General features: G+C 39.2%; 2 protein-coding genes across 5 annotated transcripts in view; both read right to left on the bottom strand.

Moving 5' to 3' along the window:
* Positions 1-1,678: 1,678 nt before the first annotated feature.
* On the bottom strand, positions 1,679-44,678 carry LOC111579061 (neuronal acetylcholine receptor subunit alpha-7-like). Its single transcript, XM_035955406.2, has 10 exons — positions 44,239-44,678; positions 33,428-33,567; positions 27,138-27,182; positions 22,115-22,224; positions 15,579-15,658; positions 13,330-13,497; positions 8,755-8,949; positions 8,144-8,230; positions 6,624-6,733; positions 1,679-6,035 (listed from the first exon to the last, which is right to left on the bottom strand). The coding sequence occupies exons 1-10, from the start codon at positions 44,306-44,308 to the stop codon at positions 5,436-5,438; spliced, it is 1,605 nt and encodes a 534-aa protein (XP_035811299.2). The 5' UTR covers positions 44,309-44,678; the 3' UTR covers positions 1,679-5,435.
* Positions 44,679-53,527: 8,849 nt separating this feature from the next.
* chrnb3a (cholinergic receptor nicotinic beta 3 subunit a) overlaps positions 53,528-60,948 on the bottom strand; it is a 13,448-nt gene continuing 6,027 nt past the window's right edge. For 2 of the 4 annotated variants that reach the window (XM_023286158.3, XM_055010241.1), the window contains 6 exons: positions 58,638-58,682; positions 57,597-57,703; positions 56,903-57,416; positions 55,505-55,695; positions 54,354-54,570; positions 53,528-54,115 (listed from right to left, as the gene is read on the bottom strand). In XM_023286158.3, the coding sequence (XP_023141926.2) occupies positions 53,984-54,115; positions 54,354-54,570; positions 55,505-55,695; positions 56,903-57,416; positions 57,597-57,703; positions 58,638-58,682 (1,206 nt within the window). In that variant the 3' untranslated portion in view covers positions 53,528-53,983. Of the gene's footprint in view, positions 54,116-54,353; positions 54,571-55,504; positions 55,696-56,902; positions 57,417-57,596; positions 57,707-58,637; positions 58,683-60,948 lie in introns of all 4 variants that reach the window. The other 2 variants (XM_035955407.2, XM_023286157.3) reach the window with 1 other exon arrangement.

The following is a 60,948-nucleotide window of genomic DNA, read 5'->3' as shown; positions in this document are numbered from 1 at the left end:
GGTGAGCTGGTGTTTTCATTTGCACAACTGACTTCCCCTCTTGACGTCCCTTTAGTTTGCCCCTAGTTATGCTGCTATAGGCCTAGGCTGCTGGGGAACTTCTCTGGATGCACTGAGCCCTTCTCTAACTACCTATGTATTTACTATATATACCATTATTGCATTACATTCACTCTGTTTCTTTCTGTGTCCTTTCTCCGAGTGTCCCTGGTCCCAGAGCTGGATGCTGGATGCTTCAGATGTGTGGCTGTGTTTTATGGTCCTTGTGTCCCACCCCCCCACCGCTCTATCTCTACCCCTCTATCTGTATCCCTCTATCTCTACCCCTACCCCTCTATCTCTACCTCTCTACTTCTTCTGTCCCTCTCAACCCGCCCGGCCAGCAGGCAGATGGGTCCCCCCACATTAGAGCCGGGTTCTGCTCGAGGTTTTTTTTCCCTGTTAAAAGGGTGTTTTCCTTGCCACTGTCGCCTTTTGGCTTGCTCTGGGGGTCAGGCATATGGGTTCTGTAAAGCGTCTCGAGACAATTTGACTGTAATTGGCGCTATATAAATAAAATTGAATTGAATTGAATTGAATGTACCTGAAAGACCACTACTAATTAAAAGTATCTTTGAATACTATACCCTTTAGAGATATTGTTCCTAAGAAGGGGAATCCTTGAATGTTGTACTGATTTGTAATCATCTGGATAGAATCAAAATACTATTCCTCTTCAACATGAGTCAGTGTCAAAACAGGGAAAATATGTCAGTCCTTATTTGTCAGTCAAAAAACAACATGAAAAACTAATCAATATAAGATGTCAGGTTTCATAAATCAACTGATTCTGTGCTCAGTTGCTAACATCTTACAATTGCTCTGTCGCTTTAAAAAAGATTAGACCACACACATTTTGACATTTTGGGAAATGTGCTCATTTGATTTCTTTCCAAGAGTTTGAAAAAACATAAAATGACACCATTTTCATGCACATTGAATATTGAACTAGACTCAGCAGCCAGTTAATTTAGCTTAGTTTCAAGACTGGAGGCATGGGGGAAACAGCTAGCCTTGCTCTGTCCACATGTACCAGTATCCAACTACCAGCTCTTGTAGCTTCTTGGAGTCTCCACTGGTTGCCTAGCAACATGACCAAGAAATAATCTAAAAGTGAACTTTTGTTTTTACACCTGTATTAACGAATACATTTAATTAAAAGTATATGTTTTAATCGGTGGGCCTTGGAGGTGCTGGAAGGCAGTTTTTATTACCTTTGTACCGAAGCTAGCTCTTTCCACTTGTTTGCGCTCTTAATTCTCTGTTATGCTAAAGGGATGCTGGCTCCAGGTGTATTTTTTCCCCATCCAACTCTCATTAAGATGTGTAATTTTCAAAATGTCAAACTCCTTTGTTAAATATGAGGAAAATGGCACTTTTTTAAGCTATGAAATGTAACATCTTGTAGAACTGTGTGAACAATACTATTGTGGTCACATGGAATGATTCACAGGGCACATTGGATGACACGCTGTCATTACACTGGCTGTCTGGACAGACTGACAAAAGCACCCCAGTAATAACCCAGTCACTTACAGAAAGGATGTAGAATGGTTGACAGCCCTGGTGTTAGAACTTCCAAGAAAAGGATATTATTTGGTGAATTGTAGCATGTCAGCCACTCAAATGTGAATGATCATTGTGTTTCTCATTTATTTTATTTTTTTCAAAATAGTCATGTACAGTGAGCATTTATGTACATTATTCAAAGGAGAATGAATCATACTGAGCAGAGAGGCACAGAAGACAAAGAAAAAGACACTCAAATTGATCAAAATACACTGATTTAAAAGAAAAAAAAATAGCATGGCAAAACGTAAACGGTCACACCCTCATTTTAAGTGTACTTAATTTCACCTTTGCAATACTGCTATTGGAGCCAATTGTGTGGTTTCAGCTTCAGCATACTGTCTTGTGAATTACACAATGTCTTTTACTTTAAAACATCTAACTCGCTATTCACATTTTGAACACTTTCACTGTCATAGATGCTTCTCGCATTAAAAACGTGCTGAATAACATGAACAACATGAGTGAGCAACAGTAGAAATCGGTCAGCTTGTCTCACAAAGAATCTATATAATTGGCTGTCTTTAGTTGTCAGTCCATCAAATGCACATAGAAGACACTCCTCATTCAATATCTAATATGAGTCATTGCATCTCTGTTCAAATCTCCAAGATGAGTCAATGGTCAAGGTTTTCCATTATCCCTAGATTTATTACGCGACATACTTACAGCAGTCAAGACCCGTCTTCCCCCTTCTCCACATGTATTTTTACCCACATATGCTCTGTCATAAACCAAAAAAAAACATGTTCTCATTGCAGTAATGCTTACCTTTGTGTTTCAACCAGTCCAACTTACAATATCCAAACACAAAGTGCAATAACAAACTTTGTGGAGAATCTGGGTAGTCTAATTTCTTGACGAGAGTTAGACCATTCTTATCTCTCTCTTATCTGTTCGTTTAGTATGAAGCAACAGTCAGAAGCCAGTCAGCTTAGTTTAGCATAAAGATTGGCAATAGATGTACACCACTAGTCTCACTCTGCCTGTAGCAGAATGGTAGTTCGAGGAGTGATGAATGCCATATTGGCTTGTTGCTTTTAGACTACAAGCTACAGACTGTGGCTTCATATCCACAACACAGATGTGAGATAGGCTAATTAATCCCTTAAAATTACAATACTAGCATCTCTAATGCTATTTTAGGAATTTTTTTTTTGTTATGAAACAAAACAACTAAGTACATTTGTAACCTTTAAGCCAGATGTACTAGCTTCAACTTAAAACACGGTAATGGGTACTGAATGTTGAAATCAACAGTGCAAAGAACTTGCATGTGTTTCAGACAATACAGGCTTCACCTTTTGCTGTGTTTCCATTATTAGTGGATTGGCCAGATGGTTTACAATGTAGAAATGTAATGATAGGCAGCCAACGGGTGGCAGTTATTTGTCTGAACTTGGCCCATTGATTCACTGTAACAGCATGAATTCCATTTCAGTTGCTATTTCGGGAGTAGTCAAGCAATGTACTGTATGCTCTTGCTTTCATTCTTCCTGAGTTTCTCTTAAAGCTCCACTGAAAATGGCCAAGTGCTGTCAGAGAACTCCATGAGTAGAGTAGCATGTGTAACAGTAGGAACTTCACATAGTAAGGTCAAAGCCGTTCAGTGTTATAGAGAGAAACTCAATAGTTCCCCCATCAAGCACTTGTCGACATTGGGGAGGAAAAACTCCCTTTTAACAGAACCACACTCAGGATGGGTGGCTGTCGGCGTGCCCAGATCAGAGAGGATGCTCAGTTGGTGAGAAGAGATGAGATTTAGCACAAGTCTGTTACATAAGGTCACCCAGTAATCCTTGTTGCGTGTTGTTGCAAGAGATTATAGAAGGAAAAGTATTTGCCTTTCACTGAGTATTAGAGAGTAAAAAAAAAAATAAACACAAAGCACTCTGCGCTACAAAAAGATTAGTGCCAAATGCATCTCCACTGGGGTGATGTCCCCTCAAAATACATTTAAAAATACTGTCATTTAATCATTTCTTGCTGTGATCATCTTTCTTCATTGTTCTTAGAGTACGGCAACACATTCTGTAGCTAGCACACAAGTAATATAACACCAAATCACATCAAAAAATAAATCCATTGTAAATGAAAGTAAGTTATTTGGAAAAAAAATGTATGATATGCTAACAACACTCAATGTACTGTATTCACATAAGGGATTGAGGCAAAGAGAAATGCTGTCGATCCCTTGTGGAATTACTTCGCAGTTTAATAACATGGCTTGGAAAGAGCAAAAAGCAGAAATGTCACATTTAAGTATGACTTTTACTGATACTGATGGACTTCTTAGCCACAGTTATGACTGTGGAACTTGTGTTTGAACTGTGCAAAGAGGGAATGAAAAGATGGTTGTAAGAAAAGGAAGCTCAACAAATGAGGAAAGGCAAGAATAATATGAGTACACCAGTGAGATGCAACATTAAAACCACATGCACACTAATGTGTAGGTCTCCATTTTCCCACCTAAACATTTATAACCCACTGGGGCATGGACATGGGAACTCGAGGGGTGAGGTGTCCAATATCAGTGGGTTGGCAATGGATCCTTTTAGGTCCTGAGGGTTGTAGTGTTGGACCTCCATGGATCTGGTTTGTTCTGACACATCTTGCAGATGCTGGTTTGGGAAGTTTGGAGGCCAGGTCAGCACCTTGGGTTCTTGTGTCATGTTTCTGGAAGTTTCTGCAGTGCAGCAGGGTGCATTGTCCAGCTGGGGCACTTCACTATAATCAGGGGATGCTATGACCATGATGGGATGTGATTGGTCTGCAACAATGTTTTAATGGGCGGTAGGTGTCAAAGTAATAACCCTGACCCAAGGTTTCCTGACAGAACATTCCACTGTAACAAGATGATCAATGTTACTCACTTTACCCATCAGTGGTTTTAATGTTGTGACTGATTGGAGTATGTTAAAAAGAGAGTGACATGGTAGAGATAATAGGATAAAGTAATGGATGGCTTGTTTTTGTTGTTATATGTATGAGAGAAAACAGACTGTATTAGTGTTTTGGACTGCTGGTGAAGTGAAACTATCTCTTGGCTCTGGGAAATCATAACAGAACTTTTCCATTAATTTCTGGCATTTTGTATACTATATAATATAGAATAATCAAGAAAAATATTAGCATCATCTTCTCAAATAATATCTGAAAATAATCAGTTACTGGAGCCCTAGTTAAAAGAGAAGGGAGCCATACAGTGCTGTGAGTGAGCTTGTCAAGATTACATTTCAGCTTAATCAGATTACTCTAAAACATATGTTTATTTAAAAATAGAAAAAAAGCATACTGGCCTGAAAAAACACTGATTATTGACTGTACTCTATGTAACTGCTGAAAGCATTTACTTGAGACATTTCTAGAAGATATACAGAGGTGACAGACCCTGGAAATAGTAAGAGGAATAGATGAAAAGAAAGAGCTGGAAGGGAAAGAGTGCGGATTTTCTGATGAGATGGGAAGCCAAAGCGGTGGCAAGTAAATGATGTGGTGCAGCTGGGATACAGATAAAAAGTGCATTAGTGTGAGTTTCTACTTCGTTAACTACTGTATGTAGTCTCAACCCGCTACATGGCACACTGTACATATGGTGTGAGCTGGGGGAGCCACCTTGACAGGGAAAAACCACATCACCCAAACCATTTACTACTGACACATACATAATGGATAGAGGGAAATGATTGGTACTGATGTACAGGAACAACGATTTTAAAGTCATCCTAGTTGTAGTAGGGATGCTTGTGTGGCACAGATCTAATCGTGTCAGAATTTTTACTATTAGCTTTGCCTCTCTTCTGCCTCAGAGAGGGTAGAGATCAGCCTTATGTGAAGTCTTTGGACACCGCCTCAATGAAATTAGGCGCCGACATGAGGATGGTGAAGGTGCAGATGATGGAGAAAAGCGAGAAGGCCACCAGACATAACCGATCCACGACCGCCGCTGCGAACTTCCACTCACTGCAGATTGCCTCCCCCTCGTCCTGTTCCCGGAAGCGGCCCGCAATGTACTGCACCTCCTCCAGGATCCGAGAAATTTCCGGAACCTGCTCCAACAGCAAAGTCCGTGTCTGATCCGAGATAATATCATGCTGGGAGGAGCCATTAAGGTGGTTGCCCCCAACTCCTCCACCGCCACACACCACTACACCTGAATCAGTGCTTGGTGGAAAAGCTGGGTTGTCTGTGCCCATTGAATGGTAGCCAAAGTACAGGTTCATGCTCCCGTTGGTGGTGGTTGACTGGGTGGATGCCTGCCCTGGTATGGTGTTCATCTGAATGCTACTGGTGCTGGTGTGGTGAGGAGGAGAATGGGGATACTTGTAGGTCAAGGGACTACTTGAGTTCACGACTGTTCGTCTCTCCTCTCCAGGCTTCTTCATGCGGAGGAACCAAGCACACCAGTTGAGGAGAATGACTCGGACCTGGATGAAGAAGTGCCAAAAGACAACAACATAGGTAAGAAAGCAGAAAAATTGAGAAAACCAATTAAAATCTGAGCCACACGGTTGTACATAATATGAAATAGTCACATTGCTAAACAAAATGCAGTATAATACCCAAAAGCTGAGGATGGCTCATAAGCACAGAATGAATTATTTTTCAAATTAGGATTAGAGCCTAATAATCACACAGAAATGCATTTCTTTTTTTTCCAACCTGACATTGTGCACATGCTTACTCATTTCGGAATCCTCTGATATATTCTCCCAACATAGTTTTTATTACTAACAGTAACTATGATAGCTACCATCTAAAAATGTGCAGATTTAAGACTTACAACACCCTGTACAGCTGCATCAGTCGGAACCCTGTTTGTGTTTTTGTTGCTGCTTTGCATGGATGTAGCTTGGTAGCTTTATTTAAGGGCAACATCTCTCTCAGTCTTGGAGGAGATGTCACTGTTTTACTCAAAAAGGCTGAAACTGTGGCTTTGTTGTGGCCTGGATGATGTACCACTACTTATGTTATTAGAGTCAATTTAGACTTATTGTTTGTGTGTGTTAACTTACCCATTTAGGCATCTTCCCTCCATGGGGGTCGTGGTGGTGGAACTGTAGAACCAACACGGTTACAACCACAGACAAACCCACAATCATCATGGTGCTGGCGAAGTACTGAGCTGAAGAGGAATGGAAACGCATCAGTATGTCACATTTTCCAGAGAGGACAATTAATACAGTGTCATTAACAGAAATTGCAGCGTCTTATCTGAAGTGTAATGCTGATTTTTTTTTTTCCATTTAGTGCAACAATAATGAAAAGTAAGCATAGTGTCTAGTCAGAAACGTTGCGCAGTCAGTCGGTTGATTAGTCAGTAGGGAGTTTAACTATGTCAACATATATAAGGTCATAACACCCCTGTGGCTATTAGGAGGATGAATAACAGTTTGCTTCCTAATCTTTAATCCAACTAAAACATACACATGCTTGGAGGCAGTGGAAGCCGCAGATGACATGAAAGTACATCACATACTCATGTACACGAGCACACTATCCCATCCACACATATCCAGCTGTTGTGTGAGTGACCTTGCAGAGAGTCAGACCAATCAAATTATTCTCTATATATTTCCATGTCAAAGTATAATTGGAGCTGTATGAAAACCTGTCGCAGGTAATGCTGAAGAGCTTGTTGTTTTACCTCAATCATTCAGTTCTGCTTCATTTGTGATGTGTTAGTACAGCTACAGCAGTAAAGGCGAGTTTTGCTAATGGCTTTGTTTTAGATCACTGAGCTGCCAGATGATGCTAAGCAGCATCTTTGACTGCAGCATTCAATTTCCATCTCATAGCCTTTTGCCTTGCTTCTTCTGGTCTGCATCAGTATGATCCTATACGATGCCACTCTGTTTATTTCCGACACTGAGCATGATCTTCACATTCTGCATCAGCAAGCAAACACCCACCTCCCTGTACAATCGCGTACCCCTCCCCCAGTCGCCACATATCGGTGAGTCTGTGCAAAGAAAATTGTTTGCTCCAGGGTTCCCTGTGGTGTGAATATTAGGTGTAAATATCTCCCCTGACACCATGGCATACCATGATCTACTTCTGCTGGGTAAATGATTCTTCTGCATCCATCAGCATTCCTAGGTTAACAGTTATTTATTAAATTTTTTTTTTTTTTTTTTTAATCCACATGCTGACCCACTGCCAACCCTGTGGTTTGTCCAGCATGTTCTCATAGCTCCCTGCAGAAGGTCAGATTCAGGTGGAGGATGGTGGGCAAAATGTGGCAATTTTGCAAAAACAATGACATCAGAGCATCATTTTAAAGTTAAGCATTTTCCTGGATTCTGCATTTTTTTTTTTTAAAGTTGTGTTAGTTTTAAGTGTTAAATGAATAGGCCAGTTCAACATTCATGGAAATGCACTCAAGCTTATCTATCCCAAATAATTCGTTGTTCAGAAAAAGAAAGCCCTTGATCATTTTTAAAACCAATCCGAATTGTTTTATTCTTTCCTTTCCATCACTTTCAAAATCACAATCACCCAAATGAGCAATATTTAGAGCATAATGGGGTCTTACCAATCAGAGGAACAGAGTCTGAAGTGGCAGGCATGATCTCTGCTACGAGTAACATGAACACTGTCAGAGACAGCAGCACTGTTATGCCTGAAGAGAGACGAGCACAAACACAGAGGATACATTTCTTTCATCACATATCTATTTTTCTCTTAAATTGTGATTTGAGAGAACTCAAAATAAATGTAGCTGGTGGCTTCAACATGTAAAACAAACAAAGGTGAAAAAAGCTGTGAGTATTTACTCTCTTTTCCACCCTCAGGGGTATAATTCTTTCATATTTGCTGGAACCCTGTCTTACTGAATGGCATTTTGAAACATGCTGGCATTTTCAGGTCCAGGTGATTATCTTTGCTGTGTTTATGGTGACACTTTTTTTCCATTTGCTACTGAATAGAATCCAACACAAATGCTAATTCACGACTAAAATGTCAGCATTAGCATAGAGCGCTGACAAATAAATGACTTAGTGATAGTGTTGGGCTCTGGTGAGCTGAGATCAGCAAGGCAGGAGGGAAAAAATACATTTTTGTCTACATGTATGATTGTAATCATGAATCACTGTCTGTTTCTGTTAGTGTGACATCTGCTGATGCATGTTTTCTGCTCTGTACCCAGTGAGATCTTTTCTCCAGAGTCAGCAGGAAGCAGGAAGACCAGCAAGGCCAGACCAGAGATGAGCACACATGGGATGAGCAGGTTGAGGCCGTAGTACAGAGTCCTGCGGCGCATCGTGACCGTGAACGTCACATCGGGGTAGGGCTCCTTACAACAGTCGTAGTACAGCTCATTTCGCTTTGCTGGCACTCCTAGGGGACAAATTAAGGAGGTGGAGAAGCGTCAGAGTCATTGAATTATGAAATAAAGGTCCAGTTTTACGTTCTGCTGGACTGAATAAGTTTTAGACATAAAACATCCCACCAATCCACAAGTGTGGCTAATAATTTAACTTTTGCTATCATTTTCAACTTGTTCAAGAGAGTACTTGATTACAGATTCAGAATCCATTTAAAGCGATGGTAAATAAAATCTAAGTAACATTCAAATACATGATTCAAAGGTGAGGTTTGTGATCTGAAGGCCACTGGTTTGAATCCATGGACAAAAAGGACAAATGTAAGTCAGTGAGAAAAATATAATAAACATGTTCCCCTGTCCAGTCACAACAACTATCATCATCAGCAAGACACTTAACTATGATCTAGAAAAAACAAACAACAAGAAAGACCCAACAATTACTCCTATGGTAACTTATGTCAGCCAGCACAGACAGGATACTGCCAGGAAACTTTACATTTGAATAGCTGGTCAGATTTAGAGTTAGAAATAAAATCAGTGCACCAGAATAAACCAGCAATCCAAGGTTTTTAAATTGTCCAACAGATGGGAATTTTTCCCAACATATAATAACGCATTGAAGATCTTAAACTCAATATACACTGGGGACAGAAAAACATAAAATTGCGACATAAAAATAAAAAATAAGACATTTTATGGTACGCAAGCTATGTAAGGGACAGTGGAAAATAGCAAGGATGGTGATGATAATATGTTCTGTGCCAGATCACACAAAAAACAAAGACTGCTGTCCTGTACATTTTATGAATTGTATGAAATTCCAGGCTTTAACCAAACAGATATGTTGTGATTTCAGCAAAATTCCTACAAACATGTGGGAAGCAGTTTGTTGTTGAAAAACAGAAGCAAATGCACGACACCCAAGTTAATACTGTACATAATATAATGATTCCCTGATGTTATATACTATGAACTTTGTGTTTGACAATATGTTTTAGCTGATCTAAAATCCCAGTAGTTTAGTATTTTGTGTTACCTAAACAGACAGAGGTTCCACATAAAGTCTCAGGTCCTAAACATTTGTCATTTCATTTCTGGCAGGCACTTGCTTAAGAATAATCTTTGCCTTCTAAATCTTCATGCCAGCAAGCTGGCAGTTTCTTTTAATCTTACTGCATCTATCTTTGGAAATATGTACTGAAACCAGCTGTGTGATTTGCAAACAAATCAAGTAAATTTCCTTACACCAATCAGTTTTAATATTAAAACTACTGGCAGATACAGATAGGCAGATAGGTACATTGATTATCATGTTACAATGCAATGTTCTGCTGGAAAATCCTTTTATCCTACGTACATATGGGTATTACTTTGACATGTGCCACCCACATAGCTATGATTTGGCTGTTTTCACAGAGGTGCAGGATTTTATATATTTTGCAGAGAAGAAATAACCTACAATGAGTAAAAAAGAACAAGTAACTGCCTGGATTGTTGAAAGTTAGCTGAGGTTGTTCAGTGGCCATACATATAGTGTGAGCTTTAAAATATAAAACTGTGTCATCTGCCTATAAGCTGCACACCTCAATATTGTACAGCAGATGAACTTTTAGTTAGAAAGAATGAATTTTAGTGTCACCATCAGATTACCCGACTACAGCTCCAAACTTAAATCATTTATTTATCCCTTATACTCATCCTCATACTTTGGTTTTATCTCTCATGTTGGTGTATTCACATTTACAACTAATCTGAATCTTTCATCAGATCAACAACAGAAAACAATATGTGAATAATCAGTCTGCCCATGCCCCCTATCATCCTCAGGAAACAAAAGTGTGTGTGTGTGCGTGTGTGTGTGTGTGTATTTTGCACAATCATTTCAAAGAGGAGTACAGGTGGTGTTGTATTGTCCTCTTGATGAATATGAACACTTTGGGAAAAGCTGTGTGTGTGCATATGTCTGTGTGAAGAAGAGTCACTTGTGGCTCACAATCAACAATCTGTTTCATAAGAAATCAACCAGAAGTGCCCTGAATTTGATTATGGTTCAAACATCATTGTACAGCTGTAACAAACATTTATACTCATTTATTCATACTTTGTTTGGTGATGATTCTGAGTGGTGACCTGGGATGATACAATCAGCAGCAAAAATCTAAATATGCAACCCATTTGGAGTTGAGTCACATAAAAGGACTTGATTTTACTTTTATGTGTGGTGTGTGCGTGTGTTTTATGTGTGTGTTAGAGGCTTTAAAAAGTTTGATTTAAATTAATTGCACAGATTCAATTCCACTTCACTTAAACTTGTCACCTGGATGCCTAAGAGAAATAGCCTTTGTTAGCCATCTATTAATTTGATGGATTGCCGACCTGCAGATGCATTCAACCTGTGTGGGTGTCTGTGTGTATGTGTGTGTACTCTAGCATGAGCATAGGCATGTTCTGAGGCACCAGGACAGTGTGTGTTCTTGGCCAGCTTGATGTCTGGCTGTGCCTGAATTAAGTGAACCATCCCTGGGCCAGCTGTCACCACACACACCCATGACTCCCCTCCTCCATTCCCTCAGCCAGCTGGGTCCACTCGCCTTGTGTGAAAGTCTGTGTCTGTGAATGTGAATTCCTCTGTTAGACTCTGATTAGCACCCAAAACTTGGGTATGAGATGATATGAGTTCTTCATTTCCACATTGAAAGAGAGGATGTTAAATGAATTAGATGGGGGAGAAAGACACAGTATATTCTTTTTTAAGCTTTGTTATCTTACTGAACTTGTTAATCTCTCTGTCCCTTTGTTCCTCAGTAAGAGTCTGACAAACTCAAAGGTAGTGCAGAGTTTGAGAAGAATAGTAAAGCGGAACTGCTATGAATAGAGAGAATCCTTCATGCTGCGATGGCATGCCTATCAACAAAAATAATTTCTGCTAAAAAGTGAAAGTCATTTATCCTTTTTTTTCTATAATTCTTAGGTTCCTCCATATTTATTGACTCAACCCCAGGATTGTATGGTATAGAGTACAGAAAAAATCTACAATAAAAAGTTGATAAACAACACAAGGATGGAGTGCAATATAAACTAACAAAATAAAGGCACAAAAGCTTAAACAGGCACTAAATGTAGCCATGACTTTCATTGCTAATGTGCTAACAGTGATACACGCTATTTATACCTGTTATCAACATGTGGGCTGTATCTGGATAAGTTATCTTGGTACTATCTAGACATGGAGCCCATGGCTCTTTGCATTTACACCTGGTGTTAAATTAGCTCTTGTTATCTCAGTTGTGCCAGCAATTGGATCTGATATCAGTATGCAAATTACATTGGCACGGCTTGTCAACAAACATGGTACATCTCCTGTCAGGTGAAACAATGCTGCTGCTGCTGCAATGGCGCTATTTTTATTTATTTATTTATTTATTTATTTTAGAGGGATGGGGGCATTTTTAAGTTAATGTTACTGCATTTACCTGTAGCTTTTGTTTGACTTGCTTGAGTTAGTATGACCCTTCAACTTGCTGGGTGCATTTTTAAAAATGTAGCTGTATATGTTTGCAATGCAAACCTGTCCCCCTCCCAATGTGGTCTGACTGATCCAGTTGCTGCATTCCAGTTGCAATGTATTGTACACTTTGTATTCACATGCTTTTTCCTTCTTCAGATAAAATATCTGAGTGCTGATTGCCTGCTAATATGTTGTGTAATTGGGGCTTGTTAGGCTTAAATTCTTACATTCAAACAAAATGACATACTCATCTCATAGTTGTCAGATGCCTGTCAGGTACCAATCTCGAGAGGTTACCTCAAGTGCTTTATTAATATGGATATGCAGATTTTTGAGCTCTGATAGTCCACCTGTTGGGTTCTATATTTAAAATTATTCTATCCCTGCACATGACAGGAATGTTGTCAGAAGCAGATTTTGTTGAAGGGCTGGTAACTGCCACAGAAGCAATATTCTTCAGACTATCTAAAGTACTCTGACTCGAAATGGTAGACAGTGAGAACAACATCTTACAGGGCAGGTGACATAACTGAAACACCTGCTGTCAGAGATGTGTGACAACGATTGGATGTCCGACTCCCTGGAATATGACTTGAGGATGTAGCCAATGCAGAAGCTCTGTCAGAGTTGTGTCAGCGTCTTTCATATTCAGTTTGCTCCTGACGCATCTATGCCTCACCCATCATAACTTATCTTTCTCCATGTTATGTCACCATGCACATTCTTGCACATTTGTTCCAGTACATAGGCTGTTAACTTCCTCTAAGATAACAACCTCCATTTAATCTACTTATGATTAAAAGAAATGTTAATTAAACTGCAGGAGGGCCTTGTCTTATGCATGTGAATATGTCTTAGTGTGGCTCTGTTTTTTCTTTCTTACCTACAAGGTCCCACTCTCCGTTGGGTATGTAGGTAGAGATGTCCACATCCATCATCTGCAGATCCAGCAGCCAGCCGTTGTGGGTCCAGGAGCCAAATTTTAGGTCACACTTCTGCACATCGAATGGGAACCATCGTACATCAATGTAGCAGGTACTTTTCAGGATACCTGCAGAAAAATGTTGGAAAAAATCGCTTTTTGAAACCAATCACTTACTTTACTTTGTGTCTACGTACGTTTGTGTCTGTGAATACGCATTCTTCTGTTAGCCTTTGATGAACACCCGATCTTGGGTTAGTGAGATGTGGAGAGAGAGGATTATAAAAAAAGGAAAAAATTGAGAATGACAAAGTGAGAACAACATCTTACAATGAAGTCGACGTTGCTGAAACACCTGCTGTCAGAGATGTGTGACACTGATTCGATGTCTAACTCCCTGGGAGATGACATGAAGGGCATAGCCAATGTTGAAGCACTCTGTCAGAGTCTTTCATTTTCAGTCTGATGCTCAAGCATCTCAAACATCTATGCATCACCCCTCCAACCTTTTCTTTCTTTTGTTATGCGATGAGAAGAATGAACAAAAAGTAACTTGAACACTGCAATTTCCCTCTCTAAAATACCTTTAAAATGCCCTTGTGACACCAGAATACTGCAAGAAAACATAAATATCACAAAGCAGTGTATTAGTAAACTCACGTATTTGTACAACTATCCAATCAGTCAGTCATGTGGAAGCTGTGCAATGCATAAAATCTTGCAGATACAGGTCAGAATGTTTAGTTAATTTCCATTTCAAACATCAGAATGAGGGATAATTGTGATTTCAGTGACCATGGCTTGTTTTGTTGCTGCCAGGCGAGCTTGTTTGAGTACTTCTCAAACTGCTGATCGCTCAGAGTCTCCAAAAAAAACATACAGTGAGTGGCAGTTCTGCAAATAGAAAAGTCAGAGGACATGTAAGAGGTCAGAGGAGAATAGTCAGACTGGTTTGAACTAACAAAGAGGCTACAGTGATTTGTATAGCCACCTTTAACAATTGTGATGTGCAGAAGGGCATCTTGGAATGCTGAACACTTCAAATTTTGAGGCAGATGGGCAAAAACACTGTGTCTGGACCACTCTTTTGAGCCATGAGCATGACTCTGAGGCTACAGCCTGTGCTCGCTGACAACTGCAGGTTACTAGTAGTGGTCTAATCTTGGGAGCTGCTTTCTTGGCACACTTTGAGACATTTGATAGCATTTAATCATGGTTTGAGAGTCACAGCTCATCTGACAGTTTTTGCTGACCATGTGAATCCAGTTAAAGCCACAATTTACAATATTCTAATGACTACACCCAGCATCTCAATGCACCAATTTGCAAAGCAACAGCTCTGTCATACTGGTTTCATTACCATGACAGTGTGCTACAGTAGTCTTTTGAGATTACAATCCAACAAAACAGATTTTGGGATATGGTGAACAAATGTAGAAATATTCTTGACCACAAATGTTTCCAACATGTTGTAGAATCCATACCACAAAGAACCGAGGCTGTTTTGATAGCAAAGGGAAGTCCTACCAAGTGTCTGTGTGGTGTTCCGAACAAAGTGCTCTGTGAGTGTATACTGATATGGAAACTCTTGAGTCTCGTCAAGTCATGTCAGTATTTCAAATGTCAGCATCTGAAGGAAACAAGCCTGTTAGCAACCCCGAAGCAAAACTGCTTTTGATGTATCACAGAAAAACACATCAGATTACTGTAACTTGTCACTCGCTTCACTAGTGGAGTGTAACAAACACAACTGAGTTGCTGTGTTTTTGGTTTGCGGGTAAAATCATCAATTTTTTGACCTGACAAAACTTTTTAGTTTACAGTAGTTTACAGGAAGCCCCACTTTGATTTCTAAAACCATATTGAAATAGTAGTTGCTGTAACCTTGATGTCTGGAAACCTTTATTTTTTCCACAGTATTGAACCTATTTAACCTAGACATATTTATACCTGAAAATCACCAGAACTGAAAAAGATGGAAGGTAGAAGCAGTTAAGTGAGAGTGAGGAGGATGTTAATGAGAGTGATAATGATGATGATAGTGTTGCTGATGTTCCTTATGTCAGTGATAATCACGATTCAGTGAACATGAACGGTGGTGGTGTGGACAGATATTGTAACAGCCATAAAGATGATAATTGAGATAACACTGCCGTGTTAACAGCAGTAACAAGGGCTACGCAGCATATAGTATATCTTGAATATCTCACCTGGTGGGATGTACTGGCAGGATCCTGAAGCATTGACCAGCACATTTGTATGGAATGTAGCATCAAATCTCTCATCCGCACTACATGAAGGAGGATTTGAAGCACAAGCCCAAGAAGGAAAAAAAAGACACAAGAGTTAGCAGAGGAAAAACCTGAAAGTCAGAGAACACAACAAAGAGGACAGCCACAAAGAGAAACCCAGACAACAAACACGAAGTGAGAATGAAGGTGACAGAGTTAGATAGAGACAAGGGGGATTAGTGTTCACCCAAACAGACAGTGTTTAATTTTACTGATCATCTTAAACAAACATGGTTGTCTGCTAGTGAGACGTCCTTCAAATAGACGGGGATTATGCAGACACAAAAATAAAAATTAGATATTTCACATCTGATTGTTTCTTTCTGAGAGTTAAACCAACCACCAATGTGTCTGAGACAGCCAGTGTTAGATGATAATTACTAACTAATAATTACTGTTGAGGACTCTTAAATGTAAGATATTGCGGGTGTCTGTGCATTCATTGCAGTAAAAGACACATTTCAGGGATACTGAAAATTAAATCTTTAACTGAATACTGTCTTAGACTGTACGAATAATTAAAATGTCTCAGCTTTTTCAGCACTTTCATTTGGCCCCAAATACCAAGAAAACTAATGACATTAGGTGAACATGATATACCTGCTAAAGATTGACATGTTAGCGCTGTAATTGTTAGCACGTTAGCATACTGATTTTAGGTTTAGGCTTAAAATGCTGTTCTATCTGCAGTCATTCTGAGTCTTATTAAGGTTCTATGCTGAATAATACAACAGACAAAACAAAAAATGAAAAGTCAGAAAAATAGAAGTAATCTAGCAGTAAAAGGTGTAGGATTTTTCCTATGTATTAATTTATGCAAACAAGCTCATTCATAGTTTTTGGTATTTTGTGAACCCCCTCAGAACTGAATGAGGTACACTGTAGACTAATGCAAGTCAGTTTAAACAATGAATGAGTGCTTTTCCAAAGCCAAACAATAGCTTAACTCGCATCAGTACATTTCTACCACTTACAGTATGAGGCTGGAGGGAGAAAGTAAGGGACATACTTAAACTCTTAGGAAGGCTTTTTGTTTGACAGGTAAAGCATAAATTTTAGCAAAGTGCATTGGGACTGAGCCCAGGAGGCATATAACAGGACAAGGCTTTACCCAATGCAGATATATAGCCTCTACATCAATAATTTAAATCTAATCATTCTTTTCACTAGAGGGTAGAAAAACAAAGAGACTGTGAGAATGCTTAGGAAGAGCCTTAATCGCTCTCATCCATTGCCCAGAATAAATGAGCTGTATTAGCATTGAGCCTTGTAGTGGTATCTAGAATACACATACCTACAATGTACACTGGGAAGCATTAGCATTGAAATGAGAAGGTTTAATTTCTCATTTTTAAAACCATCTATCAAAGCACTAATGCAGGGTGCAGTTAATATAAAAGTGTTGCTTTTAAATTAAGACAAAGCCTGGATATGCAAGGGATTTTTCAAAATGGTTCGGTGAACCTCGTAGAGTGGGAAGATTTATGCCGTGACTAAACAGTGCATAGCAAGCACGCATGAGCATCAAAGGAGAATCGTTGAGGCATAATCTTATCACATCTTAATCAGATCACTAAGTAGGAGGAATATGTTTACAAAAGGTCAAATGGAATGTGGCAAAGATAAGGCCACGATGAAGGCTCTGAATCACAATGGATGCAGTTCACCCATGATGTGATTCTTCAGCCATTTAACCAATGTTCTTATATGTGAGCCATTAAATGAAAAACGAAGACACTTTTTTTTAAATGGCACGACATCTACTTGCAAATAATGTTCTTGTAAATATAATCTTAGAGCAGTACAGAGAAAGCCCAAGGGAAGATCAGACATGGAAGTGAAATAACTGAACAAACTGGAAGAAATTGAGGTGGTGGCTGACATCGAGAAAACATGCTCGTGGGTAGAAAAGGCTGATCTTAAGAACAGAGGTTTTGATCATAGCAGCACCAAAGCAATAGAGGCAGGCTTCTATTATATTATAGCAGTCAGGACCCACGGTGTAGGCTGTGCAAAGATGCCCCTGACACAGTCCAGCACATTTAGCAGGGCGTAGCATGCATGCTGGGACAGTGCACCGAGGGGTACAGTTAAGTGGCTGTGATAGTGCACAGGAACATCTGTGCTGAGTATGGGTTAGAAGGCCCCAAGTCCCAGTGGGACCACCGAAAGTGGTTGAGAACAACAGAACTAAGGGCCTGTGGGACTTTGAATTGTAGACTGACAAGCAGCAGCTGCTGGGTAACCAACCAGATGTAGTGGTGGTTGACAAGGAGCAAAAGAGGGAATTTGCGATAGATGTGGGTATCCTAGCAGACAGTAACATCAGGATGAATGAGCATGAGAAGATGTACTGAGAGCTGGAAGGACACCAGAAACAAATGCAGAGGAAGAAGAGATACCAAGGTGGTCCCAGTGATAATACAAGCAATAGGGGTTGTGATCCGAAAACTGGGGGAGTGGATTCAGCAAATTTCAAGAACAACATCTAGGGTCTCTTGTAAGAGTACTGCAGCCCTGAGAGCAACTTAGATACTGTGCAGAACCCTCAAACTCTGAAGTAAACAAAGTGTTTCTTACAGGGTAGCACAGAATATGTATTACTGCATTATTATTCTGTGGCTCAGTAAAATAGCAAAATCCGCAGACAATTCATCCCTGTGAAAGTGTTAAAGTCTGTGTAAACATATTATCACCTAGGTATGTTTGAGCTCAGGAAATTAAAGGGAGCAGCTTTACACACACATGGTTTACATTATTTAAATAAGAAACATAGTGAAAGTAGAAAACTCAGTCCGTCTGTGTCCCAGCATCCCCAGTGTCAGTAGATGGTGAAATATTCAAAATCATTCCTGTGACAGAACAAAAGGCTCCTATATAATTAATCTGAAAATTATGTAGGTTTGTTGATGCTCAAACAGGAGCACATACAAAACATACAGATGTCTACCTATGAGATTACTCACCAGTCAGGCTTTACAGAACTTCACTAACTAGCAGAGATTTTACTGTGGATTGAAGACTAGCCTGCATCTGGTATACTGGATTCATTAAAATCCACATTTTCTGTAGGTGAAACAACATCAACAGCAATTACTGATCTCTGCCATAAGGTGCTGTTGGGTGAATTACCTCATGATCAGATAGGATGTCTGTCTGGTATCAAGTCCCCAGTGTAGGATCCTTGTCTAAACTCTGCTTAGAAACTCAATAAGATCAGATTTGAATTACTGTTTTACAGTCAAAGCCGCACACTCCACAAATGCAGTCACACAGTTTCTACCCTTTTGTTCCCTCAGAGCAAACTCATAAGCACATCTCATCCTTGTGAACTTTGGTACCTGTCCACCTCCTGCACTATCTGCATCTTCTTCCCCACTAGAGAGCTGACACTTCAGCAGGGCCAGTTTTCATGGTCACAGGTCAGGCCTCCAGGGTTCCACTTTCACCTGCAGCCTGATTGACAGGGTCATAGCTCTGCACATAACCTCGTGTTGGGGGACTCACGTAGCGCACCCACAAGCCCTCGTCTCACCAAAGGAGACTCAAGGCAAGGTTACTTGATTCAAAGGTTGCTCTTAAGGCAGGGATGTGCAGTCATGAGCTCATATGAAGTGTCAATAATGTCATGCATAGCTTTTCCATTGATCATGATCCACATCTGCAAGAACAAAGGCAAATAATAATGAGTCATGCCCAAAAAAAAGTCCACCACAGAAGCAAGACAGCACACAATCGCCAGTGGCCATAACATGCACACTCTTGAAATGTCTCTTTTAAAGAGCATTCATGGTGTTGTGCTATATACAAACTGGTTTTGGGGAGGGTTGTCCTGTCCATTTTGGATTTGACTGTGCTGAAATCTTGCTGCTGCAGTGACATAATTCCCCAATAGGAATGAGTGAAACGGCATCTTATCTCATAATTTCAATCTCTTCCCACTCTTGCTTTCGTGCCTCATAAAAATAAGAAGAAATTATTTCACTCATGATTTATACCAAATGCATACAGAATGTCAGTTTCAATCTGAGTCTGTGTCAGGGCTATTTTGTCACTATCATTAGTGATCGGTGATCCCCACCGTAAGCTGCTTAATGTTCTGTATCGTCCCTGTCAGATAACCAAACCTCTTGCCCCTCTTCCTGTGTCTCACTCCTTCTCTCTCTCACACACACGCACACACACACACACACACACACACACACACACACACACTTAGCTTGAGTCAAGCTGGAAATCTGTCACTATTTCCCTCCTGTAAAAGAATACTCAATCACCTTGAAGGAGTTGAAAGACTATCAATCAAATTCATCTCTGCCTCGTCTCGCATTGTCTTTTTCCCATCACAAGCGTGAATCTTTGAGTGTGTGACTCCATGGAGGCATCAGAAGGACTGATGCATTAAAAACAGCTTACCCCCCTGTTAAATACCCTCTGTTGTGACTTGACAGTTTAATAATGGCTGCAGTCACACAACCTCTCTCCCTGCGGTGCTTTTTACAGTCAGCAGCACTATAAAAAAGCAGTTTTAGTCACATAAACTGTAGCGCCAGATAAATACCACTGTGGTATGTCCTCAAGTGGTATTCCCTTGGACATTATTATGATTTATGTTCAGTGAGGGAGGTCCTCATTCAGCACGGAACTGCCTTCCATCACTTTGTTTGTTTTGTGAAACTGTAAAGAATACTTGCCTTTGCAAAACAGCTGACAACAGACTGTACAGCATCTGATTCCCACCCACCCCTATCCCACCTACCCCACCTACCCCTACCCCACCAAACAATAGAATCTTCGAGAGCCAAGAGTTTAACAGAAACACCATGTCTCTTTGCAAGGTAGGGATTTTTCTTTTTTTTGTATTTCCCTTTTTTCAGTCTGCTGTCCTTTGGGACGCAATACTCTCGCTGTTGTTTTTTTTTGCAAAATGTTCGTATGTAACCAAGTCATGTACTGGATGTACCACGCAGAGGCACCATGGGTATTGCTGTTGTGATTTCATTATGCCGCAGCTGTTTTGTAAAAGGATAAATGTTCTAGGTGATATTTGTTTGCATTGTTTGCAGCTGTGTACAAATACTATAGAACTCTAAAAGCCGATGGCATGGAAAAAAGGTTGAAACACAAAGGACTCTGAAAAACGCTCAAGTTGCCGTTGGCAATCTTGGGAGATTGTTGAATTGTTCTTGAAAGTGAGCAGGTCCAGACTAGATTGTGAAAACCAATCTCAGAAACACCTCGCAACCTATTTTTTTGTGTCTCTGCAATTTAGCCAGGGAGGAGAATAAGCTCATCTCCATCTAAACCAACTGAATAGAAAAGAAGTTCTGTTCGACTGACCTCTGAATCAAAGAAACCAGTGGGCTGTTCAAGTGACAGATTATTTCTCCTTCATACCATGAAAGTCCCATTCTTTGGCAAAAGTATTAAAAAGAAATGAGCTCAGCCAGATGGATGTTTCCAAGGTCCTGTGTGTGAATTCAACATGTGAACCTGAGTATGACAATGCCAGAAATACTGCACAGAAAAGAAAGGAGTAACATTTTCTATATAAACCAAGAAATGTCACAGTAATTGAATATAGATTAAATTCTGTTCTTTCTTCTCAAGCTGGAGGCGATATCAGTATGTTACAATGGCCTAACTGTTGATACTTCAACTCATGTGGTGCAATGTGTTCAGTAGGCAGGTTCTTACTGCCCATTGCAGGCAACAGATGCAAAAGCCTCTTGGGAGCTATGGTTTATGTCCTCCCAGAGGGAATCAGCTCAAGCATCTCATTACACAAGGCTGTAAGCCAGAGTGAAGTATCATCTGGGGAATATTTCTATCCTCTGTTTTATTAGGTAGATGGAGCGCTGGCTCTCTAGTGTGTCTTTTTATGCATATAAAAACACGTTGGTGTAACTACAAGACAAAAAGAGAAAAAAATGGAGGCAAACTGAAGAAATTCATTAAAATAAAGAGACTGTACAAAAATAGAATGAGACGGCAAGAGCAATGATAGATAAACCGCAATGCTGATCATTCTAGTGGCCAGTAGCTACTGATGTAATTACCAACAAAAATGAGGTTTAGTGAGGGTTTTTTTGGCTGCCTATTCTGAACCCTTTGCTTAAAGTCACCATGCTTTATTAAAAACGCATTTATTATGTTGAACTTAAAGTAAAATGGTTTATTAATTCTATTTCTAGGGAGGCTATTTCAAAGCCTTGTGGCCTTGAATGATCTAAGGAGTCCAGACTGATCCATGTGGTAATAGGAGACCTGTGCAAAAAGTTAATGCTATATAACTAGATGTACTAGTGTAGTTTTTATCAGTATAATTTTAAAAATTCTAAACTTGCAAGCAGCCAGTGGAGGCTACCAAGGACTAAACTTACAGCAAGTTTGATCATTCAGAAAGAAGGACAAGAGGAAAAAGAGAAGAAAAGAAATATGCAAGTCAAACCCACCTGTTGTAGAGCAGGATATCTGGGACCCAAACCATATTGGAGGGGAAGCGGATGCTCTGAACCCCTGGGTAGCTCTCTGGGTTCCATGCGAGGTAAATATCTGTCCAATACTAGAACAAATGATAAAGAGTCATCAAAAAAGGATTAGCATATGATGAGGTGATAACATAAACATGAGATAAAAAAAACAATGCCAAATTCAAAGCTGTTTAGTGAGTTCTGTCTTTGGTTTGTATCCCAGCAAACCAAACCAGTTTGTTATTGGTGTCTTGTTTAGTAATCGCAGCACCAGCGCAAAATGTGTCTTGCAGCTTGGTGCAGTGACGCACATACTGAATAAGCTGTGCATCATAACATCTATTCCTAAAATACGTAAGTACTGGCACAGAACAGCGTTGCAAGAACACATTAACCATCCATCCATTCATTATCTATGCACCACTTAATCCTCATTAGGGTCGCGAGGAGAGGGGGGCTAGAGTCTATCCCAGCTGACTTAGGGTGAAGGCAGGGTTCACCCTGGGCAGGTCGCCAGTCTATTGCAGGGCTACGCAGAGAGACAACAAGCACACTCACATTCACACCTACGGACAATTTAGAATCACCTCAGCATGTTTTTAGGGAGGAAGCCAGAGTACCTGGTGAAAACCCGCATATGCACAGGGAGAACATGCAAACTCCACACAGAAAGATCCCTGGCTGGAATGCGAACTGAGGACCTTCTAGCTGTGAGGTGACAGTGCTAACCACTGAGCTACTGCACAGCCCCATATTAGCCATAGCTTGTCTTTTTTTCTTTCTTTTTTTAACAATTATGATAAACCTTAAACCAGCAGAAGTCAAATGTTTTCCCTTCACACAAGTTAATACAGCTGTTGGCTCACACTTTTCGTCTCACAATCAAGCTTGGCACTAAAACCTTGCCAGGTCAACAGCTGGTTGCACTGACCCCCTGCAATCCCATTAACGCCCGCGTCCATATTTAGCAAGGAGCTGACTGAGCACAGCATCGGAGCATTTAAAAGCACAAATAGTGAGTGTGTTGCCCCTTTGCCTCTTTTCGTTGCTTATACAGCGTTGCAACATGATGTGTGACCAGTGGTATAAATATTAGAGCGTTCCTGGGCATGAAAGTGTTTGTTGCTGTTGTGTCTTTCTGTATGTCTTTGTATATGGGGTTACATATATAGATGGAGGCATTCAGATGTTGAAGCCATAGGGCACATTCCCTATGGAGCAGCCACAGTCTCATTGCTAATGTGGACACAGTACACTGTGCTCATCTGTTTGTGCCTATATGTACATGTGTGTACATGTGCAGGCATGCGAATAGTGTGTTTTTTATTTTTCTTGCTTTTTTTTTGAGTTTGGATAGTTGTGCCCTCAGGATTGTTGATGTATGTGTGTGCAAGCGTGTTTCCACATTACATATCTCTGTAAATGTCCTGCTTTCCGTAGAAGTGATTTTACAATCAAACCAAATTCACATTTACTTCAAAGAGACTCCATCCATCTAAAATGGGCCTGCTGACATATATCTCCACTCAAGCAACTAATAACTTAATCACTACACTTGTCATCCGTGGGCCTTGGTGCTTTGGTGCTTCTTTTCATGTTTGTCGACTGGGAAAGCACAACTAACAGCTAACACAACTAAACACAGCTCAGGAACAGATGAGGAGGACACTGGGCTACGTAAGATAACAGCTGTCTAAGAATAGATTTGAAGTTACATAACAGAAATTTAAGAAAGCATCCCTAATTTGAGACAACAAGGTTCCTATTAAGAGAGTGTGAAATTGACTCTCCGAACGCAAGATTGAGAATGATTTAAGGATGTAATATGCAAATGTGAGGTATGTGTATTACACACCCCAGAATAGTGACATCTGAAATAGTTGGGATCATGAATCATTTAGAATTCATAGATTTTTTAATTGTCATTGTAATGATCTCTCTAATGTGCATGTAGCATCCCACCAACAAATGAGCTCCCACTGCAGAGCATCCTGAGCCTGAACAGTCAGAACGCAGGGCAGATAATTGAACGATAAATTGCTCATGAAATATTAATCACAGTTAAAGGTTCTCCTGTAGTTCCTGATGAATCTGAGCAGTTTTTATAGCAACATCTAAAGTAGACACTCCTGTAAACACTGCACAAGCCTGTTCTCTGTGGATGCTGACTAAAATGGGCTCCAGTTCTTTGTGACAGGCACCAAAAAAGCTCTTCTGGATAAAGAGGAATGCTTTTGGTCATGAATTCTGTATTCATATAAGATGAAAATAGAATTGTCTGGACACAGGGATGTGGCTTTCATTTGACAAAAGAAAGGAGAAGTATTCAACCCGAAGAACACCAGCTTCACGATCATGCATGGTGGTATAAATACAATGCTGTGGGGATGTTTTTCAGCCTGTGTGCCAGGTAGCCTTGTCAGAGTAAACTGCATCATGAGAAAAGAGGACTACTTTGATGTTGTGGAAGAAGACCTCAGGCAGTTTGCAGAATAAATTGAACCTTGGGCAGCACTGGACCTTCTGACAAGAAGATTATCTGAAAAATGCAGTCATAGTGGTCATAAAATAGGTAAAATAAAACATTTTGAAAAGGCCCAGCCAGACCTGAATTCCACAGAGAGTGTGTGAACCGAAGACCAGAATGATGGCAAGAAAGCCTTCCAGTCTCAAAGAACTGTAGATTCTTGCAAAAAAGGAGGAGTGATCCAAAATCCCAGTGGAAAAATGGAAAAATCTTCTAAGCTAACAAACACTACTGCTACACTTGCTGTGGTTGCACATAAAGACTTTGCCATTGATTACAGAGAAATTTTTACAAACATTTTTGAGCAAGGCACTTTTACTAAAAACATAATGTCTTAGTGTCTTTTGTCATAGGTCTATGCAGAAGAAACGTATTGGTCAAATAAGAATTACCTATAAAACTAAATTTGCCATGGGTATGAACAGTTTGCTGTTTAATAGTACATTGTATGAGCAAATATCTCTGACCGATATCTTAAAATGTAACTGACAGATTTATGGTAATTCAGATAATATTAGTCTCTCACAAGCACTCCTCCATCATCCTTGAAAATTGGCTAAAGAGAAGGACACAAAGGTACCACTTGTTCTTTAAAAAAAAATAAGCTCATTACGATTCTCATAGTTAAAAACCGCATAAAATTCCATCCATTCAGATGTGTGGGATGCATTGTCTGATAAACCTGTAATCCTAAAATCCTCCATGACTCAGTGGAGGTGAACCTGCCCCTTCTCCATCTGACTGAGCTGGTTAATGTACTTCTTAAGTCTCCTTCAAAAACTGCTGCATCTGCAAAGCCCCCTTAAGTCGTTGCACCAAAGTAGACGCTGGCATTAAAGAGGTGAATTCCTGAATAACTGATTTATTTATAACTTGTAAGCTAGTCAGCAGCCAACTCGGCCTGATGTGACGGCCTCAGTGGGCTCCTCTGATTGCGGCTGCTGTGATAATGAGGATGTTGTAGCTACCTGGCTGCTCTGATGTAACATTGTCCTCAAGCTACTGAGGACTGTAAAGCATATTTCCTTGCCATTGCCTTATTTTCAACTTTCACTTATGAAATAGAAATGCTGTGGCAAAGCTAAGTAGCTCAGTTTAACATGCTTGGATGGCAGTACTGTACTGTGCATGAATTTTGCAAAGAGTCTGACAATTCACATCTCATTAAGAGATCAACGATCGTATGATTACAGCTTAGCAACCACAACTAGGCACGCCAAATGTGACACACTTTGACAGGCTTTTAAAATGAGCTGTTGTAAGAATGATGGGTATTTAGAGGTATTGAGGTTGCGTCTATCTAAAATCAGTAAGAAATGGATTAAAGCGTGATATCAGGTCTTTATCATGGCTAGAAGAGTTTATAATATTAGGAATTCTGTCCTGTACTCGATACTGGAAGTAGATACTAGAAGTATACACACCAACAACATCATTACCATAAATAGCACTGCATTTGACTTAGTCTGTAACTTCAGAACTCATTTGTACATCTCCTGGACTGACTACTTCTACACTGCAAGACAGGAAATATCCCGTCTTTATTTCATGTCTTCTGCTTACGAGGATGTCAGTTGTTTTGTGGGGGGGTTTTTTGCCCGCATGCGGCTTCAGCCTCAACCTTTTAGCATAATGCCATGGATGTAACCATTAAGCATTTATTTAAGACTTCTTTCACTGTTTTAATGATTTGGCTGTAAACATTAATGTGGCAGCTGGTCACAACTACCTCATGAAGCTAATGTTATCTTAATGGGCTCGCTACAACAGAAAAAAAAAATCTGCCACCTGCAACAGTTGCCAGCAGAAGTGATGTTTTGTCTGCTTTTGTCTATCTCTGTCTAGCGTCAAAGACACTTTATTATAATTGTTTAAACTGCATTTGTGCCAGAACTTGGCAGGTGTAGCAACATTTATAGCAGCACCACTTTAGAATAACACGGATGTAAAATATGAAGACTTGAAAGGCAAAAGAGAGTAACCTGGTATATGTCGGAGACTTGAGTTTTAACAGGCTGTCTTTGAAAATGTATTTTTATCCCCATCCCCTGTGAATATATTGCTGACAATAAATAGGCTTACTGTGTCGTGCTATTTTTACATAACAATCTGCAAAATATCCTTTTTGACCCAACTTACTTTGCAGTAAAGGAGCACACCTAGCAAAAAAGCCATTTGACATTATGTCTGACAGAAACTTCAGCATTGCGTTTTGTATTGTCACATGAGACATTGAAGAGTCACTGTAAACTTAAGTTGTGTTGACACAGAAGCTGTTTCTGTTCCAAACATAAAGGTTATTAGTTGTAGCTATAAATCATGCCTGGCTCTATGCCTTTAAAAGAAGTCAGATGTCCACACTTCTTCAAAAATATGAATGGCAGAGCAACAGGACACACACGCCTGCCTTCCAAAAATATCCTAAGTGACAATTATCGCACAGTGATCACATAAAAAGCACTTGGAGAGGAGACATACCAGCTGCAGCCAGGCATTCGTGATCAACACTTGGTTCTTTTCATCCTAGAGGGGGACAGAAGGAGACAGAGAGAATAATCAGCAGTGAGTAGATGTGGCTGTGAACAGATAGGAACTGAAAATGTTCTGCAGGGTGAGAGAAAATTAAAAATTATATCATTTCTGCACATCTGGTAAACATGATGTGAGAATATTAGATTGGTCGGAAATGAAGAGAAACCCAGATGACACACTAAATGACAATAATGATTCTTTTGCCGTCGCGCAACAGAAGTTACAAATTTGCATTTTCAATAATACTGAAACATTTTAAAAAGGACAGCATGCACAAATGTCTACTGCCAGTGAACAGTAACAGTGAAAACAAGAACAGATGAGTTTATATCAATTTCTATCAATGTCAAGAAAACAGAAACACACGGGGTATCTGAAGGATCAGCTCATGGTCAAGGGTCAGTTAGAGAAAAGGGAGGTAAAATAAAAAGACAGAGAGAGAGTGAGACCAGTCAAGACTGACGGAAAGAAAGCAGAACAGATAAGCTGAGATGGTTCAAGATAATAAAATGGAGAGAGAGGTCAGAAATAGCAGCACAAGAAAGATGAACAAAACAATCTAAGGTGGGAATGGACTCCTTTGGTTTGTCTTGTAGAATCCTACATGACAGCAACAAGTTTTGCTCCTTGTGTTACACTGTTGTCCTCTGAGTGCCTTTCGTTTTATTGCTCCCTTACACTTGGAAAAATGTGCAAACTGCTACAACAGCATCGCACGTTGCCTGTGTTGTTTGAGGACTTTTTTTACTTTCAAAGAACCACCAAAGTGACTTATCACATTATCTTCTACCCATGACTGAAGCTGGAATAATGCAGCTGGTCCAACTCTTTGAAAACTTTTCGTTTAATATTACTGTGATAAATTCATGAAATCAATTTGCTCGCTTTACTTTTTGTCATTTCTCAGACCTAATCCTCTGTATAGTTTTCTTTCTTATCGCACTGTTTCACACTCATTCCAGCCTGCTTTTTCTCTCTTGGGTGGTTCAGAGGTTCTTATGTTGTGAAACAGCCACATATGAATGTGCTTAAATATAACCTTAAGGGAGAGCTCCTCAAAATGCCCCAGAAAAAGGTCTTTAAACAGATAAATGGATCCCTGATTAAAGTCTGATTACAGTCTGATTACAGTAAATTAGACTAGATAGATAGATAGATAGATAGATAGATAGATAGATAGATAGATAGATAGATAGATAGATAGATAGATAGATAGATAGATAGATAGATAGATATAAAGTCACACTTGTATTCATGTTCCTAGCTTATCTGGTTCTAATTTACTGTACAACAGTATAATTTTTCCCTGGAGCTTTTCACATCTCACTCTTACCTGGTGATGGGGACAAAGACTTACTGTTTTTTCAAAATTCTCCTAAGTGTCTCGTATTCATACAGCCTGAGGTTGTTAATGTTGGCCTCAGAATGTGATAGTTAAACTAAATCTGTGCTTTTCAAAGACTAATATCTGACTGAAAAAACAAAATTTAGTTTTAAGGGCACTGCTGAGTGGCGCTATTTATTTATTTACTTTCATCTGTAAACAAATTCAAAGATGCGATGAAACTGAAAAAAAAGATTAAGATTGCAAGAGTTTATCTTTTTAAAAAAATATGTTTATATTCACAGTTTTTAACCCCTAAATGTCTTACACGTATCACTGAAAGCTAATGCATGTACTTTCCTCCTCATGAAATACTTAAAAATGCAGATTTTAACCCAAATTTTTAAGAATTTGTTGTTTACATCCGTGCTTGACTGCAAGCGACCTTATTTGCTGTCTTTGCAGGCACATTGCTGCTCTGTGTTTGTTGCCACATTATCCACCAGCTGTCAGGAAGCGGGATAACATGAAACCAGCTGTACAATGTAAATTGGACCAAAGGCCTGTTTGTGCATGTGCATAATACAAACCAAATGCAAAACTGCTCTCTACTAAAAAAATTGCTCCACAGCACTACTCGTGGACAGAAACTCCACAAGACGCCTTTAACTAAAACTGCTCCTAAACATTAGCATGTATGTGATTAAGGACTTGTTGCTCTAACAGCAGATACAAGTGAATTTGACACCAGCTCATCTGAAAAACCCCAACTAATAGTAAATTATCATCTCTCAAATCACCAACTTTATTATTCACATATGAAGAATCTCTCTGCTCATTGCCTGGCTTCTCTCAGTAATTTACTAAGATTTTTTTTTTTTTTTTTTGGACAGAGATAGGGTTGCAATGGAAACTATGAATAGAAGTAATTTATCCTCAGTTATTTATGTTCTTGAGGTCACCACAATTTAATTAACCTCTAAAATGAATATTAATAGATGCTCTTTTACTCACACGGTAGATATCAAGATATCAGGTGCATATTTTCAGTGAAAATACCACTGAAATTTGCTTCATAAGTTATCAGTGTGGCCCTCCATTGTACATAGAAATCCATTAATGCTCTGTGGGCCTATTATAAGGATGTATAGTCAATATCCAGAGGTGGTTTAACTCTGTGTCATCAGTGACAAACAAAACAAACACACCGCTTTTACTTTTCTTTGTAGTGAAAATCGATTCTCGCACTGTTGCCTTCCCTCCCTCTCTCCCCTCCTCCCTAACTCCCCCCACACTCCAAGCTTATCTCCACCTGTCTTTTCTGATCGGCGCCTCTTTTAAACAGACTCCCTTCTCCGCCGCTGAAATAGAGCAGGCCCATACCTCTTATTGTGTGTTTCACAAAGCAGCATTTTAGTACAATTGTGGAGACTTGGCTTTGCTGTGTCTTTGGTCTATTCTGTGCCTGACCTCTCTTTTGTTGTGGTTTGTGGGCTTTCGCTCGGCTGCGGTGGGCACTATCAGCCCTGTCACACCCGCTATAAACACTCTAATCTCCTCATAAATCTGCTGTGACTGGTTTGAGATAGGCTGGCAAGGGAGAGATGGACACTTGCATCCAATGAAAGCACCTTAACTGTGTTTTATAGCAAGTCATCCAACATCAGATGGTCAAGGACAAAAACATTTTCTCATATATATGTTAATATATATATATATACATTGGTGCTTTAGGGTAAGCCTTCATGCACACTGTTTCAGAATTGGCTTTTCATCTGTGTTATTTATTGGGTTTTAACCCCAGCAGGGAACAACGGGATCCCTTCCTACCTCAATCCAGATCAGAGGATCAGTGTTTCAAAGATATTGAATCAACAAACAGTGAAGAAATGAAATCCTCAGATCACATCTCGAAATCCTCTATTGTGTTTCCTGCGCTCGCCTTCACTTAAGATTTCAATCACTTTCCTGAATAACAAATCTTCACAGTGTGAAGGCTGAATGAGATGCCCTCTTAGTTAAACAGTTCGACAGATATGATTGAGTATCTGCTGAACGACGTCAGAGTCTGTGTAGAGAGAATGCAGCATGGCCTGGTTTAGCAAGGGAACAATAAGAAACATCTCTCTATACATCCTGTTTTTGTCAGGGTTGAAAGAACGCTTACCTTACTACATGATAAGGTTGAGTTCTGGAGGTTAGTTGGTTGGTTGGTTGGTTGGTTGGTTGGTTGATTGATTGGTTGGTAGATTGATTGGTTGGTAATGTGTGCTCAGAGATGGGGCTTTTCGTGACGGTTTTGATGGTTCTCTTTTATTTGTTTTTCCTTTTTCAACTCACCCATAATTGTACATCGTTCAATCTACTTATCCAAGATAGATTCTGAATCAATGACATGATGAGAAATAACAGCAAAAATTTCAGGCTTTTATCTTAAATAGTTCCTGAGATACTGCCTCAAATTCCAATGTGGAAAAATGTGCTGAAAGTGGGTTAACATGCAATTTCTTCTAAAATATGTTCTGGGAAGTACTTCATATATCCATCTAGAATTTCACAGATGCAATTTTAAATATCTATAGTTTACTGTTTAAAAGATTAAAGCAAATCAGAGATGGTGGAGCAGAAGAGCCCAGATGACATGAGATGGAGTGACCTATAAGGCTCACGGTGGCTCTTTATCCTGGATGGTGACCAGTCATGTGCTCGTCTGTCAGTCTGTCTGTGTATCTGTCATTATTCATGGTGGTAAACTCGGTCTGTGGGCATCAACCTGCCCCAGTTCCACGGCTGGAGAGTTACCCAGGAGCAGATGGAGGAATGAAAGGCCACATTACACACACACAAGCACAGCCAGCCATACATTATTTACTGCTGCCCAGTAAGCATTAATTCATCTGGTTTTGCCAACTTATCCATTATGAATTGAGCCAGCTAACAACATTTTTGTCACCAATGCATAAACACACATCTTACAGCATACAGTATATTCAACATATGTATGTTTGGCTTTTGCAAAACTGTGAAAAAGCACAGCTGCAGTGACAAAAATTTTAGTCCGACACATATTTTATGAAGAAATAAATAACAATGAAGCTAAACAATTTTTCAAAACAAAGCAAAAAACTTTAAATAGACATGTCACGTCTCAAAAATGCCATATGTTCTCTCTGGAGAACGTCACGCCTTGTGACTCTGTGTCTCCACTCCATCATTTGCAAGCTCTAAGAATGCATTAAGATGTTGTTTCATATGTGCTGTAGGAGACTTGACATTAATAATAGAATGAGAATCTTATATTAGAGTCCAGCGTGCAGCTCCCACCACCATGTAGTTATCATGAGGAGACGTACACGTCTTGTGACAAGGCAGGCTCAGGGATGTAACGGGGTGTCGGCTTGGGTTTTTCGGTTGAGTGCTCTGGCTACGTAGTGGGGCGAACCAGGAGGAGGTTATGTGTGGATCTGTGTGAGGGTAGGTGCAAGAGATGGGAAGCAGGAGGAGATGCAGGGAAAACACTGAAGCAACAAAACAAACCATCACTGATGTGACAGAAAACTCTACCCACACCGCAGAAGTGACGATTTAAGAGCTGCGGCTTTGACATGAAAAAGACTGAAAAACAGCAGTAAGGGAGGATCGTGGGCCACACAGAGCTAAGTGGAGTTGCTGTGTGTGTTTGTGGCTGTAAAATATAGAGCACACAGATGAGAAATAGTGCTTTGAATGAAGCTTTTCTCTTAGGAAAACACTTCAAATGATGTACATAAAAATAAGGAAGAAACACAGGTGTTGTGTTTGGGTTTTGAGAGTGTACAAAAATTGCTCAGTTCTGTGACATCTTGACATTGACTCGGTAACTTAGTCTACTCGATATTTTTTCTTAGAACTTGATTAGTTATACAGTGCATCATGCTGTTGCTGTTTTTCCGTATTCTCTCTCTCAGTGTCTGTTTCCATCAGCTGCATTTTGGATCAGGTGTGTTTCAAACCTCCTGAGATTAGGCTGATTTTCCTGGAGTCTTTTTCAGACTACATCCAAAATTTTGAACCTGTGACAACCTCTATTCAAAGAGAAACACTGAAATAGCTTTCATGTCTGTACATTGAATATAAATTCAGGCCACAGCTGGTTAGCGTAGCATCGCGTAATGACTGAAAATCAGGCTAAACAACCCGGGTTCTGTCTAAAAGTATAGAACCCCAAAAAAGTTGCATCAATTTGCACCATTCCAAGTAAATTTGCAGATTTGAAGTAGTATATATTCACACCACATATGAAATTTTCTTTGTGTTCTGTCTAAAAATGCAGTAATAATCCAGACTGGATGTTTTAACTACCAGTAGGGAAATAAATATGTGTAATTTCTCAAATGTTCCCAAAATTAATTTAAAGAGGCGCATGGAAATGGTCGTAATCAGAGTGGGAAAAGGTGAGAGATGAGGGAGAGTGAAGAGCAGCTGAGAAGCAAATAAAATGAGGTCAAAAAATTGAGCGGGCATATCTTCAACACAGAGAGAATTTTCTAGTTGAGTGAAAGAAAGGACTGCAGGCCTGTAGCGCCTGACGTGAAAAGCAAAGAGGGCAGAAACGAAGATCTTGCTCTTTCAAAAGATGGATATTCTCACTTCAGTGGTTGCAGCCACTGGTGGAATAACAGTTCTAAGTTCAGAGGAAGATGAAGTGCTACAACCACAAGGTATGTGCACTGGCATGCAACACAGTCACTGCAGATAAATCAAATAGGAAGCTTTCAACATAAACAAACATTTAAGATGCAAAAAGCTTCATGAAGAGTATTCAATGCAAGTTTTTTTTTTTTTTAATTCGCTTTTCTGTCGTGCGCGCATGTCCTTGTTTCTTTTTGTGTTGGAACATATTAAGTACTTTACAAAACACATTCACACTCACCACATCGATGATCTGCAGCAATGTGAGGCCGAGATCCACCACAATCGGTGCCGAGTCGTTTAGGACGGGTCTCTCAAGTCGATTGTAGTTCACCATCAGGTCACTGTACAGCTTCCTCTGGTGGATACCACCAAGACATCCTGGGAGAACAAATGGACAATTACAACAGGAAAGGAGAAGAGGCAGCAATGACAGAGAAAATTACAGATGGCAGAAGTAGTTTGTAGCTTAATGGAGCAGAAGTGAGGAAAAAAAACATAAAATGATAACAGCAAGAGTAACGAAAGGGAAGAGTAACAGGTGAGAGAGGGAAAAAATGGAAGCTCTGAGAGAAAAATGGGGAGAGGAACTGACAGCTTTAAATGGTTCTGTTGCATCTTTAACAAATAATCAACCCAGCAGTTTAATAAAACATTCATAGTGCTCTCCCACACATATCAATGCCTGTAATCTAATCAGTGCCATTATTGTAATTATTTACAACATTGTTCGTGCAGTGCCGGGATCCCTCAAGAAATCCTAATTAAGTCACAGTATGCTCAATGTAATGAGCACATTGTTAACTCACTGAACATTAATTGTGTTGACTGTGAGTTTGTTTAGTCTCTCCTGTATTCATTACGCCTCATCAAGAAGTTTACACTGAACAACGAGGCATCCATCTTTAGCAGGAATTAATATTACAGCTCAGTCCCTCATAAAAAAGCAAAGCATTCAGTTGTGAAAGTGGCATATCTTGTCTGTGGCACCATGCTGCTAGTGTTGTTTCTCTTTCACGGGTGCTGCTGTCATCGTGTAATTTGACTAAAAAGGCTTTGACTGAGTGACTGTTGGGAGAGAATCTCATAGCAGCCGGGCTGTATAATTTACATTATAACACTGTAGAAGCTAATCTACGTCAGAAATCCAGATACAGTGACATATCTCTATTCAGTCAATGATGTAACCCCTAAAAACTCAACTCACTGTATCAGAATTACATATCTGGGCCAGTCTGTGTCAACAATTCAGACAGAATTAAAGAAAATATTTTGCTGTACCATCTCAGATTTTGTTCAGAGTATACTTACAGTAATTGTCATTTGGGACTCAAAGCTAAGTTTTGTAATATCTTGAGAATCTTGGATGTTTTTAGACCTGGAAGTTCTTGTATTTTCCCTAGTAAGTTCCTCTAAGTGTAAACATATAGATGTATTTGTATAAGTATTTAAAAAGCAGCCTTTGGTCGACATTTCACCAACTTTTGAGGCCTCTAACATTAGTCGAATATGAGAATTTGATTTATGGCAGGAACAGTAAGCCAAGGTTACATGTTTTTGCTATTTTCACATGCAAAAATGGACCACAAAAACACTTTTGCACAGGGCTCTATATATTTTCATTACATGAGCAACGTTACAAGTTGCTTCCATGTTGTCTTCATGTTGAAATCTAACAACAAATAATTCTCATTTTGACCTTCTGAATGTTCCCCTACAGATACTTGTGTTCCTTAAGTGAGACTAATACATGGATACTATAACTTAGCATTTTGTCAACCTAATATTAAAAGTAATGACACTGTTTCAAGAAAAGTTCAAACTGATCTTTATTTCCACAATGACATGTAGGCAAGCTATACAGTGTAGCCAGTACAGCTCTTAAAGTTACTTGTTTGCACCAATTTTGGTCGCATAAATTAGCACTAAAAGCTTAAAAAGTACAGTCCATCTAAGAAAAACAACAGCATCATTTTCTAGAGGTCAGGGTGGATGGATGGGAGAGCAAAACACTGGACTTCAGCAAGGAGGACTGCGGCTTATTTCTCATTTCAAACAGTTTCAAAAAAATCTAAATTAAAAACAGGGTTCTCCTCACACCTTCCAGCAAAATGCAGCTGAATCAGCTGCTAGTCAGCTCAAGGACAGTAAACTTGCAAAGGACAGAGAAGGCCTGGATCGTACTGATTAAGTCACATTCTCTGATGCAGACACAGTATTGCTGAAATGTCAGTTTGTTTGCACAAATTAAAGGGTGTGAATTAATCAGTGTGCCACAGTCCAACTTTTTAAAGTTTTATTTATTTTAAAATCTGGACATGATGGTTGCATAAGAAAACTACACCAACCTGAATAAACTAATCTTTTAAAACAAACCGTTTCTCTAAAGCCATCTTAAGCCTTAACTGTAACACTGCCACGCCATAGAACAAGATAATTATTTTATTTTAATTTTTTTATGAGGGCATGGACAGACTATATATTTGGTTGTTTAATTTGGAGGAATTGTTGAAAATAGAACATATTTTATTTAACTTACTTTAGCAAAATAAGACCGTGTAACATTAGATATACCTAAAATAAGTACAGTTCCTACTTTGGTGCCTTTCAAACAATGCTAGCCAGTGAAAAAGACAGCAACTGACAGTGATGTACACCAAGGGGAAAAAAGCTTCATCAGAATTGTTTTTTTTTTCCAAACAAAAAATATATGCAAATTAGAAACCATAACAACAATTTTAAAGAAAGTGGCTTTAGGTTATCCATCCTCCAAACTTTGGATGAGCAGCTTCTTTTCTCCCGTGAACACTGTCATCAGCAGAGCATTTGCTAAATTCTGGACTCCCTCATTCTTCAGTGTCTCATTTCAGCCACAACTGAAAAGGTCTCAGCCTTCATCTCCCCTCTGACCCTTGTTCAAATTAGATGTTGTCTCAACATATTCCAGCAATTACCGTGTGACAGCCAAGACGTGAGTGCACCCACAATGACTGAGCGGATGACTAATTAGCTAATGAGCCGAAAATAAACAAAGACAGCTAGCTGTGCATTTGTGTGCTGTGGGTGTTGGCGAGTGTCAGACAGGGCAGCCCCTAAATCTTGGAGTGACAGAGAATCTGCATAATGGGGAAGAGTGGCAGCCAGCAAAAGTGTTGAGAGTTGATGGAGAGAAGCGAGCCAAGAAGAAACAAGCCGTAAAGTAGTAAAGAGCTCTGTCAGTGAAAACACAAACATCTGTGAGTGGTGGGAGGCAACCTAGCACACACTTTTGTTGATATACAGTATCAGAATTAATGATGTCTGTCCGTTATTTTCTGCATTATATAGAAAGTATTTTTATTTTTCCAGCAAATATTGGATAGATACATTTTTTTTTTACGATCAGTCCACTCCCTGCACTTTGTACCCCCTGCAGATGCGATTCAAGTACAGCAAGTTCTGAACAATTTGTACCTCTGACTCCAAGAAGGGAGGCAAACATCTTATAAGACATGATTGCTTTGAGGAGCTGTGACTGTACCAGGCGTGCAGATGGCTGCTAGTTTGCTGAGACGACTTATTCGAGAGCACGTTCAGATACAGAGTCTGTGTTATTAGACAGGACCTAAGTTGGAGCTGGGGCAGCTTTCTAAGAGCTGCATATTTATCCTTATAGTGTCCCACATGTGATGCTTTATACCGGCAGTTCAGTGGTTATGTAATGTTGTTCCTCCTCACCGCTCTTGGTTTTCTTCTGTTTTTTGTAATGTGTGCTCTATGTTAGTAGCTTCACTTGTATTTCAAAGCCTTTTATGTACAGTATCTGCTCATATATGACACTCATACTGATACTGATCTGCTAATATAGAATTTATAATAGTGATATGCCTTGTAAATGATGATATTGACCAGTCATTGCCTTTAGAAGGACATATTCAATACAAGCTGTCAAATTTTAGGGGTAGAACACTTGCGAATTTCGAAAAGTTTTTGATGACCTCTGGAGCTGTTCTTACTCATCTTGCTGTACTGATGCAGTGTTACACTATCAGGTGTTTTCAGCAGAATGGCATGTGAAAGGTCGAACGTGGGAATGACTCTTTTTCATGTTCCGCACTGCAATAGTCGCCCTCAAAGCTACAGAATGATGGCAGTAATCTTTAAAGTCTTCTTCAAAACCTCAGTGACCTCCTTTGACTGGATGGGTCACACTGTCAGCCAAGTACACGTCGTTTCTAGGGAATCTTTCACAACAAAGAAATCTTTGAAAAACACTTTTCAAGAAATGTTTAATAAGAAGAGCGGATGAAGTGAGTCTGACCCTAATGTCAAGGAATCATTTACTCCTCGGTCTGTCCCGCCATACGTCTCTTCATACGTATTCTATGTAAACTCATATGATGCAGTATGATGAATTATATTTGTCTGTCATACATGGTTAATAAATGTCTCTTTTTGTTGAGACCATAAGTTGTATGAATAAAAAAAAAAAAACACAATCCAGTTTTTCTACATCTTTTAAGATTCTACATTGCAGTGCTATTTTATTCATTGTTATAAAGCACAGATTATATATTTTAAAAGCCACACAGGCAGCAGAAGACTTTGGTTAAAGTATAGAAGTTCTGATACATCTCTTGGTTTAGTCCTCATTGAACGTATGAGCTTTGATGAGTTCAACTATTGGTAAAATCGCCTGGACGAGGGCTTGGATGTGTGCGGAATGAACTGAAACTGTTATCAGGATCCTACAATATTCACAAAGCTTTATCATTCAATGGTATACTTAGTTATATTTTATGCTGCAGGATGTTTTTGAAGTTTTGAGGATGCCCCTGAAAATAATGCTTTCCAGACTCATGCCGTGAGGTCTTTTCTTGGAGTGAATAAATGTACTGCTGTTTGAGCTTTTGAAGTGGATATGAGATGTAGTCATGTCTTGTGAAGCAGAAAGGTGAACGTGTGATACTGTAAAATCACTTTGTTCAGTTGTGAGAAGAAAAAATGGCAAAAAGATCTTTAACTGCTATCATGCACCCTATTATCGTTGGTCAAGAGTGGCTGCTGCAACATTTTTCATGTCACATTTAGACTTATTTTACTTTAAATAATTTGCAGTATAACAAAATAGCAGTCAAGTACAACATCATTAAATATCTGTAAGGAAAGATGGAAAGAGGAAATTAGTAAGGAGACAAAGATTCGAAATTACACTCAAATGAAAGATAATTACTATGAAGAACCAGATATAAAATGACATTTTCTAGGTCAGTGTGTTGGATGCTACTTTCCTACTGGCATTTGAGGTACATGGATATAAAAGCAGTCCTGAAAAGCATCATTTGTATCATGCTGTTGTTGTTGTTGTTGTTGTTGTTGTTGTTGTTGCTGTTGCTGTTGTTGTTGCTGTTGCTGTTGTTGCTGAGTTTTAAGTTTGTATTCCCCGACCCTTACTTTTTTTTTTACAAGATCTCATTGAAGGATCCAGATTTCTTTTGGTTGTCTGATGCTGATATGTTACATTATGCAGAGCACTAAGTGTTGCAGTGTATGTAATGTTTGTTTGTTCCTTTAGATAGTTTCCAGTGTTACTGTAGCATGTAAATTGTCCCTCCGGGGAGCAATAAAGTCACATTAATTCTTGAAAAGGCTGCGGTTTTCAAGGGCAGTTGTGAGAGCAGGACGGTGTTGAAAATCAACCTGATGCTAACTGCACAAGAAGTCACCGCTGTGTTATTTGTTTGTATTTTCACATGCCCATAGCATACATACATACACATAAATATAAAGTACATGTAGTATTCTATATGTATAGTATTTTGTTTCCTTTAGAGGTGCCTTACGCTTTTGAGAAAAATAACATATTTGCATATTTACTCTGCTGTCTCATAGTCCTCAGTTTTAACATGTTTTAAATGTGAATTACTTCTTTAAATAAAATATACATTAAATCACATTCACCTGCACCTACAAATAGAGCAGGGTTCAAAAAGACTTCAGTAAGAAATTCTACCTGTAACGATAAATGTGAGTACAGAAAAAAACAGGATTTGACATGAGAATGAGAAACTATTCTTTTCCTGCTCTGTGGTAGGCCCTATCCTCAATATTTTTAACACAGATAGCCACATCCTCAGAATATTCATCTCACCTTCAGAGCCCCCCCACTGACATACAGAGTCCTGCCCCAGTTTTCCACAGTCTAACCACACTTGCACATGTGTCTTCTTCTTGTATCCCGTAGACTGCGACTGATGTTTTTCAGTTTTCATCTATAAACCATGCGCTCATTGATACAGACACACTGAAACACATCAACACAGAGTCTTCACATAGCCTGAAGGCATTTGTCAGTATCATATGACTACAATATGTATCTCTCACTGCATTAGTTTACCGCCCATATATCCATTTTAGAGCCCACTGGGAGCGTCATTCAGTCCTCAATCATTAAAGCGCAGTTGCATTGTACAGAAATATAAAGAAAAGAGTATCTGTTTCCATTGCTGGGATGCTGCAGTCGTAGACATAAAGGCAGTTTGGTTTATGAGTCGTTCATCCTTGAAGGTACACGCTGCCTTCGAAATCATTTTTAAAGACCTGGTGTCTATGCTGTTCTCATTTTTCTCGTCACAGACAATGACACTCATGGGGGTGACAAATCAGTGACGCACCAAGTGCCAGAGGTTTGACATGAGTTATTCCCGTTCAACTGTTGTGTTCCCCTGTTGTATGGATCGAACTCTAAAAACAATGGATCCAATAATGCAACTGGACGTCATCTTTTCTTGTGTTCTCTTGTCTCCTCAAACAGCACTACAAACTCTACATCTCTTTGTTATGAAGGCTTTCTTGAAAATTTGATGTCTCCAAGCCTAAACTGAAATCATCCCAGTGACTTTGCAATGGCACTGTCAGGATTATTTTCTCCAGAGTCATAGCTGTTTTGACAGCAGTAGAGATGGACCAGTTATTGACCTGGCAAATTATTATGGCAGATATTTGGCATTATTCCCATTATATTATTATTGCTATTTTCATTGGCCCGTTATGCAAAAAGTGAACAAGAACCACAAGCCGTTGCCATGAACCAGGAAATTAGCTACTCTCACAGTGGCTAAGGCTATGCCAACAGCTGCTATGTGAGAAGGCAGCAACAAAACTCCCTGACACAGAGTCTGGAAAATAATAACTAATGATGCTTTAAGATCTGGACCCTAGAACAGTGAAAGATTAAGAAAACAGATAAGAACAGCAGATGTAACTGCAGGAGACAAACTGATCAATCTGTCGATCCCAAATAAACAAAGAAAAGCATCTTAATTCAATCACTTCATCCCTTTAATCCCTTTAATTACATGCTGTTAAAATATTACCTTTATCGTGTACTGATTCTAAATATTGTTTATTAGTCTTTCCTGATTACCAATAATTGAGATCAGTATCGAGCCTGCAAAACCCATACCGGTCGATCCCTACTGAGCAGTACTATGACCTGAAAAGTAATCTTGATGTGTAAAATAGATGGAGTGCACCTTAAATGAAAGATAATGTAAATAAAAGTTGACACAGGCCCGCATAACTTCCAACCATGTAAATTTTTGTTGCAGAAAAAACTCCCCTGATCAAAATCTTTTCCCATCTTATTGTACACCATATTGGTGCCAGAGGGCGACTTTTAACAGCTTGTGGCTTCCAGCAATAAAAATTACACTTGTGGACAATGGGCCAAAGAGTGACTTGAGTACAGCAGATCCAGTCTATATTGCCCTCAAAAGACTGTTGTGTTTAGTTTAAAGTGAGTAGTAAAAATGAATAGCACAAAGTAGAACAATAAATACAAGGCCATTGTGTGACTGTAACTGGAACCATCAGAGAGAATTCAATGAAAGCAGGAGGACAACCTGGTGTCAATATTTACAGCAACTGACAAGGAAAATTAAAGCTTGTTTAAAAGGCTGGTAGCTGATGGGATAAAGGAGCTCATATAGTGATTGGTGCTTCTTCTTGTAAGGATACAGCTCTGCCCTGATAACATACCACTGAGAACATTTGTCACTTGCATTTTGCTGCTTATAGGCTTTACATATTGTTGTCACAACTACGCACATCTACATGTTGGATTATACATTATGAACTTGTCCCTGATGGATGCTCCCTTCAGTTTTACTTCACTGTAACTGGTGGAAATAATGTATTCTATCACATTATGCTGTGTGTGTGTGTGTGTGTGTGTGTGTTATTACAGTCTTTCTCTCAAGACATATACTGTTCTGGTCTTAGCTGCAAGATGATGAAGGAATTCACCTGAAACCAGATCCCATTCAGCTCAGGACCAGTTATCACGACAATACTCACGAGGACTGTGCCACCACAAAGACAGATTAAATATTGATTAGCCTCAAGCAATCTGAACATGGAGGAGACTTGACCAAGTTTAAAATCGAATCGCATTAAAGCAGCTGGTTCACAACTATCTGTAAAAGATCGATACATATCCAGAATCCAACAGACAAGCAAGACAGAGGGGCTGAATGTGACTGGGTCAACATCTTTTCCTTTTGGAATATCAAACAGGTCACTTCACTGGCTTGTGTAAACACGTTTGAAGGAGTATTTCTGCTTACTGCATTTTATACAAACATGATTCCTGAACACAGAAAATAAGCTGTTTCACGCAACTTTTTGCAAACTTCCTTTAACGCTGCAACAATTAATTTATGGCCACTTTATGATGATACAACAACCTTTAAACCAAACACTGACAAATCGTTACATTATAAAGCTTATGTTTTGGTCATGTTAGCAAAGTTGCCTGTTTACACGACCAACAGGCTTTCAGCAACTCTAGCTTGGTCTCCACAGATTCCTGGGAGAAATTTGTCTCTAACTGTTGCATTATTTTCAGGAACCAGCTAGCTAACTTGGTGTGCATCAGATTCATCAGGTCCCCTATTCACCTAGAGACAAAGTGGATAAGAGAATGTGGAAAAGTTGCAAGCCAAAATAACAGAAACAGTGAGCTTAAAGACAAAAACTGCTCAAAGGAGCAAACTAACATAATTTTTGGACTTTGACACTCTCCTGACACAAAAATAGTTAATTTGAAAACATTTGTTAATGCAGTTTTAAACAGATGAGTCGATTTTATGCCAAAATATAATATATTTTTGTCTCCATTTACTAACTCTGGCTTTAGGAACTTGACTGAAGCACAAAGAAAAGACTAAAAAGCACATTTATAGTCAATCAGCTTGTCTGAGGCTGCTGAATAAAAGCCTAGAATACAACTAATCAACAATGGATGTCTGTCTGAGTCACCATGGATGCAGACCCATGAATTATTCTAATTTTGTTTTCCATTTACAAACATTTACATTCAGTGATTCACAGAATAATTGTCCTTGACCTAGTTGCCATCAGGGGTGATTCCTAATAAACCTTCTTTTGTGCAGACATAAACACAGACTGGAGAGACCAATTTTGGATGTCTGCATATGCAAACTTACATTGAAGGTTTTTACAGAATGTTTGGACTGCAAGTATAAGCTGTAGACAGTTAGTGTTGTGAAGTGTTTCCTTTTTTTACTTGCTTTCGGACTAAGAAAGATATTGTTCCACTATCTCATAAGCTACAACTGTCCAATAGTTTTTGTGAGGGATTTTCTGCATATTCAGATAATCACATGTTCAGTGAGCTATTGCAAGACTGGATCCAGACTAAATTTGACACCCTGTCTCCCCACAAGAAGATAATTGGATGGACTGTGTCAGGAGCAGAGGGTGGACACAATAACAGCTGAACATCATTGAGCGAGCCTCCTTTTCATTTCAGGACAGCACAAATCCTCCTTGAAACGCTGTCCTACAAATTGTTACCCAAGCTTTGTGGGAGAAAGAAATCCTTCACTTGATTCAGTGATGAAAGAGCTCGGCATCCATTTGGCACACGGCTCTCCAGACGTTTTCCTTGAAGATTTGCAGATGTTTATTTCTGGTGATTAGGCATCTGACTTCATTTTAGTGTCTTGGAAATTGCTCCTAAATCGAGTTTAGCAGTGGGGCAACAGCGTCTTGACATATGACAAAAAATATGTCTTTTCCTTTGTAGCAACTTTAATATGCAAAACATGTGTTCAGCTGCCTTTGTCATAGCAATATTGCTTCTTTAAAGTAAAATTCTCAGTCTGTGCTATCCTGTGTAACTAGTTGCGATGATGTAAATACAGAGATGAACCTACTTTTACTCTCACCTGTTTGCATGTTGGAATTTTTGTGTGTGTGTGTTTTTTTTAAGCAAAACAAAGAATATTAGCACTGGTCCAGATTATGGAAAATTCAGTTTGCTGTACAGATTAATTTCTGAGACTGTTCAAATCTGACATGTCTCTCTCTCAAGATCATTTTCTCTCTCCTTCTGCTTCAGTCAGATATTGCAAATATACCTAAAAGTATCAATAAAACAGGAACGCATGAGTGATATGTAAATGTAACTACTCCAGTGCAGAAATATAGGCTATAAGGAGGGATTTAGACATATTACAGTGATTTAGGATCCTTTAACCCAGTTCTACTGTAGTCAATCCTTTAGCTGCAGATTACACTGGAATGATGAACGGCCCCACGGACTTCTTGCATCACCACTGTAGTCGCCCTTCTTATTGTGAGCCAGATGTTGTCAGTCTATTAAAGAAAGCTCACTGGCATGCACAATCTAGCAGAATTCCACCTTTGCACACACAGTATGGCAAAAATATCAATCGTATTATATATATAGATGCATAAATGACATCACCTCTATGAATGATTGTTACTACAAGGATCATTTCCAACAAAATAATCTATTGTGCATTGCTTTAACAGTGCATACAGATGTTTCTCATGTGCCAGATGTGCTAAGCCGAAGTATGGAGCGGCACTTATCTCTCTCTGGAATCTTCATGTAAATGACGCGCAAATGGCACAAATACGCAAGAAATAAAGTGCCAAGCTGCGCTTTTCCCTCTCTTCGCTCTTTTGGCATCTTTTGACACTGGTCTACATGAACAGAGACTAAAGGATCCAGTGACCCACCTTGGCAGCAGAATGTCGCCCACAGGTAAACTCCAACTAATACAGATCCAGTGCGCTTCCGAGGCGCCATGGCAGCGGCGGAGCAGAACTCCTGTATCCCGCTGGAGATGTCAAACTTGGAAGGAGCGCAGCTTTGTCAGACTGCTGGTGCTGCTCTCTCTCCTCTCTGTCTCTTTCTCTCTATTTCTTCTTGTCGGATGCTGTAAGAGACGCACGGACACACCCGATGTCTGTCTACTTGTGTTTGGTCTGCAGCCACCTGAGAAGTCACTTTGGATTCACCTCTCCTCTCTCTGCGCTCAGCTATATTTTTTGTCAAACATCTCGATCTCGTCCTCTGCGCGTTTCCTGATGATGACAGCCACCTGTCCGACGGCTGCTGCTGCTGCGTAATACCGGCACGGTCGTCAGGATTTGTCCCCTCCAGTCATTTCGGACTCATCCTCCGCTTTATGGACAGTGACTAATGGAACACGCGTAATCTCGACGCGCAAACATCTCCAACAGAGGGCGACATGCCCCGCCCCCTAAACTTTGGAAAACTTTTTTTTTAAACTCATGTAAATGTTTCATTGAAAAATTGTTTCAAATCGACCCTGATTTCATTTCTTTCATCCTTTTTTGAATGAGTTACCATGATCTACCCATCAGCCTAAACTTGGATCCTCCTCCTCACATCTCCTTCTGCAGACGGGAAGGATGAATCTGATATAAACTGAGCAGAAATACGTTTAAAAGAAAAAAAAATCCCTTCAAAACTGCAGATAAAGAGAGTGATTCCCCCTGTCTGCAGTGTTCCTTTAGGGAACTTTCCACTTTTAAACTGTTCTCAGTTTTGTCACTTTTTACATATTCACTTCCTGCATCTCCTACTCTTCCCTACTTGCAACTTTGACCTCTTTTGCAACAAGAGCGAAGCACTGACAGAAAACACTTTTATACGAAACCTTCACTCATTTTTCTGTCAAACTGTCACAGTTGCATGGAAAGAAGTCACCTTTGTAGAATGAGTATGGAAATTTAAAGTCCTGACTCTTGCCAATAATAACTCCATAGCACTACTTATTACACTGTTTATTTAGTGTTAGAAGATCATGTCACACCTAGAAAATCTCTGAACAGATTTTGAGTGCGACGATGCAGCTTTTGCTGATTATTATCTGATATAATTATAAATAAGGTATCATTTATTTTGTAAAGCCTGCATGTTTCATGGACCCTGGTTAGTTCCTTTTAACAGCTTTGAGCTTTTACTTTGAAAATATAGCCCAGTTATCAGTCAGCCAATCAGCTGTGAGTCACTGGTTGCTTGCAGTGAGCAGAGCAGAGAGAGGAGCAGACAATGGATTAGACCATCGAACAAATGGTCACAGTCCTATAGAAAAAATAGAGCTACAGGCTTCCAAAGATGACTGGGTTTTAGGTGTGTGTGTGTGTGTGTGTGTGTGGGTGTGGGTGTGTGTGGGTGTGTGTGTGTGTGTGTGTGTGTGTGTGTGGGTGTGTGGGTGTGTAGGTGTGTGTGGGTGTGTGGGTGTGTAGGTGTGTGTGTGTGACAAAGACACATGTTTTAATGATTCCATTATAGAAAGAGTTTAAGGAATCGATGGAACTCACGTACGATCTTTTCAAGTCTATGGAAGCTTTTGTTTACTGTATCTACACCATTAAATATATGTCAAACATATGAAAATTTGGCAAACAAATTACACAAAACTGCACAGCAAGTCTCCTCCAACCAAAGTTCATGTCTACAAAATGACGTCCGAAAATGAAAAATATACCCATATTAAAATATATATTTTTCGTAGTTATATTTAAATATTTGGAGAACCTTCAGAACTTGGTTCTACTTGGATTGGACTATCGAGCATTATTTTTGTCTTTGTGGTACGTGTCATACCTGCTCAATCAGTGAAAATTTCACGCTTTTGTCATTAATAATTCCTGAGATACTGTCATTCAAACATAGGCTCAAATTGCAATGCACAAGAAAGTGTGCTAAAAGAGGGTGGAGGGGCAATACTGAAAAACACACGCACACATTATCTCAGAAAGCATTCCATATATCATTCTAAAATTTCACTAACATATTTATAAATATTTAGATTTTATGCCATGCTACTGAGAAGTAGCAGTGTGAAAATGCGTGAAGCAATTAGTAAAGATATTACTTTGCAGAACTTTGGTCTGTCTTCAGTGTGTGACTAGCATCATTACGTAAAAAGGTTGAGCTCTACTCTTTCTTGAATTATGTATTTAAACACATTTCTCCCAAAACATAATTGAGAAAGCAGTTTAGTTCTGTAGGAATGTGATTTTGTGGAGACTGGGTAAGCTGGTCTGCATTAAAAAGTTTCCAGTCCAACACCTGTGCCATTCAATACAATGACTCTCCCATAAATTCTATTGATGAAATTGATGTTATGGTGGCTCTGATTTTAACAGGGTTAAAGGTTTCTGAAAGCTATAATAGATGGCACAGAATCTATTCACAAAAGTACGAAATCGTGCTAAAAACTCAGATCTCTGAGGTAATAAGATGCTTATTGGAAACAGTGATAATATTTAATAATATAATGTACAGTGTGGAAAAACAATGATGAAACTTAGAATATTAACAAAACAAACAAAGTAATTTAAAAACATGCAGTGTATGTGCTGCAAAAATACCCAGCATGCAAAAAATTCCAATAAATTTGTATTGTAGAAATATAGTGTAAAAAACTGGGGATTTTTGTTTGTAAAAGTAATTTTTAAAAAAATTCAGTGTCAACAAAAGTAAAAATAAAATGGATTGAAAAAAAATGTGCAGTATGAAAAATGTACAAAAAAAGTAAAATAAATAAACAGTGTATGTGCTGTAAAAATATCCAGTATGCAAAAAGTATAATCCTTTTTTAAAGGATTGTTTTAAGACATCTTTGGCAGGGGAAAGGTGGCCCTACCCTTAAATTGCAACTAAAACTTTTGTTTTGTACACACAAATTCCTTTGAGCTGATTCCCCCCATTTTTCTTTGCATTTTTAAAAGATTTTAGCATCAGACCCAACATTTTATATTATTTCATATGTTGCTCTACTGACTTCTCAGCCTCTCTTTGCAGCAGCAGTACAGATGATGAATTGAGTTAGATGAACACAATTTCATGTTAGCATGCACCACTGAATGCATCTTTAATCAGCGTGGCAGCCGTCCAGTGAGGTGAATTGTGGTGCATGTGGCCAACTGTTAAAGCATATTGCATCACATAATTACCTCTAACAAGACGTTTGCTTGAGCTTTAGTGTGGTGCTGTCAGCAGGAGGAACAACATCTTTAGGGTACGGAGGCAACACACCTTGAGCAGCCGTGACATGAGACGGAGTGCTATTGCGGGTTTTGCGTGTGTGGGGGAGCTTGTGTGCAGCCTAATTAGCCTATATGTAGACATTTCAAGTTGTTGTTTGGTGTGATTTGCTCATGATCTGCTTCCTCATTCTTTAGCCTACTCATTTATGTCACCCTTTCCTTCTTCTTTGGATCTCATCTTTTGTCATCCTCTCCCACATCCATTTACTCACCATCACTTTTCTGCAGTTTTCTGCTTGTTTTTATCCTTTATCCATCTGCCACACCAACTCAGTCCCTGTTGATCTTGGCCTTTCTTCTCTTCCTCTACAGCTTTCCATCTCTCCTCTGTCTTTTTCTGCTTCACTTCATCTGTTTTCTGTACTCTTACAGCTCTGCCTTTGAGCATAAAATACAGTGATGTCCTCAGCCCTTTACAAGAGAGCCTGGAGCGTTTCTCTTGCTCTCACTATCTATCACTCCCCCTTCTCCAGTTTTACTGCATCCTCAGTGTATAAACTCCCTCTGGCTTCAGTCTGGACACAGTGCCATACATGTATGTAGACTGCCATCAGCTCACATTAAATAAGTGTCCTTTTGGCTGAGCCTGCAGGGATAGTTGGTTCTGTGTGTATATTTGTGAGAGAGTTTGTGTGTTTTTATGTGGGGTTTTTTTTATGTGTGTACCTGTTTATTCACAGTGCAGTCCTGTGCATGTGAATTCTAGTCCAACCTGAAGAGATCCCTGCCTCCCTTTATCACACATAAACAGCAAAGCAGCCTTGAGTGTATGCCATAAATACCGAAAACATATAAACACCTCTTACAGAATCATCAACCACAAGGCTGGAAATGAGATTTTGGTTTGGGCTTGTACCACAGTATGTGCTAGGTAGGGAATACTTCACTATGTTTTTATATATATATATATATATATATATATATATATATATATATATATATTTTTTTTTTTTTAAGTCTTATGTATATGTATGATAAGAGAAAAGACTTGAGTGCAGCTACTGTCAATGAAAAATTTAAAGCAGATGACAATGTGAAGACAATGTGACAGGGTTTGTTAAGTGTGATGAACCGACAGAGAATTACTGCATGGAGCTGTAGCTCCCTCGACTTCATGGAGCTCGATAGCACATTTTCAGCTCAGTGTTGAACTTCTGACTTACAACTTCCCTCTTATAGTTTAGTCTCACCACTTTTACAGGTTAGGCTATCAGGGAAATGTTTCAAGTCGTAGCAAAATGTCTGCAAATTTCACCTCCAAACTGTGGTGCAACACCATTAGCAAGTAGCTCGGCAACATAGTTCAGCATTTAGCAGCTAAAGAAACAAATATTTGCCTCAAGAGCTGGCAGGTGTCAAGAATTAAAAATAACTGTTTGCTAACAAGATCATCATATCAGCCAAAATGGTGTCGATATGTCAATGCCGGTTCTCAGCTTGTTTCTGCTGGTCCTAAGTGGCCAAAAAAATGTTTTTGCCGATTTTAAATGGAATTTTGAATCTCATTCAACTGGTTGATGAATGTGATAAATACTGCACAAATTGATTTTAGTTACTGTAAGGCAAAGTAGCAGTTATCAAATACTGTACTGCTGCTTGGCAGACTCAAAGAAGTAACTTTAGCATTCATTTGGAGTTGGGTTTTTTTTTTTGTTGTTGTTTTTTGCCAATTAATGAATGTTAGTCCACTAGCCATTCCTCTTTAACCTCTCTATGGTCTCCACCAACTAGGGCTGAAGATTTAATAAAAATATTATCATAATATGACCAAGTGCAATAACTAAATTGCATAAGCTGCATTTTTTTTCTTTGGAATAAAAATAAGATGTGCCACAGCATATATGATGCAAATTAAGCTGTGGCTCTACATTTTCCGCATGTAAGGGAGAACACTTGTTTTGTACAGATACTAGCAAAAATCACACTGGCTTTATTTTAATATTTGCTTCAGCGAAAAAAAAAATCACAATATTAGAGGATATTTTAGCATACGGTTCATCTTTCCAGCATTTCCTTTTTGTTTCTGGGTACATACGATAGATTATGTGCTTTTTTTGTTGTTTTTTCGCTGAGAACAGCTGTGTGCTACAGCTGGACATGTGGTTTAAATTGGTCTTAAAGAACCATAATAGTAGAGATACCTTACATTCAAACTTTATTATTCCTTAAAGGCAAACTAATGAGGTGAAATATGCTGAAATGCTCTGCAAAATGCTCTGGTGATTTATCTTCACAATATATAGTAAATGTATTGATTAATGCAAAAATTCAGTGCTAACATACACAGCGCTCTTTTCATGAATGCAGCTTTTCAATGTGACCTTCATCATATCTACCATATTTACTCAGGAGTGGATGTCATCTTGGGTTAATAGCCATAACCATTAACAGGCAATGCAGCCTCTCGCTGTGGAACCAGAGCTAATCTTTCTTCAGAAACCTCTTCAGTTGCCTTTTTGACTTGTCTCATTTCTCTGTACATTTCCTTATTTTCACTTGTCATCTGCGAACACAAAACATTAACACTCTTCACTCAGACTGTCTAGTCTTATGGCAGAACACGTAAAAGGTAAAGGTCACGTCCAGTTAGGGCTATGTTTTCTTTGAAAGGCAGGATCACACCTTCAGATGCAGAGGCAGAGTTGAGTAATAGAGTATGTTTTATGGCACCTGCAATAGCCTTTTCACTGTACTGTAGTGCACCTGACAGTTTGACTCATGTAGTCACCAAGCTTATTCATACACATGTGCACATATACAAGCAGATGCAGTTTGTATATGTGATGTTGTAATGGATAACGCAGGTGAGATGCAATCATTTTACTGCTTTTGTCACGCTTGCAGCTCAGTCAGCATGTGGATGCATGATCAGATCGTTCCCAGAACTTGCGCCCGCATAGCCGGGACCCTGCTGTGTAATTTCCCCTGTGATGTACAACCTGGAGTGGTTTCATTAAGCATGCATGTGAGACTAACCTTGTAGAGAATTTGTGTTTCAGCCTTTCCATTCAGATGAGCTTCGGTTCACAGCAGTGATAACAGATGTGAAGCAGAAAATTGAGTCTTCCTATACATGCCCAGAAATTCCCCAAGGTGCCCCCATGATCACCTTTTCAATCTGTTCTTGTTCATTGCTGCTGGAATTGTATGTCAGTGTCACAGAAAATAATCTCGGCACATCTTCTGTCAGTACTAAACAAACCAGAAACCAAACACTGCATGGCTGTTGTTCAGCATGAGCTTTGATAGAATAATTTTAAGCCGATCTCTCAGTGAAGTAGTGCCATGACTTTAAATTGAGTTAAAATGTCTGACACATAAAGTCAGGTCGGTCAGGATTTTGATTTATACAGTCATATCTGATTTAGCAGTGCATTTTCAGTCAGGTGGAACAAACTCAGTTCAAATCCCTATGAATAAAAAAATACTGCCAGCAATCTTTACTGAGTTTTAGCGGCTTATGTCCCCAGATGTATATCAGCAGTTTGTTTTATATCCTACAGGCATTTTTATTACTATTTGCCACATTATTGGCATGGCTTTCGCAATAGCAATGTCTGTTTGCCTGTCGCTCTGCTGGTTAATTCACAACTTTGATCCAGGCTGTAATATCTAAATAACTATTGGATGAATTTGCTAGGAAATTTTGTTCATACATTTGTGGTCCCGAGAGGATGAATAATGACTTTCATCCATGGCCATGCCACAAAATTTGATGCAGATATTCATGGTGCTTCTCGAAGTGAATTCTAATAAACTTGCAAACCAATTAGCCCTTAATCTAGCAAAACCACTGCTGCAAAATCTGACTTGTATCACATTTTTGGTTTATGACAACGAAACAAAACAAAAATCCTCAAAACTGAAGATACCAATTAGCAAGAAGAGTTTCAGTTTTGCGAAACAAGTACCTGTATGCAAGTAGTTGTTACACATATTTTCAGTGTGTCTAAATTGCAATAAATAAATAAATAGTTCCAGATGAAAACATTAGGAATAAGGTGACTGTAACCTTCGGCCAAAATGCATGCAATGTCACATACATTCTTCATATTTAGGGTGTGGTAGATGCAAATGGAATATGGATGTGATTACCCAGAAAAGGGGGTGTGACATACTTGCAAAATGTTTGTTTCAAGAAGCTGAATGACATTTGCATAATAGTAGTGGATAGAAAGGGGCATTGATTTACATTTTCCTTTGTATATTTTTGTAAAATATACTCTAAATTTGAATGAAAACATAGTCCACCTCGCAGTTGTGCCTACGTACTAGGCAGAGCTGCAGCCAGGCGCAATGCAGTTACTTTTATTAGATAAAAAATTAAATAATGTTATTTTTATTAAGTTTAGGGACGGGCTTTGGTTGTGGCTTCACTAGGTTTAATATGGAGAATGGCCTACAGCTTACTGTGTTTGAGATACAAATAACTGATTTTCATTTTTATACAATTTAGTTGTTTTAAATTATGAATTTCCCAGCAGCAGTAGTAGAAAGGTAACTACATGAAATATGTTTTTGGTGGAAAGAGGAATTCCCTTCAAAACATTTTGCGTGTCTCAAATTCAGTCACAGATTTTTCTCCATTCAAGGTCCTGCTTGTTTATTTGTATGGAATCCTGAGGGGCTTACACCCTCCTCTGTCAGTGTGTCTGTGTCACACACACACACACACACACACACACACACACACACACACACACACACACACACACACACACACACACACACACACCTGTCGGCCTGAGTCAGATCCGTTTCTGTGAATAATAGAAGACTTGGCTGAGGTCAGACTGAACAAGTGCAGGAGAAACTGGGGAGCGACTTTCACTTAAGCATTCCAGCCATTTCTAATAAGTCAGAGAACACGTCTACCAAAAACTAGGCCAAAGCACACAACACTATGATATCACCAGGGACTGCCACTTGTAACAATATATGGTGGCGAAGTTAGAGCAGCTACCAACCAGAAGGCTGGTAGTAGAAAAGACAAACTGTGCCAGCTGGGAGAATAAGTGTGGGGGGAACTGAGTCACTGTCTGCTCTTGTAATTAGTTCTGATTACTACAGTTAGCAACCTGAAGGAAGCTTGAGTAGAGCTGATCAGAAGGGTGCTGACGATATAATGCTATATGACGTCCAACACCCCACTGCTGTTGTTACATTTGAGCTCACAGGCTTTCATTTGCTCTGTTAGCTGTTAATGAGTTTAACCTGTGCATGCTGTGAGTGAAGATGCATCATTTCCTGCCTTGCCATTGTAATAGGTTATGTGTAGTTGCTGAGTTTAATTCTCCATTTGAGCTCATGTATCATGTCTAAAAATAGTTTTTGGCAATATTATTTCTATGAATCAGAAGACATCATATGTTTTGTTGTGACAAAAACAAGTGTTTGCTGCCATTTGGTGGTGATATGGTGTTATTACAGCCAAAAACAAACCTAACTGGTTCTGGTTCACCCTATAACTTTTGTGTGCAGTAACAGCACTTAGTTACTCTCTAAGGTGTCCAATGGCAAGATTAAGGCCCCCTTATCCCTCCTTTTCTCAGGCTTTCTCTATAGTTTGTATTTGCTACTTGGAAATTAGCAGTTGGCGTTTTACCAAGTTTGTGGTGCTTGATTTCATTTAAAAGGATGCACCATGTGATCACAATCCACACCACAATGATGAAAACTTCTCATTTAATCCAGTGACAACCTCTACAAAACGGGAAGACAAGATTGATGCCAGTGGCTTTAAGATTCCTATCATTTTATTTCTCAAGTTTTTGTGGTGCAGGCAGCATTACCAAACGCATTTGCAGTAAGTCAGATTAACACAAACCCACTGAAACAAACTGAACCTGCAGTCTGTTGGCTCCCCTGACCATCTGGAGTTACAGCAGTAGCTGCTCGATTTGCCTGATTGTCATCATCAGGTTAGTCACAAAAACAGAACTGGGAAGCTGATTTCAGATTTATTTCAATTCTGATCATCAATACAGAACAGACAGAAGAGTACAGCTTCCTGGACAACATAGTGCATGTGACACACAGAACAACTCATTACTCATGGAGTGATATTGTGCATTTTTTTGCATGTATAATTAAAATGTCACAGTAATACAAACATGGATTTTCATATGATACACGCTACTTGAACCTGCTTATTGCTGTCACTCCTCAGCACCCTGTGCATGCCCCGTACTACAAGTTGCATCTACAACATCACTGTCATTACAGGCTGCAAATAAAACTGCAGGGAGGTAAAGGTCTGTCACACAAGCTTGTTTATACAATAGAAATATGTAGTGTGAATTTTTTATTGAGTTCTATCAATAAATCATAAATCAAACACAGTTTTGGAAAACAAGGATGAGCTTTTGGAGAGTATTTGTGAGTTTGTGTGCGTTCATTAAGGTGTGCTGAGGTACATCTGCAGCGCAGGGGTGAAGATTAGAATAGTTCCCAGTACTGAGACTGTGAGAAAGGCCCAAAGGAAAATCCTGTCCAACACCTGAGCCACGAATTTCCAGTCTTGTACCACCTGATGAGACAGACAGACAAAGTGAGAGACAGAAACAAAAAGTACACAAGTGTGGGTTTTTGTTAAATTCAAGCAATTTTTCAAAGCAAAAAACATCCCTCATTTAGTACACATGAACTACTTTGTGATGAAAATCTGTAGTTTTAGTGAGTAAAAGGCTGCAGGAATATAAAGAAATCCAAAGACAATGGAGGCGCATTTATCATATGCTGTCCTTCATGTCTGCCCACTCCCACACCTCTCGTATGAAGTGCTCCTTTTTGATGTGACGGCTGATGTAGCGAACTGAAGTTGTGGCTTTCTCCAGCATCGCCAGCCAGGCTTGGTTCTCATCCTCCTTCCCTCCCAGGGGGCCTCTCTGCTGACCGCCGCTATGACCAGGGGCCGCCCTCCTCCCCACTCCTCGACGGGGCTTCAGCTCTGGGCTGCGCATCTCAAAATCTGGGTAGTGGTATCTGGGGAAAATGGCGCTCGTCAAGTTCTTTGTTTAAAATTAATGTTCAATATGTAGCTTGTAAATTATCTTAGTGGAATTTGAAGGAAGAGTTTGACAATTTGGCTAATAACATTCACTATTTTACCGCTCAATAGTTTGATTAATTGAAGATTGAGACCATTCTCATGTCTGTACAGTAAAAACAAAAAGTTACTCGCAGGCTCCCTTAGTAAAAAAGGTTAACACGGGGGGGAACCAGATTAACTTGCAGCTCTAATCCTAATATATTACACATTATATTACTTCAGTTCAGTTTAAGGAATTTACAATTATGTCCATTAACCCTCTGAACTTGGTGCACCTTTTAAGCCACAAGTGACTCAATATTCACATGACAAAAAAGCATAGACTTTTGACTGAACTGGATTGAACTGCAGGCTGTGTTCACACGGAGCAGATTAGGGGCCAAACATGGAAGCAAATTAAAAATTCAAATAATTAAATATCAATAGTATGTGGAGCCACCAGCTTTTCCAGTGTTGATAACACCTGTGCTCACTTGAGAAAATGCTGTCCATGTTAATTCCATTTTTTTGCAATTTTCGTAAGATAAGAAATCAAAGAAATACAACTTCTTTTTTATGATTTATGGCATTATACCTGCCTCATATGGCATAAAAGACATTTCTGAGTTCTCTCCATTTTCTGACATGTTTGTGCTGTTTCCGTAGAGGTGAAGGACTTCATATTGTGGTGAAAAAATGCGCCCACATGGAGTGAAAATGTGACATTAGCATATAAATGTCCAGAAACTAGAGTTACAATGCCAATACTGCATGTCCACACAGTGAAAAATATTATGCCAGGCTGTCTGAATGTAGTATCAATCTTCTGCGGTAACTCTGGGAAAAAAAGAATAAAAATATCTTCAATCACAGCTACTCTTATGTTACCTGTCAGTGTGCCCCCTCATACACAGCAGTCTGGGCAGTCTCTGAAGAAAAAGGCTCTTTACCCAGGGGGCCATAGGGTGGTAGGTGGCAGAGGAGCGGTGGTGGACATTAATCACAAAGACTGTGACGATGATGGAGAAGGTGACAAAGATCATGATGAAGAGCAGGTACTCTCCAATCAGTGGGATCACCTGTAGATGTAAAAATGTGAAAGTTATTCAGTCACTTTGTTTACCACATCAACAACATTGCATATACGTATCGTCAGCTTCTGTAACACATATTACTGTGTGTATTCAATAGATCTGTTTTTACTGTCAGTAATCTAAATGATATATTGCCTGCATAAAAAACATCTTTCTTTCCTTCACTATTGCATGAGAGAAGATGATGTTCAGTTAGTAATGATTGCTTCATAGTTTGCAGTGTAGCATAATTTCATTCCCAGTGCTGGAATTTTCATTGACGTATGTACTCCAGTTAGGTTTGAAAGTTTCGAGACAGTTTAAATTCGTATTTTCCCCTTTATTCTGCTTTTTATTTCAGTCTTCCCACTACATCTACTCAAAGGCCCTGCAGACCAATGCAGCTTTTGAGGTCCAGTCAAACAACATAAGTGAAAGCATCAGCATAGGTGTGCTAAGGGTGTGCAGCATCTTCAAGAGGCAAAGTTAGTAATTACTTTGATTTACCATGTAAAACATACAATTAACTTTTCAAATATGGTGTTACCAGTACCAAAGTTATTGTAAGACTGCTCATGATTAAACATAGATGTAAATAAATTGGGATGTGAAATTTAAAGAAAAAATTGTGTTTTAAAAGGATAAAAGAGCATTTGTTATGCTTTTCAAACCAAATTGTTAAACCTCTATTATAACAGCACATGTATATACTAGTATATCATGTGTATATTTCTATATGTGCATATTTTACTTCAGGTGATTTATTGATGATACATTTTACAGTAGTATTTTTACTTTAACTCAAGTAAAATCTTTCACCACTGTCATCTAAAATAACATAATAGCATGTAATAACCCCCAAGAGAGACCTCAGGCAGAATTATGGCAGTATATTTAGGAAAGAAGCCAAATAGTGGACTAATGATGTAAAGTCAATGATCCTGGACAGTCATTGATGTTTTCAGCTCCAATTTCCGTGGAGTTCTATATTGGACTAAGATGTATCTGAAGTCAATAGCTCGTTAATTAGGCTGACACACAGTTGAAGCAGCAGGTAATTGAGAAGACTGTGGTTGTGATCTCTTTTAATTAGGGCATGCTGCAATTAAGATTACAATCAGGATAACTGAACACACACAAAAGCAGGGTGGCTGTGAAAAAATACAGAAGAAAGTTGAGAATGAATTATATCAAACCCTCATTGGCTACCAACCTTTGAGGACGAAGGGATGATTTCTTCTATGACCAACAGGAACACAGTGAGAGACACCAGTACTGAGGTGGAAAGTGACAGTTTCTCTCCTTCGTCTGATGGCAAATAGAACACCAGTACGGTCAGAAAGGACAGGCCGAGGCACGGGATGATGAGGAAAAGGGTGTAGAACAAGGGCAACCTCTTAAGGATGAAGGAGTACGTGATAAACGGGTACCAGTACACCCCATCCCTTCTGCTTCCCTTCACTCCCGTGGCATTGAGGATCTCCCATTCGCCATTGTCAAAGAAGTCTTTACGGTCCACGTAGTGATCCACCAAGACCAGGTCTACCATGTTTCCATCGTAAGTCCAAGAGCCAAACTTCATGGAGCAGTTCTGTCGGTCGAAGGGGAAGAAGGTGACGTCCATGGTGCAGGAGGACTTGTAGCTGGCAGGTGGAGTCCACGTAATGGTGCCATCCCAGCGCACTATGGCCTTGGTCATCAGGGAACCCTCAAAGCGACCATCCGCACTAAGAGAAAATGGAAGAGAAGAAGAAAGAAGCAGGAGGTACGATGTGACAGAACACACAGGAAGAGAATCAGGTGGGAGAGTCAGCAGTCAGGAAGAGCAAATTGATTTAGCTTACAAATGAGCTCCCAAAGTTACCACGCACTCAGACTGTGCTGCTAATGTGTGCTGTGTAACTCACTTTTCATACAGAACGATGTCAGGCAGCCAAATAGTCTCTGAAGGCACTCTGATGGAGGTGATACCCCCATAGTCATCCGGGTTCCACTTCAGCTTCACATCGACCCACTCCTTAAAAAAAAAAAAAAAAAACTATAATAATAACACATGATGAATAACCATGCATTTAGCATACAAGGCTGAAAAACACACAGTTTTCATTTCAGTACCATGGACAGCACCAGACCTCCTACTTTGTATTGCATAACTGTCCCCATTGTGCTTTTTGTCTTGTCCATGACCATATTTTTATGACATTGACCTAGATGGCTGCAATTTTCTGTGGGATTCACGCTTAAGCATCCCATCAGATGAATGTTTTTATTGAGTTTTTTGCCCACTGAAGCCAAAAAAATGGCTGCCTGACCAAGCTTTAGACTGCGGCTTAAAATGTTGTCCCCAGGAGAAATCAACAATCTAACATATATGTAGGATGTAACTGAAATCATAATATGGGAAGTACTACCAGGATATATGCTGAAATGACAACAAAAAGAAAACAAAGTAGAGGCAAATAGCAGTCTAAAGATATCCTTATCTGTTAAACATTACATGTTGCTTCAGCATATGTTATTTACAATGGCTAGTGATACAGTGTGCACACCTCTGTCTCTGGTGCTGCATTCATGTAGGATCAACTCCCAACTTCAGTGACCTCTGAAGCTTTCGCAAATAGTAAACTGAAAATTCAGCTTCACCATTGTGGGCACAAACTGAACCTCTCTTTATAATGTGCTTCTGGAAGTATGTGTAGATTGACAAATATTTACAATAGATTCAATCATGCATTAGTAAAGCCTCACTAAACCATAATATGTGACAGAGAACATTTTTTACATTGTCAAAAGAAGCCTGTTGCAAGTAATTTTTAGTATTTTATCAAACTGTTAAAACTGAGTGACATCAAAATTTACAAACTCAAAGGATTCACAGATATTGGAAAAGAAAGTTGTAAATGTAAAATGCAGTATTTGCAAATGATAAGGGTGTTATTCATCTTTACCTGCCAGAGCCACACGTTTGTAGTCATCAGCTGGTTCTTTTCATCCTGCAAGAAAATTAAAAAATTTAGAAATCTGCTGACTGGGAATGATAAGAGAGGCTAATGAGGAGGTGAGGAGCAAACCAAAAGCGAGAGACAAAAAGTTGAGTGGCATGGAGGAAAGTATTTAAGCCTGAAAGAATTTTTTTTTTTTAAGTGGATTAATTGCTTCTGTTCCTTGCTACTTAGGAAGCACAGTGGAAAAACTTTCAGGGTTAAGTGCCTTGCTTCAGGGTATATCTATCACATTTATTGAGCAAAAAATTCAATATCATTGGCAAAACTAATATATAATAACCACATGAGTACAACTGTGTTGCTTTTCATTTAGCTCAATATGAAATATTGACATTTACTGTAACAATTGTGAGAGGCATGGAGAGAGAGAGGTGGAGGATTACAAAGACAAAGACATTGAACAGTTTTCATTGTACTGTAAGGTACAAGTAAGCTGGAGTAAAAAGTAAAAAAAATAGAGAATCAGGAAAATCTATGAAATACATTTGTTTGCTCATGGGAGGTTGTGAGACAAACCCGATTGATTTCTCTCTGGAAAATATTGATCTGAGGTGTTAACAGGGTGTAAATAATAGTAGTTTAGTTAGAATACCACAAGATGGCACTCTCATAAATGTTATTTCTGCATGGCAGGAATACCAATGTAAAATGCTGATGTAGTCCAAATGTTGCCCTCTGAGAAGCTGGAGCAAGTGGCTTTGTGAATGTATATGTGTGTCCTTGTGTAAATAATAAATGCAGTCTAGTTTCTCTTAGCCTGATGGCCTCATTACTTCCTCTGCTGCTTTGCAAGGCCACTCTCTTTTAACCTTTCCTTCTTTCTCTTTGTTTTTACTCTCCCTTCTGGTCCTTTAAATCCCTCATCTCCTCACCCTCCCCGTTGTTCATCCTCATTCTTCTGTCCTCAGCATATCATCTGTATAATACTTTCTCTTTGGACCTGCCCAAATGATTTTCTAAACAGGTGCTCTTACTGCATGCTTCAGTCCTACCTATATGTATTTATTTCCTAGATATAAACAATTCCTGCCAAATTCTATTCATAGACTATTGTGTATTACCTTGTTTACCTCTAAAAATAATCACTAGTCCATTTTGTGCTCTATATTTTCTTCCCTTAATAATTTGCAAGTGATAATAGTGAAGTTCACTTTCCTGCCAGAGAAATGCCCCCTCGGCTCTTCAAAAGAGTAAAGCTGGATTTTATTAACCATGTTACAGTATATAAGACAACATTACTTTCTGCACAGTTTCCTCAACATGTATAGTCAGCTGTGGAGCGAAGGACTGTGAAGGAAGCATTAGCGCCTCAATGTCTGGCTCCAGTTTGCTCGAAAATGTGATCAATGCAGAGGCAGTTTAAAATACTTTTATCTATCTGGTAATAATAATATACACAATGTATTGAAAGAACAGGGTTGGGGAACACTGAGGTCATGTTCTCATCAGTTTAGTTTAGTTTTTGTAGAAGTGTTGACTTAAGCAACATTTAATTTCTGACTTACAAAAGACGGCCTGAATTTTCCTCATTTCATTCTTCATCTGTCAGCCTAGCTAAAACCACAACAAAAGCTTTCAAGCTGAATACAAAAGTGACACAGGAATTCAAATAAGAAACTGTTTCATACTCACATAAATAACAACAACTTAGATATATCTTTTGCTGAGAATAAACCTGGTCTAGTCTGACTCACCGGATGTACGATGCAGATATAAGTCTGCTATTAGCTGCTCATTTCTGTCAGTTTTGTCCTTCCCTTTTGCTGCTCTGTTATTTTTTTCTGCACTCATCTCCCTGTGCACAAATGTGTAACCAAAACATTTCCAGCATCACTATTTTGAGGAAACACTGAAGCCATATTCTTCACTTAGGTACATGCTGATTGTGATTGGTTTAAAGAAATACAAACATACCAGGGCTTTCCCCATTCTCTGTAGCATGATGTTAGTGAAGTGCAGCCAGACAATAATTCAGGCCTAACATTAATTCAGTCCCACTTTGTAAGCAATTGTTTATAAATTCAATTGTAGCAAAAGCACACACGGTGGCCTTAATGAAGGCAACAGATTTGAAAATACACATAACCAACTATGATAAATTTCACAGAGGTGTTATTCATGCAGGTGTTTGTGTTCCCATGTGTACTCCTGAAAAATTAGGACAGAGCATGCTCGTGCCTTGCTTTGCATACATTTGCAAATACAACCTAGAAGACCCGTTCCCTGTAATTTCTATGCAGTACTTCTGTGTATT

This window comes from Amphiprion ocellaris, chromosome 4 (assembly GCF_022539595.1).
Source record: "Amphiprion ocellaris isolate individual 3 ecotype Okinawa chromosome 4, ASM2253959v1, whole genome shotgun sequence".
Classification (NCBI taxonomy): domain Eukaryota; kingdom Metazoa; phylum Chordata; class Actinopteri; family Pomacentridae; genus Amphiprion; species Amphiprion ocellaris.
The sequence above is the reverse complement of the archived record's forward strand: the minus strand, read 5'-3'. Positions and strand labels throughout refer to the sequence as shown.

Bases quoted from the DNA above. Each gene is read 5' to 3' on its own strand.
- LOC111579061 (XM_035955406.2), bottom strand. From the start codon at position 44,308: ATGGCGCCTCGGAAGCGCACTGGATCTGTATTAGTTGGAGTTTACCTG. The intron at 13,498-15,578 runs GTGAGATATTCA...ATTTTTCTGCAG, and splicing joins CTGCCAGTACATCCCACCAG to GTATCCTGAAAAGTACCTGC. The intron at 8,950-13,329 runs GTAAGAAAGAAA...TTTGTCCCCTAG, and splicing joins CGGAGAGTGGGACCTTGTAG to GAGTGCCAGCAAAGCGAAAT.